The 57,826-nt window shown below is 50.3% G+C and overlaps 2 protein-coding genes across 2 annotated transcripts; one reads left to right on the top strand and one right to left on the bottom strand.

The window, feature by feature from the left end:
* Positions 1-5,036: 5,036 nt before the first annotated feature.
* On the top strand, positions 5,037-28,318 carry PDIA4 (protein disulfide isomerase family A member 4). The gene is made up of 10 exons (XM_047096139.1): positions 5,037-5,358; positions 12,041-12,221; positions 14,212-14,417; positions 16,943-17,081; positions 19,519-19,724; positions 19,855-20,013; positions 22,037-22,188; positions 25,485-25,641; positions 26,108-26,341; positions 27,100-28,318. The coding sequence occupies exons 1-10, from the start codon at positions 5,271-5,273 to the stop codon at positions 27,513-27,515; spliced, it is 1,938 nt and encodes a 645-aa protein (XP_046952095.1). The 5' UTR covers positions 5,037-5,270; the 3' UTR covers positions 27,516-28,318.
* Positions 8,076-8,800, bottom strand: LOC124524097 (60S ribosomal protein L17-like). The gene has a single exon (XM_047096140.1). The coding sequence runs from the start codon at positions 8,733-8,735 to the stop codon at positions 8,076-8,078; it is 660 nt and encodes a 219-aa protein (XP_046952096.1). The 5' UTR covers positions 8,736-8,800.
* Positions 28,319-57,826: the final 29,508 nt, after the last annotated feature.

Below are 57,826 nucleotides of genomic sequence, written 5' to 3'. Positions count from 1 at the left end.
TAAGCTGAAGAAAAGAAATAAATATTAGAGCTGAAATCAGTGGAACAGAAAAGAAAAATCGATGCAACCAAAAACTGATTCTTTGAGAAGCCCAATAAAATTTATAAATCTCTAGCCAGACTAATAAAAAAAGAGAGAAGACAAAAATTATCAACATAGCACTGAGAGGTGACCTCACTACAGATTCTATAGTTACTTAACATATAAGAAAAGAATATTATGGGGGCGCCTGGGTGGCGCAGTCGGTTAAGCGTCCGACTTCAGCCAGGTCACGATCTCGCGGTCCGTGAGTTCGAGCCCCGCGTCGGGCTCTGGGCTGATGGCTCGGAGCCTGGAGCCTGTTTCCGATTCTGTGTCTCCCTCTCTCTCTGCCCCTCCCCGGTTCATGCTCTGTCTCTCTCTGTCCCAAAAATAAATAAACGTTGAAAAAAAAAGAAAAGAAAAGAATATTATGAACTTTATGCCAATAAATCTGATAACTTATGTCAAATGGGGAAATTCCCATTAACTATCAAAGCTCACCCAAGAAGAAATGGAAAACCTGAATAGCCCTATGTCTATTAAGGAATTGAATTTATGCTTACAATCTTTCCCACAAAGAAAACTTCACTAGAAAATTTTATCAAACATTTAAGAAAGAAAAATATATCAAAACTCCTCCAAAAAACTGAGAGCAAACACTTCCCAATTCATTCTATGAGGCCAACATTATGTGACATCAAAAATATCCCTTTTACATAGATGTATAAATTCAATAAAATTTTAGTAAATGAAATCCAACAATATGTAAAAATGATAATACATCATGACCAAGTGCAGTTTGTCTCAGGAATGCAAGGTTGGTTTAATTTTTGAAAATCCATCACTATATTGGGGCACCGGGGTGGCTCAGTTGGTTAAGCATCAGACTTTGGCTCAGGTAATGATCTTGTGGTTCATGAATTCGAGCGCAGCATCGGGCTCTCTGCTGTCAGTGCAGAGCCCATTTTGGATCCTCTGTGTCCCCCTCTCTCTGCCCCTCCCCACTTGCACTTTCTCTCTCTCTCTCTCTCAAAAATAAACATAAAAAAAGAAAATCAATATAAAAATCTATATGAAAAGACTAAAGAAGAAAAACCATTCCTAATTAAAAAACAAAAAACTTCCAGAAAACTAGGAATCAGAAGGGAACTTCCTCAACCTGATAAAGGGCATCTACTAAAAATCTATAGCTAACATCCTATATAATGGGAAAGGCTGAATTATTTCCCTAAAATCGGGAACAAGACAAGGATATTCACTCTTACTACTTCTTTCCAACATTGTACTGGAGGTTCTGGCCAGTGGAATAAGGAAAGGCAAAGAAATGAGAGGCATCTATAATGAAAAAGAAGTAAACTGTCTTTATTCGCAGAGGATATGATTTATGTAGAAAATCCAATGGAATCTACAACAAAGCTACCAAAACTATCGTGAGGTTAGTAAGGCTTCATTATTCAAGGTCAATACAAAAAATCGATTGTACCCCCATATATTTGCAATGAACAGTAGGAATTTGAAATTTTTAAAATGTACTTTGGGGGCACCTGAGTGGCTCAGTCAGTTAAGTGTCCAACTTCAGCTCAGGTTATGATCTCACGGTTAGTGGGTTTGAGCCCGGCATCAGGCTCTGTTCTGACAGCTCGGAGCCTGGAGCCTGCTTCAGATTCTGTGTCTCCTCTCTCTGCCCCTCCCCTACTCATGCTCTGTCTCTCTCTCACAAAAATAAATAAGCATTAAAAAAAATAAAAAAAATAAAATGTACTTTAAAATAGCATAAAATATTACAAAGCAAATGGAAGATTGCACACTGATAACTACTTGGCACATAGTAGGTACTTAATAAATATTGAATGAGTGAATAAAGTGGTCGGGTCTAACCTTAAGACCATGTAATATAACTCCAGAGCCTCTACTCCTACCCTTTCACAACAAATACAGTAGTTTTTGTCTGTAATATAAACTTATTATATCTTTAATTTAACCCTTCCTGTTTGTTTATTTGCTTATTATGTTTTTATTTTATTTTTGAGAGAGAGAGAGACACAGTGAGAGTGGGGGAGGGGCAGAGAGAGATGGAGACAGAATCCGAAGCAGGTTCCAGGCTCCAAGCTGTCAGCACAGAGCCCGACGCAGGGCCTGAACTCACAGACCACAAGATCATGACCTGAGCCAAAGTCAGACGCCCAACTGACTGAGCCACCCAGGCGCCCCTAACTCTTACTGTTTAATTTCCACAAATACCAGTAATGTCTTTTTAGTAACAGCTACCAAATGCCTGGAACCTTCTAGCATTTGGTGACAGCAAAATTTAAATACTAAGGGAATAATCTTAGTTTGACTCTTAAACCATCTTAAGAATTCCTTCACCTTAGAACAATGAGAAATAGTGGCCAAGACCATTGGCTTAACCAAGAAATAACTGTGCCAGTTACCTCTTTCTGTAAACTTGGAAAGAATGTCTTGTCACAGACAACCTCCTGCCAAAAAATGTCAACTTGGCCTTACTTTCAATGGTTGGCCACACCTGCATGTGTGAATGTTTCCCTATTTTGAAACATATCAAAAGCAGTCTCATCCGCAGCTGCTGAAATATCGTTATACCCTAAAATGTAATGATAGAATCTAAGTACAGTGTCCTAACGATGCACAGAATGAATTGAAGGAGTATGGTGGGTATTCTCAGGCAACTAACAGCGTCCTGAGTGTGGGCCCAGGACCTCTTCTCCATCTCTCATCTTCTTAGTTAAAGGCAGACCCTTCAAGAGAAAGCACAGTTCTCCAGGAAGACAAGATAACAGTATGGGAAAAATGATTATAATGTAATATTAAGTTTAAAATGTAGGATAGGAAATTACACACAGGTGTATCTCTGGTTACGATATCTGGCTGAATAAGCAGGTATTTGTGGAAATGAATTCCCCAGTGTGGGGCTTGAACTCCCAACACTGAGATTAAGACATGGACGCTTAACCCACTGAGCCACCCAGGCACCCCTATACTACAAATGCTTTAAAACAGAATGTATTTAGGGGCCCCTGTGTGTCTCAGTCAGTTAAGCATCCGACTTTGGCTCAGGTCATGATATCTCTGTTTGTGAGTTTGAGCCCCGCATCTCGTTCTGTGCTGACAGCTCAGAGTCTGGCCTGCTTCAGATTCTGTGTCTCCCTCTCTCTCTCTCTCTTCTTCTCCTCCACTTGTGCTCTGTCTCTCTCTGTCTCAAAAATAAGTAAACATTTAAAAAAGGAATGTGTTTAGTTTCACAAGTAATGTGATACTGACTACACACACACACACACACACACACACACACACACACACAGATGTTCATACTGCATTTTGAAACGTTTCCTTTCATACCTTGTGTCAATAGAGATTCTTAGTGAAATTGGTTGTATTTGTCCCACATCCAGGCACATGGAGCTCTCTTTCCTCTCAGTTTAATATGGATCTATAGAGGGGTGCCTGGGTAGCTCAGTTGGTTGAGCATCGGACTTCAGCTCAGGTCATGATCTCACAGTTTGTGAGTTCGAGCCCTGCACTGGGCTCTGTGCTGACAGCTCAGAGCCTGGAGCCTGCTTCGGATTCTGTGTCTCCATCTCTCTCTCTCTCTCTCTCTCTCTCTCTCTCTCTCTCTCTCTCTCCCCCCTCCCCCACTCATGTTCTGTCTCTCTCTCTCTCAAAAATAAACATTGAAAAAACTTCTTTAAAATATAGATCTGTAGAAAATTGCCATGAAAGACAAAAATTCTGGGTGGGCTCTAGTTGATGAGAATCATGTAGTGTATAGAATTGTTGATTTACTATATTATACACCTAATACAACACTGTTAAATATACTGGAATTAAAAAATAAATACATAAAAATAAAATGATATTGAATTATTCAATATTCTACACTAATAGCATTCTAATAAGTCATTGAGTGTATACTTAGTTGCAGAATGTCTTTCTGCCCTACAAAATTGAGAGAACCATCAGATTGATAGGAATTCAATAAAAATTTTTAAATTAAAATTGTCTAAATGATAAAGCCTGTAAGTAGCCAGCTTTCTTTCTTCCTAACGTAATCTGTACACACAGAAAAATTCTCCTGGACTACAGTCCCCTCCCCTCCCCAATTTGTCTTCTTTAATTCTTTAGGCATACTGATCCTCACATGTGGAAGAAATCTCAAACCACAGGTCTGGCATACAAAAATTATTATGTTTTTTTTTACAAAAATTATTTTAACCTAATTTTCTTCTTTTCAGTTGTCAAGAGGGAAAACTTGGACCATATTTAGATATATGTAAGCCACTAGATTGCCTACCTGGTATTGCACCTTTGCTGAAAATCACAAGAGCAATAAACAACATGAGACAAAGTTTGGACAAGCAACTGATGGTCTGTTCACAGATGAAACCGTAGAGAGCAGCTTCCAGAACTCTTAGGTCTGGATTACCTTTACTGCATATTCATCCCCGCTCCCCAGCTCAATATATGTTTTAACCCAGGGGGAAAAAATGCAAACTTTTATTTGCTCATACACACACAAAAAAACTGAGAAGCCCACGAACAAAGAGCAGACTCAAGAGCCACTTTCCCTTCTTTTCCCATTAACAGAACTGGCTCAGTCCCCTCTGCTGCTTCGACCTCAACCCTCCTCTTATCGGGCTGGTTTTAGGAACTGCCCTTCTCCCTGGAGCTCCTCTGAGGACACGTGTTCTTCCTGCCAAGCTCAGCTGAGGGACCCGGAGCCCCGCCCCGCCCCACATTCCCAGGTTCCACCCCGCCCAGCGCGCCGACGGCCAATCGCGCCCCAATGCGCAGCCCGGCCCCGCCCCCCTGGCCCTGGCCCGCCGCCTTTGTTCTCCCTCACTCCCTCTCTCAGCCTGTGCGCTCCCGGCAAACCGAGTGGCAGCCGCTGATTGGTGGCTGCAGCGCAGCCAATCAGAAGGGGGCACCTCACGTTAGGGCTCGGAGCTTTAAACGCGCGAGCCGCGGGGCGCGCGGAGGAGGACGGGGAGGAGGGCCGGGGAGGAGGGCGGCGCCGCGGTGCATCGACGCGCAGCGAGGCGCACGCGGCCCGTGCCTCCAGTCCGCTTGGGATTGGCCGGGCGGTGGGTTCCCCGCCTCCAGCCGAGCGCCGGCGAGGACTTCCTGGGGGGGTTTCTCGCTTTCCCTCCGGTTTCGCTCGCGAGGCGAGGGCCCGAGGTCCGGGAGTGCCCAGGGACCGAAGGCGTGGGGAGGCCGCGCTGCGCACTGCCACGATGAGGCCCCGGAAAGCCTGCCTGCTGGTGCTGCTCCTGGCGCTGGCGCAGCTACTGGCGGTGGCGAGCGCCGGGGGGCCGGACGAAGGTGAGCGGCCAGCGGTGGGCCGCGCCTGATGGGCCGCAGGGGCCCACGGGTGAGATCCGGGGTGGGTGCGACCCTGGACCGGTGGGTTCCGTGCGGAGCCCCTCCGCTACTGGCGGCAACTTGCTGGAGTTTGAGGGCAGTAGCGGTGGGCGGGATCGCTTAGGAGATCCCGGGTGAGGACGGCGGCGGAGGCCTCTTAGCAAGCCCCTGCCTACCAGGTTTGGGACGCGGAGAGGGTATCAGGTGCCTTTTCTGCAACTGGCTCCTTCACCCAGATTCTAATCCGTTTTTACTCGTGTTCAGATTGACTGCTCGCTCTTGGCAAGGGTGCTGGTTAAAATTTCCAGGCGAGCACGCCCAGGGAGCGGGAAGGCAGAGGGAGCCACTGTTTGCAAAACAGGTCTTGGCGAAGGGGCGAGAGTGGGAGCTCTCCCGGGCAGCGGCGGGCCGCAGGCATCTTACTTTTTAAAAATGCGGTTTGTAGATTTGGGAAGAAATAGCACCTGGGTTTTGGTTTGAGGGAGAAAGGGACGGCTTGGTTTGCATTTGTTAGAAACCAGAGGTTCCATTTTCTCTGCGCCTGTTTATTCAACACCTACTATGTGCCAGTCACCGAGCAGGCTTCTGGGAGTATAGGATGAGCGTGGCCATGGCCCATAGAGCCCCCGCTCTAGTACGAACATTAGACAGCTACTAGCCATCGTTGCCACATTTTTCTTTGAAACCAGCTCGCTGCAAACAAATGGTATGAGAAAACGTCCATAATTAGAAAGCAGTAGTAGTCAAGAAAAGAATACTGTTCCTAGAGAACAGGCATCCCATTCCTGGTCTTAACTTTCTTCCTCTCTGGCCTTTCTCCTGATGACCTTTTTTTTTTTTTTTTTTTCCCTAGCCAGTTTGTTCCAGTATAAATAACCCCCCTTTTCTAATAGTAGTGCGTAGGGGGAAGTGTGTGAACTTTATACCCTTTCAAACAGATTGAGTAACTTCTGTGTGGGTCACTGATTCAAGCCTTTGGCAAAACAGAAAAGGAAGTAAAATTCGGCACTTGGTGGAAAAAGCACCTGCCGAAAGGAACCAGATAACGGTGTGTCTTGGGGCCTTTATTCAAATCATCTGATGCTTATTTGAATACAGAAACCCAAAATATACCAAAGCAGATTGCAGGGGTGTGCCCTGGAATCTGCATTTTAAACTTCTTCATTGATTTCATATGCACATTAAACTTTGGGAGGCACCTCAAAGTTTGAGGACTAGTGAGGATGGAGAGTAGCTTTTGGAACGCAGCTAAAAAGCAAAATAATTTTGTCTTGATTTTGATCCAGTGACTCTTTTGGGGGCAGTTCTCAAGAGGCCTGAGAGAGTGGCAGACTTGGGTGGACCCCAAGGGTTATTAGGACCAGCAAGTGTATCATTTGGGTGACAGGTCACTAATCCCATGAAGGCCCTGGGAAGCAGTTGCCCCTGGGGTGATCCCAGGAATCTCTGGAGTTGTCATGGTCATGGTGGGTCTTGCAGGGCATGTGCTTTTGAGGTGGGGGTGTGTTGGGGAGGGGCTTCTAGTCCCTACCTTGACCCTCTCCCATCCCTGAGGGAGGGGTTCCCTGCCCCTTCACTTTCATAGGTAACTTGTCCTGCGGATTTATTTTGGCGCCACATTTCCCTCCACCCTAGATGTTCCCAGTCTTTAGGTTTTGATTTTGTTTTGCCTCTTACATGTTAGATTCAGACAGCACAGTGGTGTCTGGGATCCAGAAGACACTCCTCCCCCTCCCCCATCCCGAGAATATGGCTACCAAATAGAACTTAAGCTCCGGTGGTATAAGCCTTAGGTTGTGGGACTTTCTGTGTCTCAGATTAGAAATCAATGGTACTTTTCACATCTTTACATCCAGCTAAAAATAGTGAAGGAGAATACTTTGATGCAGGTGGTTGTCTTTTTTATCTGGGATTGGTTTAGATTTAAAAGTGAAGTGGAAATTCACTTGGGTGCAGTGCGAAAGAACTGCTCAGCCCCTCTCTCTTCATTCCTGAGAAGTAATTACCACCTGATTCCGCCTAAAACTTTCGGCGTATTGCAAAGAAAATCTGCTGTGACAGTACACCAGAGCAGTTGAGTGGTCACGATTCTCCATCCACTGAGTAGTTTTGTGATCCTTGGGCACGTGACTAATACTCTGTGTGCCTTCGTTTCTTTATTTGTAAAGTGCATGTAATGTTTCCCTCCGGGGGTGAGAGAATGTGTTTAAAAGGCTCAGCACAGTGCTTGGCACCTAATAAATATCACCTCTAATGATCTGTCTGATAACAAATTTCTTTTTTTCCTTGTTTAATGCAAACTTCATGGTTTTTACCTGATGGTAGTTTATCTACCTGTTCTAGGCACTTCTCTGGTGGGGATTGAAGAGTGAGCAGCTGGGGAGGTAGAATGAGGACATCTTGAAAGGAGTTGCCTGTGTCCAGGCTGGGCAAGGCTCCGGTGTTGTCATCAGATAAACCTTGGAGTGGGCAGGGATGGTAGAGGCCTGGCTGGAGGAGGGGCCCCCACTTCTGCAGTGGTCTTACCATGTAGGCTAAGCATTGTGGAGGTGGTGTGAGGGGCTTCATTGGCCTCATGCTAAAGAGAATGGCATCCATCCAGAAGATTCTGGAAGGCTTTGGATTTTTTTTTTTTTTTTTCTGACTTTACTTTTATTTGCCTGTGCTTTGTGCAGAATTTACTCCCGGGCCATAAGTTTTTGTTTCTTCTGTTTCTTCTGGGATATCTTTTTCTTCTGTGCAACTTCCTCTCCTGGTGTAGGAGAAGTCTGCTCTTTTTCCGTGGGGCTCATCTCAATGTGGCAGGGAGAGCTCAGGTATGGGTCAGTCTGACCATGAGCCCTGTAAGTTCTTTGCCACATCTTGGGGGCTCTGTTCACCTGGATGTGCTCAATGACCAGACAATCTACATCTAAACCCTTGAGTTCAGCATTAGTCTCTGCCTTTTTAAGCATGTGCAGTAGAAATTCAACACTCTTCTTGGGCCACCGACCCTGTGTCCAGCCCCACTGTTTGGCCTGGGCACACCTACCAACCCCACCATTGTAGTGTGGGAATGGCACACATTGCTTCTGCAAAGTGACATGTTTCACATACTTGGTGGCTTTTCGGATATGCATGCCCTTGATGGCCTGGGCAGTTTCCCGTGTATTCTTAAAGTGAACACGAAGATTTGAACCTCTTGATTTGCATGACTTTGTCGGGTTTTCCGGGTCAAGTGAGTAGTGAACCATTTCAGAGATCATCTGAGGCCACTTACGCAAAGAGGTGGATGTATTTTCTATCCTAGAATGTCCCAGTCTTAAAAGTGAAGCCCAGTGAAAAAACAGCCTGCCCATTAAAATATGGGATATTTTGGGGGCGCCTGGGTGGCTCAGTCAGTTAAGCATCCAACTTCAGCTCAGGTCCCGATCTCACGGTTCGTGGGTTTGAGCCCCATATAATGCTCTGTGCTGACAGCTCAGAGCCTGGAGCCTGCTTCGGATTGGTGTCTCCCTCTCTCTCTACCCCTCCTGTCCTCACGCTCTGTGTGTGTGTATGTGTCTCCCTCCCTCTCTCTCAAATATAAATATTAAAAAAAATTTTTTTTAAATGTGGGGTGTTTTCCTTGCAGGAGTGGGTGGGTTCCTAGTACGTAGGAATATAGAGCCATTGCCTGCTCAGATTGTAGTGGGTCCAGTCCTGGGGTTATCTGCAAGCTGGGAAGGGATGGAAAGGTAGGGGCATGACTTCATGCATTTGAGAGTCTTTAATTACGTAGGGAATGCCCTGTCGTTTTGTTTGTTGTCATTTAAACCAAAAAACACTTTTTTTTTCAAGTATCAAGAAATGAGTTCACTTTAAGATTTTTTTTTTTTTTTAAGTTTATTTATTTTGAGAGAGAGCATGTGAGTGAGCATGAGCAGGGGAGGGGCAGAGAGAGAGAGAGAGAGAATCCCAAGCAGGCTACACACTGTCAGCGTGGATTCTGCAAGGATTCCATTTCGGGGCTCAAACTCATGAACAGTGAGATCGTGACCTGAGCCGAAACCAAAAGTCAGATGCTTAATTGACTCAGCTAGCAGGCACCCCGAAATGAGTTCACTCTTAAGGAACTCTGTCCCGTGGTAGCTCAGGGACACCCACTTAATCAAGAGAGCCCTGAAACTCACTAGTTGTGCTCACAGACCCGATCAGGCTGAGCGTAGGTGAGAAGGCATCTTTGTTTTTTCTTTTTTGTAAAATTCACCTTATCTCCATGCTCTGAGCGGATCGCCAAGTGCTTCCTCCTCCCCCGCTGTATTTCCTAGCTTAAAGCGCAGATTAAGTTTCCCGGTGCTTTCTTTCCAGCCGGCCTCCAGTCTTTTCCATTTGCTTGCAAGTTAATCTGATTCTCGAATGTGCAGGGCATTCAGGCAGTGAGCGTGGGTCTGCATGGCCCACAGGCCCTTCCTCACTGCTGTCAGCAGGCTGTCCGGCCCACGCGAGCCTCTGGAGGCAGGGCGTGGGGTGCCTCGTAGCCCCGACTTGGAGCAGAGAACCTGCAGAACATTCCCGCGTCAAGCCCTCAAGTGCGCAGCCGTTACACAGGTCATCGTGGGTAGGACTTTAAAGCAAAGGGTGGGCAGATTGACCTTCTGGAGAGCCAACGGAGCTGCTGTCCCACAGGCCATAACAGGAAAGCTCAGCACTGAGTTCTTGCCTTGCGGGCTTGGGGTGGGCGGTATTTCCGGAAGAACCTGGGGGAGCCCTTGCCAGCCGGTTTTAAACTCAGGTTCCCAAGAGCCTTAGGTTCTCAGATTGACAGAAGACCTGGGTGTATGGTGTTGCCTGCCAGTGACCAGGGGAGGGGATTCGGTTTAGGCTGCCAGCCTAAGAGGTGGAGACGGGGCCCGAGCCCGCTTTGTCTTCCCCCAGGTCCTGCCTTCCTCCACATCCAGGAAGCCTGGTGATGGTGCTGGGGGCCCGGGGCCTCTGCAGGCCCGTCCTCTGCAGCTCCTGCTGCGGAGGAGGGAGGCCAGGGAAAGAGCACACATCAGACGGCGATGGCCCTGGGGGCAGGGTTGGGGGGCACCAGTCCCAGGAAAGGAGAGTCTGCTCGGTTCGTACTTGTCAAATCGGTGGCTTTTCTTTTGGGATTTTAGAGGCCATTCTTCCTCCCCCCACAAAGGAGGAAATCTTACACCGTAAGCTGGAGAGAGACGTGGAAGTCAGGAAAAAGCAGCAGGATGCGTGAAGGGACGCGGTTGAGGGTTGAGGGTTTTTTATAATTAGTTTGCCGATTGGTAGATTTTCACGGAAACGGGCAAAGCTGCCAGGCCACCCGGACCCATCCCCTGGCTCGTCCCGGCAGCCGCGGAGCCAGCCCTGGACTAGTCAGGGGCAGGGCTGAGCCGGGGCGAGTCCCGGAGGTTCCAGAATCCCGAGGCTGACTTCACCCTCAGCCCCAAACACAGAACCGCCGGGGCTGCTCTGTCTCCCAGGGAGCCCCTCCGGAAGGAAGAACGGGCCCCTGGCCATGACCTGGCTCCGGGGTTGCTGCCGTTCTGGTACTTGCTGCACCTCTGTCTGCCGATGCGACAGCAGCCGGGGATCCTGGTTAACAACAGCTCATGGTGCCCTGTACGTGTAGTTTGGTGGAAGATTCCTGTATCCCTGGGTAGTGAGCTAAACTCCCAGATTCTCGTGTTCTGGGAAGAGAGCTTTGCTTCCGGGCAAGGCATCCCATGAAGGTGTGGTTTGTTGTGTATTTTTGACGCGTGTTGACCCTGTAAATCTTCACAATTCTTCATGGGAGAGCTCCCACCCTGTAGATCACTGGGGTTAGTTAGAGAACTGGAATTGGTCAGTAGTCCATCCTCCAGAGCGAAAAGCGTGGTGCTGTCTGGGGGGGCCCGGCACCTGTTTGTTACGGGAGATTGAGTGAGGCCCTACTTGTGGGAAGCGTAGTCAGTGAGGAAGAAGATGTTGAAAGTTGGCCTTGCCCCGGAGCACAAACATGGGGTAACCAGAGGATGAGGTGCCCTAAAAAGTAAAGCGTGGGATGTGGATAAAGGAGCTTTGCTACAGGGGCGAGGCCTGGAAAGCCCGCAGAGGGGTGGTGCTGAGGAGCGGATCAGATCCCAGTGCAGGGGGAGGCGCTGACGGTGAGGGTTCCCCCAGGCTGGGCAGGGGGCACGTGGAGCTAGGCTGCAGGGCTGCGGGGCTGCGTCTGCACAGGCGCCTCGTCCTGCCCTCAAGCCCCGCTGGGGCGTTGAGGCTTTAAATTCTAGACCTGTGGTTTTCAAACCCTTTAACCGGGACCTCCCTTGAAGTGAAATCCTAAGTGGCTCCCCAGTGTACAGACTGGGAGCGGAATTCTGTGGAACGCGGTCCTTAGCAGTTCAGAATGTGAACGTGTCCTCTGATAGCCACGGCCGGGGCGTGGGCACGTGTAACAAGCTGTGCCGCCGCGGAGACCCGCGTTGGCGACAGACACGTCCCTTGTTACAGGTTCTACCCTGAATTTCTGGGGTGGGGGAGGCCTGATGTCACCACCCCGGCTCGTGGTGGTCCTCGGGGGCCACTCAGGACTCATGCCACACTTTGAGGGCTTGGGGTCTTAGGAAAGTTTTTAAGGAGGAGAGTCCCCAGGCTCCCAACATTGTGGGTATTTTCTGCTCAGATTCTTCTAATAAGGAAGATGCCATTGAGGATGAAGAGGAGGAGGAGGACGACGACGACGACGAGGAGGAAGACGACTTGGAAGTGAAGGAAGAAAATGGGGTCCTGATCCTGAACGACGCAAACTTTGATAACTTTGTGGCTGACAAAGACACGGTGCTGCTGGAGTTCTATGCTCCATGGTAAGGACCCTCCTCCTCCTCGCTCCGCCAGCCTGGACGAGGGCTTCCTCTGGGCTGTCATGCTTGGTGCCTCACGGGCATCCAGACCCCGGCAGGGTGGGAGTGTCCGGGTGCAGGAACGCCAGGGACCCCGCGTCCAGGGAGCCGGCCCTCGTGGAACGCGGTCCTTAGCAGTTCAGAATGTGAACATGACCTCTGATAGCCACGGCCGGGGCGTGGGCATGTTTAACAAGCTGTGCCGCCACGGAGACCTGCGTTGGCGACAGACACGTCCCTTGTTAGAGATTCTACCCTGACCTGTGTCAAGGCCACCCCACCTCCCTGCTCCCACCACGTGCTGCCCGAGTGCAAGCCTGGCCCACGGTGGTTTCTGGTGTGGAAGGGCGCACAGTCCCCGGGCCCCACTCGTTCTGTCCTGCCTCTCCCCCCACACCCCACACTGTGTGCAGTGTTACAGCTCTGTGTCCCTTCCTCCTCCCCTCTCCTGCTGGCCTCTGTTCCTTCTTGTCGTCCTCTTTCCTCTGCCCTCCTTGGTTCACTTTTGAGACAAGATAGTTAAGATATACTCACGTGGTTGGTCCTGCGTTTGATGTTCAAGTGAGAGGTGTTCCGTACAAGGTAACTAAGTAGTCCTTACAACAGGTTCGTGAGGTCATATTATTACTAACAGCAATAATAGATCACCACTTCTCACTTTTTGCTTGTGACTCCAAATAGCTTTTTAAGGAGTTAATTGTTATTATTTTTTTGAAGTGAACGTAACCTCAGGATTTTGTTGTCTTCATAACGTAACAAAAGAAGCAGCTTAGAACTGGGTCACTTGGCCCTTTCTCTTATCTCCTCCCAGTTCAAAATGCTTGTGTCTCTTAATAGCTGGCATTCTCTTAGATCTGCATTTGGGCTCAACACATTCAGGCCTCAGCACAATCCTCTTTGTAGTTTTAGCCTTTTTTCTGGAAAATCAGCTGTGTGTGCCCACCATAGCCACTCTGCTTCCTGTCATAATGTCGCTTTCCCCGGGTGTAAGGAGAATCTTTGCCTTCTTGTACCATGTCACTTTGTGGGGTTGGCGCTTGCCACACGTCTTGCGGAAAGTCCGGCGGGTTTTAGGAACGTTCACCATGGCTGCAAGAATGCTAGCGGCACAGAAAGCTAATTTATTTTTTTAAAGGCCCTGTGTCCAACATGGGGCTTGAACTCCTAACCTCAAGATCAAGAGTCACACGCTCCACTGACTGAGCCAGCCAGGTGCCCTCCAGACAGCTTTCTATGTGGATTATGGCAATCAGTATGTACCATATTGAACATTAAAACAGAGAAATTTCGATACTAATTCATCTTTAATGATAACCCTTACGTGTTAACATCACTATGCGGATGTTGTGATCTGTCATGTAGCCTCTGGAAAACTCCACCGTGTGCTCTGAGGGAATGCACGAAGACAACCAGAAGGGTCTTTGGTAAAGAGTTGGTTTTTTTTTTTTTAATGTTTTTATGTATTTTTGAGACAGAGAGAGAGCATGAACAGGGGAGGGGCAGAGAGAGAGAGAGACACAGAATCCGAAGCAGACTCCCGGCTCCGAGCCGTCAGCACAGAGCCCGATGCAGGGCTCGAACTCACGGACCGTGAGATCATGACCTGAGCTGAAGTCTGATGCTTAACCGACTGAGCCACCCAGGCGCCCCTGGTAAAGAGTTTTTAACCTCATAGACCCCTCACAAGAGGTCCCTTGATGGACTTTGAGAAGCTTACAGGTGAAAGCACTGGGGTTTGGAGGTGTTGGGAGTGTGTGTCCAGCCCGGAGCGGGAACTCTGGCCTACGTCTGTCCGACTCCAGCCGCCGTGGCTTCCTCGTTGTGTTACCTTGTGTCTGTCTCTCTTGACTGCGATCATTCTGGTCCCGGTGCCCCGGCGTTTGTGTGCATTGCTGGGTATAAGTCTCCGTGGGTACAGCTAACCTGCTTCTCCTTCCCTAAATCTCTTTCTCAGGTGTGGACATTGCAAGCAGTTTGCTCCAGAATATGAAAAAATCGCCAATGCCTTGAAGGAGAACGACCCTCCCATTCCTGTGGCCAAGATTGACGCGACCTCGGAGTCGGCGCTGGCCAGCAGGTTTGGCGTGAGCGGCTACCCCACCATCAAGGTCCTTAAGAAGGGGCAGGCTGTGGACTACGAGGGCTCCCGGACCCAGGAAGGTGAGTGGAGCCTGAGCTGCAGGGGGAGGCGAGGCCGGGACTGTCTTCCCACAGGAAAGCTGAGAGAGGGGGAGTTTGGGTAATAGAGAGGAAGACCAGTTGTGTGGGCTGGGAGCGGTCCCTGCTGGAATGTTCCAGGTAACTGAGATCAAAATAAACTTGTCCTAGGGTGGCAGGGGTCTCTTCCCGTTTCAGACCATGAAACTCCAGACCTGGAGGCCGTGTGTCACTTGCTGCCCGAGGCCAGGTTCTCGGCGGCGCTGTAGAGCTCCCGTCCGACTCAGCTGGTGGGCTCCCGCAGCCCGTGCTGAGCCCCATCCCCAGCCTTCCAGTTCACTGCGCTTCAGGTCAGGCGCGATGATGTGCATTCCTTATAGGCTCCCCGGGCTTACTGAGGCTGTGGGTCCAGAACCCCATATTAGGAACTACAGGCACTGGGAGCCAGGTGGTTCTTCCAGAACCAAACCCGAGGGATCCCTGCCTGACTGACATTAGGCACAAGCTAAATTCTTTTTTTAACGAACGAACAAATCGAGTTGTGGTATCTTCACCGTATCTTTTTTTTTTTTTTTTTTTAATGGTTGTTTATTTCTGAGAGAGAGAGAGGGTCAGAGCGTGAGCAGGGGAGAGGGGCAGATAGAGGGGGAGACACAGAATCCAAAGCAGGCTCCAGGCTCCAGGCTCAAAGCTATCAGCACAGAACCTGATGCAGGGCTCGAACTCACAAACTGCAAGATCATGACCTGAGCGGAAGTTGGAGAACTAACCAACCGAGCCACCCAGGTGCCCCTCTTCACCATATCTCTTAATCACTAGAAAAAAAAAAATTATGTTACGTTTTCCTTTCCTGGTGTGGTGTGGCACTGACTAAGGTTTGGGTCTTACAGTCGTGACATAGCACCGGTCCCGGACAAGTGTCTTCTCCTTGCCAGGCCTCAGGTTCCTCGTCCGAGGAACGGGAGGTCACTTGGGTCTGATCTGAATTCTCTTTGAGCTGGTGTGAGGGTCAGTCCTGTGATCCTCTAAGCACTGGAGCCCATCGTAGGTGCACGAAGAAGACCTCACATCCATCAGTACTTACTTTCACGTTGTATCTGTCTGAGAACTTACCAGAAATACGTTTGCGTGGTTCAGAATTCAAGGAGGTAGATCAGGGATAGTCTTTCCACCCTGAGCCTGGCTATCTGGCTCCCTTCCAGGAAGGTGGCTAGTGTAACACGTTTCTCCTGTGTACCCGTAAGAACGTGTGTGTGTGTGTGTGTGTGTGTGTGTGTGTGTGTGATTTTCACACACTTGTCAGCATATCATGTGCACATTCATGTCTTATCTAACAAATAACATCTTACCCATGTCAGCACATAGAGGAGCTTCATGGAAGGACAGGCTGAAAGCTGTGTACTTCTCGTTTACAAGTAAACAGGCTTGGGGCACCTGGGTGGCTCAGTTGGTTAAGCGTCTGACTCTTGGTTTCAGCTCAGGTCATGATCTCCTGGTTCGTGAGTTTGAGCCCCGAGTTGGGCTCTGCTGACAGCGTGGGGCCTGCTTGGGATTTTCTCTCCCTCCCTCTGCTCTCCGCCCCGCCCCATGCGCACGCCCACACGTTTACTGTTTCAAAACAGATAAAGTAAAATCTTAAACAGGCTCATATATGTGGACATCTGGTCCCAACATTTGACCCCTAGCGGTGTGGCCAGTTTGGAATCTTGAGAGCAGTGTGGCCTCCAAGTGCGTTTTAGTACATGGGCCTCCCCGACGATGGTGGCGCGGGGGTTCACGCCGTGGACATGCCGTGCGTCTGCTGCTGCACTTACTTCCATCTGAAGGCTCCTGCTTTGCGGGAGTGGCCCTCAGATCCGGCGCCTTGGTGAGTGCAGAGCAAAAGAAAAAAAGAGGCATGTAAAGTGTGCCCGCACTGCTCCTACGAGCCACTTGGAAGGTGCCTCGTGAGAGTCCGTTCCGTGTCCCGCTCACGTCGCTGACTCCATCTCTGGGGAGCGGGGCCACGACCGGGCCTGTCTGTAACGCCTTCCGAGGTGACGCCGACGCGGCCCGGGCAGCAGGGGGAGGGGCTGCTCCTCCTCCTTTTCCTTGATTTTTGCGGACGTGTCGATGCGTGCCGGATGTAACATGACGAAAGGCACGTGGCTTTGTACCTGAGAAGGGGACGCCCTCGAGGCTACTCCGAGGCACGTGTGGTCAGACATTGGGAGACCCCCTCTGTTGGCCTGCGGTGAGCACCACAGTGGGGCAAGAACAGGGTCTCACTCGCCAGCTGGCGTTGGGCTGTCGGAGAAGTCACCAGGGGATGGAAAAAGGGCAGGAGGGGGTTTGGTGGAAACCGTGGACCTTCGACCCTGAACTGTGGCCTCAAACTGTGGAGCGGCGCTGGCGAGAGCTGCCGGTGGATTTGGGGAAATCAGACGTTTCCCGTTCTCCTCGAGGCCCTGCTACTTGTCTGTCGGCGCCTCCCCGCCTGCCTCTGCGGTGAGGTCTGCCCGTGCTCAGTCTTGTGTGGTTTCTTTCAGAAATTGTGGCCAAGGTCAAAGAGATCTCCCAGCCCAACTGGACGCCCCCACCAGAAGTCACACTTGTGCTGACCAAGGATAACTTCGATGAAGTGGTGAACGATGCAGACATCATTCTGGTGGAGTTCTATGCCCCCTGGTAAGATGCCGTGTGTCCCATGTTACTCGGGTACGATGAGCCCCGTCCCGCGTTCGGTTCCCCCATAGCCCCTGGGTAGAGGGCGTCAGAGACAGACGCCTGCGTGTGAGGCTGAACGGGGTCCTGCCACGGCCCTCCCCGCTCCGCCCGGCTGTGCGTGAAAGCTGAACTGACTGCTGAGTCCTCCAGAGAGCGGTGGTCTTCTCCCAGATGACAGGACGAGGTAGACACAGGCCTGTAGCACAGAGGAGAGTGGAGCCCGTGTGTGGGGCCGCGAGGCGGTCCATGTTCCCTCATGCGCCAGGCCTGCTCCTGCTGGGTCCATCTGTCATCACACGCCTGCCCTGCCCAGCGATGTGCCGAGGGCGTGTCCCTGAGGAAACACGCACGAAGGCGCTGGGACGGCCGTGGCTCTGGGGGGCAGTGTGAGGGGACACGGCTGTAGCAGGTGTGGAAATGCTGTTCACGGAAGTTCGTCCAGCTGTGATGAGGAGGACCGAGCGGAGCTGCCACCACGGTGGGTAGGGTGGTGGCAGCTGGTGGCCTCGGGCTGCCTCTTCCCGCCTTGCTGCCTCCTGAGGGGTTCGAACCATGGTTTTATCTGTCTTCGTCTCCACTCGTGGCTGTTTGTTCTGGAACAGATCTTCGAAGATGACCCTCAGCCTCGCTTCATGCTCCAGATGTGTCCCCTTCTCCAGTCGGAGCCTCCAGGGTCCCGCGGCCCTCCTGCCTTCTGCCTTCTCCATTCGCCCTTCCGTCCATCACAACCCTGGCCTCTCGATGCCACCGCGCCCCCTGCCCAACCCCCCGGCCTCAGGGCTTCAGCTTTTGTAGGAGAGAAACAGCAGAACCTGGCCGGGGGTGCCTGAGGAGCTCTTGTCTGGGGGCTGTGGCCCTAGCACGTGGGTTGGGATCGAAGCCCGCTCCCTGTCAGAGAACTGGAATCCCCAGCTCTGCAGAGGAAGTGGGCCAGTCCCTTAGAGTTGAGGAGGGGTGTGGCCTGCGTGACCCCAGCATATGCAGGTGACGTGGCCAGTTCTGGCCCCCAGATTGTAGGCGATGACAGAACTCATGAGAGCAGAAAGGATCAGAATGCGGGGGCACGGATCATTCAGGGGAGGGGACCCGGACGTGGGAAAGAAGATGCCAGAAAGAAAGGCAGTCAGAGAGTGGCTGGTGGAGGTGCTGTATGTGGTTCTTGTGCTTCCTGAGGAGAGCGCGGAGGTGTGGGCAGCCGGAGAAGACAGAGCAAAGCAAAGTGGACCGTCTTTAAGGGAGGTGTGAGCGTCGAGGCCAGGGGTCCAGGAGATGGTCAGCCTTCGCAGTTCACCTTGGCGCATTCATCACGGGGCAGCTAGCAGTTCTGGTTCTGGAGCAGGCTTGCTTTTTGTCAGGGTGTGCGGTGTAGACCAGAGTCAGGAATGTGACCGTGGGGCAGACGACAGTGACCCCAGGCTCTGGATTCTGCAGCAGAAGTCACTGCACTTGGTCTCACAGGGTGTGCACGTGCGGAGAGAAGACAGGGTGGTGGGAGGAGTAAGGAAGGCCTGGAGCACATGGAGAGCAGAGCGGCCGTGGCCCCTCTTGTGAGGTTTTCGGCACAAAGGGGACCTGGGAGGTGGTGCCGGTGCTGGAGGAGAGACGGCTGTGAGGTTACGTCCCACGCCGGGTTACGGATCCTAAGTTCTAGTTGCTGGGGGCTGGGCTCAGCTGCCCGTTGACTTCACAGGCTCAGTAAATGCTCAGAGAGCAGGTTCACCTGGTTTCTGACCCCACGGAGAACAGTTCCCCTTGTAGCTGCAGACAGTTCACTTGCTGTAGGGTGCAGCCCCGAGGCGTCCCGGGGACGCTGACAAGGCAGTGCTTTGCTCAGCTCACTACGCGGAGCCCGTGACTTGCAAGCTCTTTGCCCCCGTGTGAGCCGTCGGTTCTTGGTACGGAGTCCTCAGGCCCACCCTCTGCTGCCCTGCTGGGCGGCGTCCGCGAGGGTTGGTTACCGTTCCTCCTTGTGCTCTTGTTATGTGGTTATTTCGGTCTGTCCTCCCCTCACCCACCTTTGGCCAACTCAGGTCCGCTTCCTACCTGTCTCTCTCGTCCCAGATCAACTGTCACCTCCTATATGAAGCCATCCCTGACCTGTGTCCTTCCCTGTCCCGACTGCAATGGAGAAAAATCGTTGTTTTTCTTCGCCTTTCCCATGTCTTACCCGCCCCCCCCCCCCCGTTTGTGTGTGTGTGTTGTGTGCACCCTGTGTGAGTGGCACCTGTGATGTCACGCTGGCCTCTGGAGTGGCCCGGCTCCACACCCTCCCCGAGGAGATGTTCAGAGGTTTGCAGGGTCTAACGGAGCTGCTCGAGGGCCGGGCCTCTGTGTCTCGCTTGGATGGGAGGCTGTGTTCGTGCTGGAACAGGCTCCTGACAACGACCGCTTCTTACAGGTGTGGACACTGCAAGAAACTGGCCCCCGAGTACGAGAAGGCGGCCAAGGAGCTGAGCCAGCGTTCCCCCCCGATCCCCCTGGCCAAGGTCGACGCCACTGCCGAAACAGACCTGGCCAAGAGGTTCGACGTCTCTAGCTATCCCACCCTGAAAATCTTCCGCAAGGGAAAACCCTTTGATTACAACGGCCCACGGGAAAAATACGGTAGGCTTGCCTCCTGGTGTTCCCTCAGCGGGGAGGGGGGCATCCTGGGGGACGTAGGGGGGCGGGGAGAGCGGTGGGTGGAGCGCCTCGGAGCCCCTCGCCCCTCCTCAGGCGTGTGCTCGGCTCCCAGGGATCGTGGACTACATGATCGAGCAGTCGGGGCCGCCCTCCAAGGCGATCGTGGCTCTGAAGCAGGTGCAGGAGTTCCTGAAGGACGGGGACGATGTCATCATCATCGGGGTCTTTACAGCAGAGAGTGACCCGGCCTACCAGCAGTACCAGGAAGCCGGTAAGTAGTGGCTCTCTGGGCTGGATGAAGCGAACGTGCCCAGGCCGTCTGAGGTTGTCGGGGAGTCTGCTGCTCTTGTGTGACGCTCCTGGGGCGTCACTTGAGGGGATAGCTTGATGAAGGATTGCAAAGCATCTGTGGGAACAGACTTGCCTTTCTGGGGTTGGGGTTAGAGGTCAGTCCCTGTTGCCTTGAATACACACGGGTGATAGGATCGTGTACTGAGTGTGCCGTCTCCCTGGGCTCTGAGGAGGAGCAGGGCCACGGTCACGTTCATCCACGTTCGTTGTCTCCCTGTCTCTCCAGGCACCCTTTCCCAGTCCCTCTGCAAGGGCAGGGTCTTGACCAGAAAGTGAGGGTTTCTGACTCCGGCCTGGGTTCGAATCCTGGGTCTGCCATTATTAGCATAAGGACCACAGGTGGCGACTTGGTGTTTTCTACATCAGAGATTGTTACGTTAATTGAGCTGATGTGGACAAAGCACTAGCAAACGTGCCTGGTAATGCTAAGGTCCAGTGTTAGCGTTGAGAGGTGAACAGCGGTCAGAGGTGGCGTTCTGTGGGGCACGTCGCACTCGCCCCATCCTGAGACCCACTGTCAGGCTCCTGCCTGGTGGCAGGCGTACTTGCCCTCCTGGATGACTCTGGGTCAGGAGTGGAAGATGTTTTCTTTCAGCAGCCCTGAGGATGCTCTCCGGCCTTGTTGCGTCCTTTCTGATGCCCTAGTACCCCACTCACTCCAAACACGGCTTGGTTTTCTGCTTTAGCGTAGCGGCTGCAACTTTTCAATGCACCGGTTGCCACTTAGCGCTAATTTCTGTGCTGCACGAGAACGATCGTGTGTCCATCAAGTGCAGATGCACGTGGTAAAACCGACAGTAGAGGTAAATCCCATTTCCGTGTCCAACGCGGGAGCCAAGGTGCTTCATCAGTCTTAACTAATGAAGTAACCGTGTCACCTGCTGGGAACTAGCCAGGAAGAAACACGCCGAGGGAAGCCCCAGCCTACCCAGGGGTTACAGGGTAGACTTCCGTGTTTCTGTTGAGGAGGGGCTGAGGCCCGGGGAGGCCTAAAGTCACGTAATGAGCAGGTCTCAGAATTAGAATTTGAATCTAAGTCTGGCTGATTTTGAAAGCCGTCCCCCACCTCCCCAGAACGTATGTTTCCTATAACCAGTCGCCCTCCAGGATGGGGGGACCCATTGGAGGTCTTACCCAGTGCTTGGACCACAGACTCCGCTCAGGATGGGTCTGGATGCCTCCGTGAGGACAGCGTGGAGAAGTGACGTGCGTTCCCCCCCGGGGGATTCAGGGCACGGATGGAGAAACTGGCCTGCGGGCCAGATCCGGCCCCTGCCTGGTCTCCTTAGTCTTTCAGGGCCACGGCCACGCTTTATTACATGCTGTTTAACTGCTCTCTCACTGCAGTGCAAAGTTGAGTGCTTAGGAGAGTATGGCCTACAGAGCCAAAGATCTTGTCTGGTCCTTTCCGGAAGGTTTGCCAACCCTCGTTCTGGAGTATTCTCAGGCTGGGGGGGTTTCATGTTGAGAGTCTGACAAGATCTAAGTGAAAGTGTGTATAGCAAAAGGCCTGCAGCCTGCAAACAGGCCAGCCACCAGTCCAAGGGGGAGAGGCCAGCCCACTCGCAGGGGCTGCATGTGAAAAGCCGCTTTGTGGGTATAACAGAGTGTGACGCTCCCCTGTTCACACGGACTGTCTGGGGGTTTAATGTGTTTCTCAGCATTGGAGACAGTAGCTCCTGACCAGTTAGCTCTGAGCTGTTCCGTGAACGGTTATCTTTTTTTTTTTAAGCCAATTCTGATATAGAGGCTCTAAGGCAATACACCTGTACCAAGTTTTAAAATCCAAACTTCAAGTGTTCATACTCTAGGTATCGTCCACACAGAATTCACGGTGGGAATCATGGTCTTTGCAGGGCAACAGCTTTAAGAGTCATGAGTTAAGCCTAGATCTGTCAGGCAGTTTAATAAACTGTGTACTTACCATTCTGTTACTTCCTCAGCCAACAACCTAAGAGAAGATTACAAATTCCACCACACTTTCAGCACTGAAATAGCAAAGTTCTTGAAAGTCTCCTCTGGGAAGTTGGTTGTAATGCAGCCTGAGAAATTCCAGTCCAAATTCGAGCCCAGGAGCTACGTGATGGAGATCCAGGTGCGTGAGGGCTCAGCGGCCACCGCAGCCCCAGGCTGCCTTTTTTTTTTTTTTTTTTAAGTATTTATTTAAATTCCAGTTAGCCTACAACATAATACTGGTTTCAGGCATGTGGAACCGATCACTGTGTTGTACACCCAGGCTCCTCATCGGCCTCAGGCTGCTGGTTGAGCCAACGCTGGGGTTCTGAGCCTGGAGCCTTTCCAGGCCCCCGTGTCCCAACCCCCATGGTAAAGGTGCCGCTTCCTGGGAGGCTGAAGACGTGAGCGCAGGCAGCAGGGTGGTCGGTGGTTTATTGGGGGGCCTGGGGGCCTCACACCCCTGCCAGCATTGCTCCCTCTCTTCATGCTCCTGCAGCCCAGCGCCAGCTTCCCTGGGCGCCCAGCCACTGCGGGCCTGGCCTGCATGTCCAGCGTTGCTCTGGGCCAGGACGTGCTCCTGTCTCTGACCTAGGCCCCCTTAGCCGAAGGGCAGGCGAGGCCCTGAGGGTACAGAGCGATGCAGGCCTCTCTCCACCGGATGGAGCCACGGAGTGCGGCACATGGGGTTGGCCTTGCTTTTCTTTCCGCTGGCCTACCCAGCCCCCCTCTTCCGAAACCGTGTGACACACTCCCTTGAGAAGGGCGTGAGGGGTTCCTGGCCCGGGGTGAGCCTGGATCCAGCTCCGTGTCCGGAATGCTTCACGGGTGCCCGGCGCTTATGTGAGCGGATCTTCAGATTCGGAAGAACCGTCGACGCCAAGGGTCCCAGAGCTCTCCTAGGGTAGACTGGGCTGCAGAGCAGTGAGCTCTGGCCCAGACTGCCACCACCGGTTAGGAACAGGCTGAGGGAAAGCTGCAAGTGCCCCCATTCCCCCGCCAGGGCTCTCCTGGGGCCTGGAGGATGTGGCGGCCCAGGCAGGGTGAGCACCGCAGGGAGCAGCCTCGTACCTTCTGATCCATTTTTGTGAACAGGGAGCATGTGGGGCCTTGGAGAGGCCACCTTGAATCTTTCTGATTCCCTGGGTCGTGAACACCATGGCTCCTCCTCAGAGTCTCACTCGTGGCCACATCTGCTCATCTGCTCAGGCTCAGGGCCCCTCTCTTCCCCTGGACATATGGGGGCTGCTCCCTCTCCTGTCCCTTCCGCCTCCTCTTCAGGCGACCCCAGGAATCAGGCACCGTTCCAGGTGGTGTGCATGTTCCCGGGAAAGGGGTCTGCAGCTTTCCATAGACAGCTTGAAGGGGTCCTTAACCCCCAAAAGGTTAAGGGCCACTTGGTCTAGTTTGTTATACGCATCGCTGCCTTTTACTCTTTACCTTAAATGGATCGGTGATGGGGCACTTAGGTGGCTCAGTCGGTTAAGTGTCCCGATTCTTGATTTCAGCTCAGGTCATGATCTCACGGTTCGTGAGTTCGAGCCCCGCATCGGGCTCCGTGCTGACAGCGCGGAGCCTGCTTGGGATTCTCTCTCTCCTTCTCTTTTAGCTCCTCCCCTGCTTGCTTGCTCTCAGAACAAATGAATAAACTTTAAAACAAATAAATAGATTGGCATTGCTTACATGCCACCTTTGTTGCCAGAATTATTTAAGACTGCTTTGTAAAAATTTACACGACACAGTGAAATGCAATTTTGTAAAAGGTGGATTTGGAAATCTGGGCAAAGGAAAGACCAAGGCAGGACAGGTACGGTGAAGCCAGGGTAAAGTCAGCGCAAGATGCATTGCCAGAAGAAAGTAGCTGTTTGTTCGCAGGATGTGAGGCCGGCTCTGCCCTTGAGTTCGGGCTCAGGCCTGTGGGTGGCACATGCCCAGCTGTAGAGCACGTGTGCCCTGGGGCCACTCTGCTTTACTCTTGAGGTCACCTTCCAGGTGATGTTCAGTCCAGCGGCTGTCCTGACCTGCCATCCTCTTTGCGCGCTTTTCCAGCACTTTCCCCCTGCTCCCTCCCCTCCCCTGGGACTTTGTACCCTGCTGGGTTCCTGCTGTTTCCTCCCCTGGAGCGCCTTCCCCCTCCCACCTGGCAATTCCTGCCATCCTTTAGTGCTACACAGGGCCACCTCCCTGACTGTCCCATCCTGACAGGACTGGGGCCCAGAGCCAAGAGTGTGGTGTTCCCCAACCACTTCCACCTGTGTGACCTGGGTGAGCAACTCAGCCTGGCCGTGCCTCAGTTCCTTCCTCTGTAATGTGTTTGTGAGGCTGGTGTCTGGAGGTTCTGACTCAGAGACTGTCTTACCATGAGTCAGGGGGCCCTGTGCGTCCCTTGGGGCAGTCGCCTGAGTTCCATGTCCCCAAGCCACTGCCGCTGTGCCCAGCTGGTCACAGGTGCTGCATAAATTGTCAGTCGGGTCCATCTCATCTGGAAAACACTGGGGAAGCCTCGTGAACCAGCTTTAAGAGCCACTGTTGTTGAGCCTGTCCAAGGACAGGTGCCTGGTACCAGACAGCTGAGCCCCGCACACCCCGCCTCCTGGCCCTGTCTCAGGAGGGGTGGCCTCAGGTGCAGCAGCCTCCGGCCGCGCAGCTCTGTCTGGCTCCGCGTTTCCCTGAGAGCTTGGCCGGGCTCTGGTGTAACCGGTAGTCATGGGTGTTGTTTCTCAAGGTAGGATTCGAAGCCCAGCATAGCTGCTCGGCAGGTGTGTGCCCCTGGGCCTCCCTCCCTTCACCTCTGTAAAATGCCCCCGGTGGGGCTGTAGTGAAGGTCACATGAGGGGAAGATAGATCGTTCCACTCTGTTCAACCGTGGGAACAGCCGTTGTCTGGAAGCCCGCCTTCCCGCAGCAGTTTCTTTTCCTTTCTTTAAAAAAAATTTTTTTAATAAGTTTTATTTGTTTATCTTGAGAGAGAGAGAGAGAGAAAGCGTGAGTTGGGGAGGGGCAGAGAGAGAGGGAGAGAATTCCTAGCAGATTCGCGCGATCAGCATTGAGCCTGACGCAGGGCTCACACCCACGAACCCTGAGATCATGACCTGAGCCGCAGTCAGATGCTTCACCGGCTGAGCCACCCAGGTGCCCCCTGCAGCTGTTTCTAATTGACACCGATGGCGAGCCCAGACCCAGAGGAAAGGTGACATGGTGTCTGCCGTAGCCTGAGAAGCTCACTTAGGGGTCAGTGGAGGAAAGGGGCCCTGAAAGACACCAGGGTCTTATTGGGTGTGCTCCCCCAGCAGCTCCCCTTCAGATGGCTCCTCTCCCATGCCCGTCCCTTCGGAGCTGTTATTCCCTAACAGTGGCAGCGGAAGGTGGGGTGAGATGAGCCCCGCCTCCGTGAAACTGCTCCTCACCTGCCCCCCCCCTTTTTTTTTCTTTTTTGCAGAGCACCACCGAGGGGTCAGCCATCAGGGACCACGTGTTGAAGCACACCTTGCCCCTGGTGGGCCATCGCAAGACCTCCAATGACGCCAAGCGGTACACGCAGCGCCCCCTGGTGGTCGTCTACTACAGCGTGGACTTCAGCTTTGATTACAGAGCTGGTGAGACCCCAGGGCCTGTCCAGCGGAGGGAGGCTCTTGGTGGGGGCTCTTGGCTCTCGCACTTAGGAATCCTGCGCCTAAGACCTTGCGGGTTCGCAAGGGTGTATTTTGTATTTGTGGTTCCAAGGCAATTTTCCTTCCTTGCTACATAGAGCTGTCCTTCTTCCTTCCTTTTTTAGTACGAGGGGAGCTTAGTATGGAGTCCAGAGATCTCTTAGAGATGGGGCGGCAGAGCTGGGACTAGACCAGCCCCTGATCCTTAGGCAGGCAGGGGTTGGTTTATGTCACTGGACACAGGCCACTTGGGCTCATTGGGCTTTTGAGCAAGGTCCACCTGCTCAGGGAGGACGCTTTTCAGAAATGCTTATCTCTCCAAGTGAGGCTTGAGCCTGGTCAGAGAGTCTGAGCCACAGAATCTTAAACTTGATCTCTACGGCTCAGCTCACAGTGCTCCATCCCATTTCAGCCACTCAGTTTTGGCGGAACAAGGTCCTGGAGGTGGCCAAGGACTTCCCCGAGTACACCTTCGCCGTGGCTGATGAGGATGACTTTGCCACGGAGGTGAAGGACCTGGGGCTCAGCGAGAGCGGCGAGGACGTCAACGCAGCCATCCTGGACGAGGGCGGGCGGAAGTTCGCCATGGAGCCCGACGAGTTTGACTCTGACACCCTCCGTGAGTTCGTCAGAGCTTTCAAAAAAGGTGAGCCTTGGCCTCGAGCTTCCCCATGGAGCCTGGGGGCGGGAGGGGTGGTTACCTGGTGCTCCAACACTGCATCCCCCGACTCCCTTCTGGTGAGCCTGGCCCTGCGTGTGCTCTCCTGTACCTGGGGGGTGGGAGAACGGACACAGACAGGCCCCATGCTCGCTTGCTTTTCTTTTTTGTAACAAAAGGCTGGTATCTGGGAAATTTTGAGAAGCCCTATTTTAAAAACGTTTAATGTGTAAAGCAGGCTTTTGGACCTGGAAGTAAGTTTTGTACACGTGGAAAACTTGCTCTGAGGCATCAGGGTATCTCTGTTGATCTGGGTGAGCACCTCGGCCCAGTTTTCTGGCGTGGGGCGGAGTCCTCTGCGGACCTCGTTCTGCCCTCTGCCAACGTTCCCTGTGCTGGTACCTGCAGGCCTTCCCCGCCCCGGCTGCCAGCTCTTCCCGGAGCCCCTTCGTACCAGGTGGCCCCCCTCCTGTGACCTCCTCACCGGACGGGGCCCAGCGTCCCATCGGGCCTGGGGTGTGACCATCGACAGGCTCTCTGGCCCTTACAGGAACTGGGAGAGTAGAAGGGGTGAGGAGGCTAGAGAGCTAAGGGGCCCGCTAGCGGAGGCGGGCTCCACCTGGCCTGGCACATTGGATTCGCCCGCCCTGCACTCGGGCTGGCCTCGCCACCTGGTCCTGTGAGGGCCGCCAGAGCCCAGGGCCTTTGCAGCACTCACGCGCTCCCCTGCTTGCTTTCCCGGGCAGGAAAACTAAAGCCGGTTGTCAAGTCCCAGCCGGTGCCCAAGAACAACAAGGGACCTGTCAAGGTCGTGGTGGGGAAGACGTTTGACTCCATCGTGATGGACCCCAAGAAGGACGTCCTCATCGAATTCTACGCGCCCTGGTGTGGGCACTGCAAGCAGCTGGAGCCCGAGTATACCGCCCTCGGCAAGAAGTACAAGGGCCACAAGAATCTGGTCATCGCCAAGATGGACGCCACCGCCAACGACATCCCCAACAACCGCTACAAAGTCGAGGGGTTCCCGACCATCTACTTTGCCCCCAGTGGGGACAAAAAGAACCCGATAAAGTTTGAGGATGGAAACCGAGATCTGGAACATTTGAGCAAGTTTGTAGAAGAACACGCCACAAAACTGAGCAGGACCAGGGAGGAGCTTTGAAGGCCTCGAGTGAGGTCTGTGGCGGGCGGGAGGGACCACACACTGTAGCCACCAGTGGCCGGTGGCCAGAGCCCCAGCGAGCTGTGCGGCTGGCGGGTTAGTGCGAGGGCAGTATCTCTTTTTGGTTTTTAATTTTTTTATACTCTGGTGTTTCACCTCATGCTCTGAATACTGAATAGATATGAATGACTCAGTAGATTAGCCCAGATTTTTACAGAGGATACGTCTATTTTTACCATTATTTGGGGTTTGATTTTTTTTTTTAACCTTCCATTTTCTTTAATATATTTCTTCAAAGCAGATAAGTTGAATCTCTTCTGTGTGAATGTTTTTTTCTTTTAATTTAAAATTTAAGAAAACAGTTTGCCAAATCACAATTTTTTTTTGTTTTGTTTTTTGTTTTTTTTGCCTTTTATTTTACCCTTGTCTGAGGAATTACTAGTTGAAGATCTGACGGTCCGTGTGCTTTCGTTTTCATTTCTTCCCGTACGGCACCAACAACTGTCACCAAGCCCCGTGCCGAGATGTCAGCCGCCCCGTCTCTGCGGGACTGGGCGTCATCGTGCCTTCTGCTTTCACGCCCAGGACTGTGGGGCGAGGAGGTCTCCGGGTCCCCTAGACCCTGGGAGTCAGCTTCCAGGGCTCCGCCTCGGGGTCGGGGGGACGGAGGCCGCCCGCCCAGCTGGTTAGGCCGGCCCCACCTCTCGGCGTCAGTACTGCCGGAGGAGAGGTGGCCTAGGGCACGGGTGATGGAAAAGATAGGGTAGGCAGTCATGATGGAATAAAGCAATTACTGAAAATTACCCGTCACCGTGTCAGAGAATGTCCGCTCGTCCTGGAGCCTGGGTTGAGCTGAGGATGGGGAGGGCTGGCCGTCCTGCAGGTGCCTGTTGCCACAGACCCCCCGAGCATTCGGGGAGTGGGGTGTCCTGGTGGAGGTGGGGGGGGCATCGGCGATCTAGCTCCCGGTTGTGTGGACGGCAGGGGTGGAGGCTGAGGAGACTGTCCCCAGCACTTCAGGGGCCCGGGAGGAGGGCGTGGTGCGGCCCCGACATGGGGGTCTGGGGGATTTGTGCGTGATGGGAGCCTCGTTGCAGCGGTTCCATTCGCCTCCACCTCCCCTCCCCTGACACTCCCCTGCTCCTGACGTGACTAACACGGAAGCGAGGAGGAGGACAGTTCTGGAGCCAGCGGCAGCTTTCAGCAGTGACGTGTGATTGTGGCGGTAGCCGGCTGGGGGCCAGGAAGCAGGTCTTAGGTCTTGGGGCGGGGCCGCCTGGGCGGGCCTTTCCAGACGACCTCTTTCTAGCCAAGTGGCCCAGGCACCGGAGGATGGTGCTGCTCTGGCAAGTTCTCCGAGTGGCCAGTGCAGTAGGTCTAGGCCCACCTGTGTGTCCTCTCCCACTGGGACAAGGAGCGGGCCTCCCCTTGGGCTGGATGCCAGAAGATTCCGGAGCAGAGGTGGGTGTGGGGCTTGAAGAGGCAAACCCCTCCGGCACCGCCGGGAGAACTGAGTGGTTCTTTTCCTGGGGCTTCGGTGTGGTCGGTACACACAGGCCGTGTGTATTTGCTCATCACCCACGTGGAACAGGTCACCAGGGTTTTGCCGCATCTTCATCTGTCCGTCCCCCTTCTTTTCTCTGTCGCCGCTGCGGACTTGAGGATGCTCTTTGCACCTCAGCACAGCCACCAAAGTGAATGATTTCATCCCGTACCCAGCGCACGGTCATGTGTGCCCGCGTGTCTCAAAAATGGCTCTTGACGTTTGGTCTGTTTGACTCCGCACGGTGCCTGCTCTGGGCTTGTCTCTTGTGCCCGTCACCCGCTGGCTTTTCCCTGCAGCCTCCACTCGGCGGAAACGGGACAAGGGATCAGTTGAACCTGTTGTTTGTGTCGCGTGTACAAGTTTGAGGAATGTTCGATGTTCGCGGTCTCGGCCTCTCCAGGAGGTACGTGGGAACCTGGAGGGAGCTGAGTGTAGAAAACAGCACCAGATCCGGAAGGCTGAAGATTCGAGCCGTTGACCGTGTGCCTGCTAGGATCCGGGGTCCGGCGTGTGCTGTTCCCAAAGCCTTAATCCAAGCTGACTGCTCCTTAGCCGTGTGACTGTGGGCAAGTTACCTAACTCCTTGCGTAACAGGAAGCCCCAGCCTCTGCAGCGTGCCTGTAGGGACCCCGTGCAGGACGTGTGCTGGCTCAGCTCGTCCCTGGCAGGGGTTCGTCGCGGGTAGGTCCATCGCTGAGTCCCAGGCTTGGAGTTCTCGTTGACAAAGGCACACCCCTCTTGTCAGTGATTGTCTCTAACCCAGCGTGTGCCAACCGAACGATGGGATTCCCGGTACATAAAAGAGGAAGTTGGTGAACAGAACATCAGATACCAGAGCAAAGCTCTGCAGAGCTCTGAAATGCTAAATCTGAGACCTTTCCCATCTATGTGGGAAGTGCTTGTCTTTTTGTCTCTCCAGCCCGTTGTGATGGGCCAGGAAGGGGCCCCTGACCGTGCGTTGTGCGGATAAGATAGACCACAAATGGAGGGTTTGGGTCTGTTTGTATGTATAAAATGCAGATTCTTTGTGGACCCCAGTGCTGGCCTACTGAATCAGATCCAGCAGGATTGGGGCCTAGTATCAGTTTTCAGAAGTTGCAAAATACAATCGCATTTCACCCCTGAAATGAAGACAGGACAGGTGTTATGACCTCCATCACATACTGAAGGAAGTGGAGGTCAGAGAGATTAAATAATTTGCCCAGGGGCGCTGGGGTGGCTCAAGTCAGTTAAACATCCAACTCTTGATTTCGGCTCAGGTCGTGATCTCCTGCTTCGTGGGATTGAGCCCAGAGTCAGGCCCGTGTCAGGCTCTATGCTGACAGCCCGGAGCCTGCTTCCAATTCTCTTGTCTCCCTCTCTCTGCCTCTCCCCCTGCTTGTGCGTGCGTGTATGCGTGCTCTATCTCAAAAATAAACACTTAAAAAAAATGTAATTTGCCCAAAGCCATAGGGTCAGTAAATTGGCCAGTTGGAACTAGAACTCAGAACTAGTTAAGGCCCCAGCATTTCCCCACATGTGTTGAAAGAACATTTCTAAAGAAGATTAATAAATGCTCCATGAAAGTTGAATTCTGTTAGGGGTGCCTGGGTGGCTCAGTCGGTTGAGCGTCCGACTTCAGCTCAGGTCATGATCTCGCGGTCCGCGACTTCGAGCCCCGCGTTGGGCTCTGTGCCGACAGCTCTGAGTCCGGAACCTGCTTCGGATTCTGTGTCTCCCTCTCTCGCTGTCCCTCCCCCGCTCACGCTCTGTCTCTCAAAAATAAATGTTAAAAAAAAAAAAAATTAACAAAGTTGAATTCTGTTAGTAATTTGACAATATCAGAACTTACAAAAAAATAAAAAGCTTAAATGGAGATCTTGTTGAAGAAGCTCACAGAGCCTGTAAGGCCTGAGCGTTCCAGGGACTCCGAGAGAAGAATGGGCTTCACCTGGCTTCTATAGCACAAACCACACAGGTCCCCAGAGCTGCGCGGTGACCCCCCCCCCACCCCGTGCCAGTGTCCCCGGCCCTGAGGAAGCACCGATGTCTCTCCCTCCCTCCCCTCTTCCTGTGTCACCGTGGACGGGCCCTGGGGTGAAGGGTGTGGGCCGGGACAAGCCCACCCCTGAGCCCATCACAGCACACACAACAGCTACTTACATACAGGTGTTCTCACTCAGGTGTTCCCAAGACCTATCGGCCGAGGCCAAGGGAGATTCACCCGAGAGGGCACATTACTGTAGTTCCTTGATTCCTAGGACCGTGAATCTCAGGTATTTATTTATTATTGCTTTTCTAATGTTTATTTTTGAGAGAGCGAGAGAGAGACAGAACGTGAGCCGGGAGGAGGGGCAGAGAGAGAGGGAGACCCAGAATCCGAAGCAGGCTCCAGGCTCCGAGCCGTCAGCACAGAGCCCGACGCGGGGCTCGAACTCACGGACCGTGAGATGGTGACCTGAGCCGAAGTCAGACGCTCACCCAGGCGCCCCGAACCCCAGGTATTTAAAGTGCATCCTCTGGCACCTCAGAAAGGAAAGGTGGCTTTCCTTTAAAGCCATCCAGTTCCCACGTGACGGGGGGCTCGCTGGGCCTAGCACGGGGCTTGGGAGAGCTAACGTGAGCCGCGGGGGAGGGGGGGGGGCAGGGCCAAGCACACGGTAACGAACGCTGTTGGAATGAATTACTGGAGAACCGGATCCCTGGGTTGACCAGGCTCGAGGGCCGGGCAGGGCCCCACTGTCCCCTCCTCCCCCTTGGCTACCACGGCTCCCTGTGCACTTGGCCCAGCCCCAGAGTTGTCCAGTTCAGTGTGTTCCAACGCACCTTAGGTTATGGGGACCCTGTGGCAGAGAGGAGGACAAAGGACCACTTGTTAGTAAAAATGGAGACGGGGGCCTTTTCGAAAGTGATGGCTGTTGCCTGCAGAAGGAATCTTGTGGGAAGGGAACGCTCTGTATTCTTTCTGGCTTTTCTTCTGTGAGCTCAGCTCAGGTTGGAGTAAAAACTGAAGCCTCAGTCACGAGTATGTAGGAATCCTGAACTCTCCCTCTCCCTGCCTGCTACGAGAGTACCCTACCTGGAAATCACAGGTAACACGTTGGCTGGAGACTTGAGGGACCTTCAAGGTCAGAGGTCGAAAACCAGTGTTCAAGGGGCTGGACAGGCAGGTCAACTGCACAAAGGGGCGGGTGGGCACTAGGGAGTGGTGGGGACCAGGGCACACTTGAGATTGTGTCCCACTTGGAGGGGGTACTCGTGGCCTGGGGGAATCCGGGCCTGCTGTGGCTGTTCAGGTGCTTTAAAAAGAAAAGCCAGGGGGCGCCTGGGTGGTGCAGTCGGTTAAGCGTCCGACTTCAGCCAGGTCACGATCTCGCGGTCCGTGAGTTCGAGCCCCGCGTCGGGCTCTGGGCTGATGGCTCAGAGCCTGGAGCCTGTTTCCGATTCTGTGTCTCCCTCTCTCTCTGCCCCTCCCCCGTTCATGCTCTGTCTCTCTCTGTCCCAAAAATAAATAAACGTTGAGAAAAAAAATTTTAAAAAGAAAAGCCAGGATTTTAATGTGAAATCGCCCAGTTTTAAAATGTTGGATCTAATTCACTGTCGTAACGGTACTATGTGGGCCAAAGAAAAGGCTCCTGAGAGCTGGATTCTGTTAGAAACCGCAGACCTCACCAAAACCCCTCTTTGTTCTTCCTGACTTTTACAATCACAGAGGATGCACGGAGGGCAAAAAGGCTTTAAGAATTGGTTTCCTTCGGAAAAGCTGGAGATTGCAGTCTGGTGCTGGAATTTGGGCTGGGTTTGGGTTGTTCCCCTGGATTGCTGGCTACATGGCACCGGCCGTGGCCTGTGCTTGAACCACACTGGAACACGGGACGGCCGCCCGGCCAGGCAGACGCGCCCCATTTCCAGGGTCACCTGGGTGCAGCGCGTGGTCAGCCTCTTCCCGTTATTTCTCTGACCCCATGGGAGCACCCCCGACAGGGACACCCGCTAAGCCACGTTTCTTACCACTGCCCTTTGCTCACCCCAAAGCTAGTTTGGGCCTCGGAAGCAGCAGCAGTTCCCTGGGGGCTGAGCCAGCCGGGCTCCAAGCCCACCAGCATCTGCTGTTCCTGGCGAAGCCTTGATGCCTAGAAGTTCCCTCCTGTTTAGGAAACTGAGGCCCGGAGAAGAAATAGGCTTGCTCGAGTCACGGAGGTGGCCCAGGGCCCTTCCAAATACCCCAGACTACAAACTACGAAGCTACCGCCCGTATTTTCTGTTTCAACGTCCTGGGGTTCCAAGACTCTCCCTCATTGCTGAATTGGCACGGGGCGCGGACTCTGTTGTCCCCTGTGCTGCCACCAGCCCAGGCTCCTGAGGCGATGACCTTGTGGCGGCCAGACGCCCAGCCTCTTCACACGGCTCTGCCCTTGTCACTCAGGTCACAGACTGAAGTGTCCCTTGGCCCTTTCTTCCCAGCTCCCCTCTTCTGCGTTTTAAACCAAAGGAGTAGAGAGGGAGCCATGCTGTTTTTAGAAGGGGTCTGTTTACAATACACAGTGGTCACCGAGGGGGGCGGAGGGAGGTGACCTGGCTCTTCAGAAGCGCCTAGCGTGTTTTGTTTTAATGTGTATTTATTTTTGATGCAGGGAGGGGTAGAGAGAGAGGGAGACGGAATCCAAAGTAGCCTCCAGGCTCTCTGAGCTGTCAGCACAGGGCCCAGTGTGGGGCTTGAACTCATCAACTGTGAGATCATAACTGACTGAGCCACCAAGGCGCCCCTCGAAGTGCTTTGAGAAAATGTTCCCAAGGAAGGGCAACGTGGCACAGGCTGGGCTGGGCTGGGGTGAGGGCAGCGTCCCCTGAGCCTCTCCGCTGGGGGAGGGAGGGATCCAGTCATGTAGACTGGCACCTGCGAGGGGGCCCTTCTCTCCGGCCCTTTGAGGCTCTGTTTCTAAGGAAGACGGATGTGGGGACCAAGGAGAGGGCCTCAGGATGAAACCTGAGGAGAAAATTCTGGAGTGGGGGCCGTAGGGAGGAGGTGGTCCATTGAAATTCCAGAGGAGTCAGGAGGGATTTTTTTTTTTTTTTTAGGCTTTTAACTCCCCTGTGAGTTAGGAAATGATGCCTCGGATGGAATGGGTATATGGGGGCCTGGGGGACACCAGAAAGCCCCCCAGAGCTACTGAAGGTTCCTGTCCCCACGCCCACCAGTGTCCCCGCATTGGCAGGTGGCAGCACCTGTGTGGGACTGTGGGGAGAGGGGTGGAGGCGGGCCCTTTATCTTTGAAGGATTAAGAGGAAACCTGCTAAGCCATGGACACAGATTCTTGGGGAACAGGGGCCCCCAGGTTTGCGTCCATGACGCCACGACTGCCGGGACATGGGGCTCCAGGACCTACTGTGAAGTGCACCCCGGGAGCCTCGGTGGGGAGCGGCCAGTTGGGTCCATCCTCACTGCTGGGACCACTGCAGCCCATGCAGTGATGCGTTGAGAAAAAGCAAAGCCCAGCAGGAACCGGGGCCGTGGACCCAACATTTGTGTCCCCCTGACATCTGTACGTTGAAGCCCTAGTCCCCAGTGGGATGGCATTTGGGCAGTTGGGACTCTGGGAGGCACGTAGGTTGAGATGAGGTCACGGGGGTGGGGGCCCCCATGATGGGATCGGTGTCCTCACAAGAAGAGGAAAAGACAGCCTTCTGTCTCCCTCGCGTGGGGACCCAGGGGGAAGGTGGCCCGTTGACAAGCCAGGAAGAGAGTCCTCTCAGAGAACGGAACCCATGGGCACCTTGATCTTGGACTTCTGGCTTCCAGAACGGTGAGAGGTATGTGCCTTGTTGTCTAAGCCTCCCCCAGCCTGTGGTGCTTTGTTATAACCCCCAAGCCAGGGAAACAGCCAGTATCCCTGGTGTGACTATGCAGGGCCCTGTCCCAGGGGGCCACTCCACTGGGCCCGAAAGGGTCTGTCAACTGGGTGCCAAAGTCAGACGGACCCCCATGGGGCCAGGGAAGCCCCGCGGGGGGTGTCTCTTTATCTCATTTTGTTGTTGCTGTTGGCTTTATCTTCACGATTCCAAGGCAGGACGGGGCTTAAGAGGAGAGACGTTTGATTTCCAGCCAGCTCTCCCGGTGGATGCCGGTGGGTCGTAAGAAAAAGACTTCTGTCTACACCAGTTTCTCATAGAGTATTTTAACTGTCATTCCTTCCAGTTTTGTTGTTGTTCCCTCACTCCCTTGCAGTCCAGGAAAGTAACATAGGAGGCGGCCAAGGGCAGCTGGCCATCTAAAAAAGTAAGATAACATTGAGATGCATCTCTGTGTCACCCACACGGACCTGCCCCTACAGGCGGGGGCCCTCCCTGGTCCAGCCCACGGATGGGGCCTCCTGCGAAGGAAGGAGGGGCCTGCCCTGACTGCACAGTGTTTCTCATCCTGTGGGGCTGACCAGGCCACAAGGTGAAGGGTCAAGGGAGGACAGACCTGACAGACGGCCCCACAGTCCCCTCGGCCTTCTGCGGGGCTGTCTGGCCACAGGATGTGTGGCCCTCCAGGGGAGGGCTCTGGGCCAGCAGGCAGGGTGGGAGGCAGGCACCTGTCGACAGAGAAGCAGGGAGGTTGGTGGGTGCTGGGGACCAGGCTGGGCCTGAATTGTATTACACTCACTGCTCCAGACCCAGCCTGCCACCACCCAGCTGGTTACTAATGGGGAACCCCCAGACTACTCCCAGCCTCATTTGTCTCAGCCATACGACTAGAAGAAACACCACCAATCCTACGCCTTCACGGATTGTCATGAGGACCAAATATAATGGGTGTGATTAGTTGAAAATATTTTTAGAACTTGAGGTAGAACTCACAGGACAAGGGTTCCTGGGTGGTCCGTCTGGCTCTTGGTTTCGGCTCAGGTCATGATCTCATGGTGAGATCGAGCCCCGAGTCAGGCTCTGTGCTGTGAGCACAGAGCCTGCTCGGGGATTCTGTCTCTCTCCCTCTCTCTCTGCCCCTCCCCGTCTTGCTCACGCTCAAAACAACCAAGCAACTGAGAACAAACTGAGGGTTGATGGGGGGTGGGAGGGAGGGGTGGGTCGGTGATGGGTATTGAGGAGGGCACCTTTTGGGATGAGCACTGGGTGTTGTATGGAAACCAATTTGACAATAAATTTCATATATTGAAAAAAAAGAAAAAACAAACAAACAAACAAAAAAAGACTTCAGGGGGTGGGGAGAGTGAAAATGGGTGATGGGCATTGAGGAGGGCATTTGTTGGGATGAGCACTGTGTGTTGCATGGAAACGAATTTGACAATAAATTTCATATATTGAAAAAAAAGAAAACAAACAAACAAACAAAAAAAGACTTCAGGGGGTGGGGAGAGGGAAAATGGGTGATGGGCATTGGGGGGGGCACTTGTTGGGATGAGCACTGGGGGTTGCATGGAAGCCAACTGGACAATAAATTATATTAAAAAGAATTCGCAGAACATAAAATTCACCATCTTTTTTTTTTTTTTAATTTTTTTTTTCAACGTTTATTTATTTTTGGGACAGAGAGAGACAGAGCATGAACGGGAGAGGGGCAGAGAGAGAGGGAGACACAGAATCGGAAACAGGCTCCAGGCTCTGAGCCATCAGCCCAGAGCCTGACGCGGGGCTCGAACTCCCAGACCGCGAGATCGTGACCTGGTTGAAGTCGGACGCTTAACCGACTGCGCCACCCAGGCGCCCCATCACCATCTTAATTGTACATATCAGTGGCATTTGGTCCAGTCCCAGCGCTGTGCAGCCCACCTCCATCTAGTTCTAATGGGTGTTAATCACCTGCAAAGGGAACCCGGTGCCCTTTAGGCAATCACCCCTACCAACCACCGGTCTGCCCTCTGTCTCTGTGGAGTCACTGATGCTGGACAGCTCCCAGCTGGACTCATCCACTAGGGTGACCTTGTGCGTGTGGCTCCTTCCACGTAGCAATGGCGTGTTCAAGGTTCATCCATGTGGCTGCACGTAGCAGTATTTCATCCCTTCTCATGGCCGAATGATTTTCCATTGTAGGCACAGAGCACCTTTGGGTGACCCGTTCACGCTTTGCGGGACACTCCAGAGCATTTCCGGGTTTGGGCTACGGTGAGAAATGCTGCTGTGAACACGCGGGTGCGTGGATTTGTTTGAGCGCCTGCACGCAAGCCTTTGGGGTCCCTACCTAAGCGTGGAATTGCTGGGTGGTGTGGTAACTCACGTGGGGCTCCTTGAGCCGTTAAGTTGAAAGCATTTTTGTGAAGTCAGAGTGGGAGGAAGTGGAAATTACCATTACGTCAGTCACCTTCCCCTGAGGACACTCTGGTTTGCCCGCTGTCTTTTTAAAAACTGTCCCCTGGGCTCTGGGCGCCACCTGACCGGAGCGCATCTCAGAGGGACGACGACAGCCAACTTCTGTGTAACTAAGCTGGTATTTGTATTTTTACTCTGTGAGAGTCTCTTATGTGGCATCTGCTCAGATTAAAAAAAAAAAAATTCTTAACTGAAAAGGGGAACTTCAGCTCTGTTGATTTGTATCAATTATATTGTTAGTTTGTATCTGTTAGTTTCTTGTTAGTCTGTGTCTGTTGAGCCAGGGAAAAAGTTTCTGAACCTTGAGGGCTAACTTTAAAGAAAAAAAAATATTTTTTTTTAAGTTTATTTATTTATTTTGAGAGAGGGCGAGCAGGGAGGTTGGTGGGTGTTGGGGACCAGGCTGGGCTTGGAATCGTATTACACTTACTGCTCTAGACCCAGCCTGCCACCCCTGGGGCAGCAAGTGGGGCAAGGGCAGAGAAAGAGGAGAGGGAGAATCCCGAGCAGGCTCGGCACTGTCAGCACAGAGTCCAGTGAGGGATGGGAACATGAACTGAGCCGAAGTCAAGAGCCGGGCACTTAATAGACTGAGCCACCCAGGTGCCCCAAGAGCTAACTTCCTTATAGGGCTCTTTAATGAGCCAGGCTGAACAACTCTCTACATGGCCTCACATTTAGTCCCCCCAACCTGCTACAAAATGGATACTCTGATTATGCCCACTTTAGGTGAGAAACTGAGGCTCAAGCTGGGGAAACAACTTGTCCAAAGACGCACAGCTAGTGGATAGTGAAATCTAGGACCCAGGTGAGGTGAGATGAGCCCAAGCTGTAAATCTCTAGTGCCTTCTGGATTCTCGCAACATATCACCTATCGTGCCATCAATCTAGGGCCATCTTCAGCTCAGACCGGGTCTGGCCAACGAACAACACCTTGGCCCCTCTCCCAGGATGGCATCAGTCCCCCTCAGCAGCCTCTGATCGAGGTTGTTGAATCACTTCCAGCCCACTGGACCCAACCCACACACAGGCAGAAGAAGGGATGTAATCAACCGAGGCAAACACCAGTGACACTGAAAAAACAGAAAGTAACTGTTCTGTTTGGTGTTTGGTTTTTTTTCCCCTTGTTAATTTCAAGCTGGCTCCCGCTGTCATATCCACCTCCTTCATAATCCATACCAGAATGTTGCTAGAAAGCGACAGCAATTTAGAGAAGGTAATTTATGAAACTCTTACTCTCACTTTTCTCCTCCCGAAAACGGAGACATTTCCCTATGTCTAGTTTTCCGGGGTTGTTCATTTTCCTTAATCTCACGTATTCACTCAACACGTTTACTGAGCACCTACTACCTGCCAGGCATTGTGCTTGGCACCAAAAGGAATCAGATAGCGACTCTCCTTTCGCATCAGCTTGGGGTACCCAGGGGCACGTTTTCTCTGGCCAAGGGGGGGAGGGGCAGCTTCCTGCCCGCCCTGTTCCCCCCACCCCCCACCCCCTCCGGTCTGCTCTCTTGTAGTTGGGTCTGCCCTTCCTAGGGAGCAAAACCGAGCTGTGAGCTCTGGGGGCCTCTACGTCCTGTTCCAGAATATTCCCATCCTTGTTTCTCCAGGTTCATCCCTACTGTCCTCTCGCTGTTCTTTGCCCTGAGGGCGAACTCTGGGTCTTTCTGAGGTTTGCCTCTCTGCCACTTTTACCGAAATCTGTTCCGCTTGCTTCCCCTGGTCATCTTGGCTTCTGCCTTTTGAATTCTGAAGTCCTAAGCAGCATCCAAGGTTTGGGGGTGTTTCAGATGCCTCCTCCTCCCGTTCCTGTAGTGGTTTCTGTTTTCCATCAGTCGGGGTTTAAGGAGGAGGACGGCGATCTTGGGCAGACGGGGGAGGCCTCTCTGCCCTTCCGAAGGGAGCAGACTCTGCCAAGATGGAAGGGCGGCCTCTTCCAGGGTGCGGAGCTCTGCTGGGGTCACAGAGGCAGGGAAGCACAGGACTTCGTGTGCTCCGCCTCGGAGTCGCCTCCGGACCTCACAGGTCCCCCTGGTCACAAGCGGTAAACAAAGGAGGTCAGCGCTGATTGGGCAGCTCGCCCAGACGCTGCGCCTGGATCCACTCCAGACAAACAGGACTTGAAAAGAGACGCCCTAGTGGCGAGATGCTAATTTTGCATTCCCTTTCCCAGGATGCTCAGCAGTGCTTCTGATTCCGGTTGTTAAATACATTTGCGGTATCTCCTGGCAAATGGATGCACTGAGGAGGTCTTAGAGGATGCGTACACTTGTGTCCTGTGAATATAGTTGTTTATAAACAGTAACTGAAGTGTCACCACAAGCTAAAAATGAGTACAGTCTTGGGCTTTAAATACTGGAAGCAGAAGCCAGGTTTGTTGGCTGGTCCGAAGGTAGTGAGTTATCTCAATTGATTGTTCACAGTCAGTTACAGATCGAACTCCTTGTTCTACTCTTTCCCCCCTTCTCACTACTGCACTTGACTAGTCTTTTTTTTTTTTTTTAAAGGTGTCTTTGTTTCTACTTAAAAAATTTTCAAATCAACACTACCAAGTAGTCCTACCATGTTTGTATCATTGAGATAAGAGCTGGGAATACAAAAACAAACAAACAAAAAAAACGAACAAAACAAAAGAAAAAACCAAATAACAACAGCAACACACGCGTTTTAAAATATAATCCATTACCTCAACCTTCAGGAGCTAATGATGAACTTAGGGAAGCCAACACGGACCACCTGCCTACCCCCCAAAATAAAATAGAGATGATAAATATAGTATGTATGCTAAGAGATCAAGGAAAGGAAATGGGGGTGGGGTGAATAAGGCTTTTATTTTTCCCACTTAAAAAAAAAATGTTTATTTATTTAGAGGTGGGGGGAGAGGGTGGGAGAGAGAGAATCCCAAGCAGGCTCTGTGCTGTCCGTGCAGAGTGGAATATGGCGCTCCATCCCAGGAACCTTGAGATCATGACCGGAGCCAAAATCAAGAGTCTGAGGCTTGACCCGCTGAGCCACCCAGGCGACCCTCCCCCACCTTTTAATGGAATGGAGTTTTGTTTAATTTATATAATTTCTTTTTTTTTTTTAAGTTTAATTATTGATTTTGGAAGAGAGAGAACAGGGGAGGGGGAGAAAGAGACGGAGGGAGGATCTGAAGTGGCCTCTGTGCTGAGAAGACTGATGTGGGGCTTGAACTCATGAACCATGACCTGAGTCAAAGGCAGACACTTAACCAGCTGAGCCACCCAGGTGCCCCTTATGTATTTAATTTCTATATTCTTTGTGTCATTTGCAAAAAAAAAGAAAAACAAAAACAAAACCCCACAAAACCAACCCAAAGGAAACATCTTTGAAGATATGTAAGGATTATAAAATGTTTTGAATATCAATAGAATGTGAGACTAATATTTGACGATACAACACTTAATAGACAACATTGGAGAATTGGAGACATTTCAGAGTTGACAATCCTGCAAAGTTTTGAAGACAAAGATGTGAACATTTTCAAGGAGAAAACATTTTGGAAGAAGGAAAACCAAGCCCAAGAGTCTGAAAACAGAAGAAGGTGGAGAAGGGTATACTGTGGGACATCCAGGTGGGGCCTCAGAGCCACTTTCTCATCGTGGTTCTGCCCCTGCATTCTTGTGTGACCTTCAGAAAGCCATTCAGCTGCCCCCTCATCTGACTGTAGGAGTCATAACACTGATCCGCCTTTCACCTCTACCGGATGGTAGTGTAATTCCTAACAGCAACAGAAACCAGGCATAGTATTGTGTGACGGCCACAAGTGTGTATCCTATAAAGGAAACGATTTGGTTTGTCCTCATAGGTAGAGGCAATCCAAGGTATCTTGAGAGGACATTGGATTTCCCTAGCGCTTCCGTGAGTACGGTCTTGTGTAGTCTCAAGGTGACTCCACTGGGAGGTAAGGCCAGGTTAAGAGCAGCACCCTAGGGCTTAGAGAGACCAAGGGCTCCCAGTGGGTGTTCTCAATCTAGATCCCACACCCTTCCCTGTACACCTCATTGCTTCCTCGGTAATGGATATACACTTAGGAGAACCACCTTACTTACAACGGATCGTTCAAGCCAATTGATGATGCTCTGATCATACACCAGCAATGAACACAGGACTGTCATATCTGAAGAATAATGATAATAAGTGGTACTACAAGAGAACAACAGTCTATTGGCCACAGCCAATGGTCTGTATTTGCTAAAGAAAACCCCTATGTTTGCATTGTATTTTATAAGGTGCAAAATATTTCGTATCGTTTATTTCGTATCGTTATTTCACAATATTCTTTACAACCCAGTTAGGTTAGTATGGCAGACATTACCATTTCACAAATGAAGCAACTGAGGTTCTGAGAGAACATGTGAGTAGCTCAAGGCCAACCACAGAGCTCACCACTTGCAGGGGCCAGAATTACCTTTCTTTTCCAAGAAATCTCTCTGCTACCCCACAATGAAAAACTGACAAAGAAACAATGGCAACAACACCATGAAACCAATTGCTGTGGTGTCCCAATCAATGGAAACATTGTATTAGAATACAAAGATAGGTAGGTGCCCCTGGTTAGCTCAGGGGCTCAGGTCATGATCTTGTGGTTCGTGGCTTCGAGCCCCGCATCGGGCTCTGCTGACAGCTCAGAGCCTGGAGCGTGCTTCAGATTCTGTGTCTCCCTCTCTCTGCCCCTTCCCAGATCATCCTCTCTCAAAGATGAATAAACGTTAAAAAAAAAAAAATTCAAAGATAGTTAGATAATAAAATAAGACCGAGTTCAGGGGATGTTAAGTAATTGGTGGTGGAATAAGTGTGAACATGGAAACTAAGAAACTCGAGAACAGAGTCAATTTCTCTGACCCTAGGAAAATCTCGTTCCACAGGTTAGGGGACTGCACAATCCCATCAGTCTTTTTTTTTTTTTTTTTTTTTTTTTTTTGGTGTTTATTTATTTTTGAGACACAGAGAGAGTGTGAGCAGGGAAGGGGCAGAGAGAGAGGGAGACAGAGAATCCTCACTACCTTCGCAGAGTCCCACGCGGGGCTCAAACTCATGAACTGTAGGATCATGACAGTGACATCATGAGCGCAATCCAAGAGTCAGAGTCTCAACTGACTGGGTCACCCAGGCACCCCCCCATCAGTCTTGATGATATATGTATCTCATCTCTAGAGGGTTCCTAACCAGATAATAATACCTGCAAAGCAATAATGAATGGCCAATGCAGCAATGGGGCCAGCCCAGAGTAATAACCCTAGAAAGAAAAGAGTTTGGGGTTACTTCTTTCCTAAGACTCATGTGACTAAGATAGGGTTGCCAGATAAAATACAAGATACTTAGATAACAAATCATTTTTTAGTGTAAGTATATCCCAAATATTGCAAGGTATATCCTGCTATTATTGCATACACTGTAGTTTGAAGCCAAAGTCATCTTGATTTGCAAAAACCTGGCATTTGAAGAGAAAGGGGATTTTTTTTTTCAATACCAAAACCTCTCTGTTTTACTAGAAAAGCAAAGCTTGGTGGACCCAAGGCTTAGAGCTAATACCGTGAACCACAGAGACTGAGGAATGCATAAGGGTGCATAAACAGTTTATCCAGGACTCAGCACAGAGTAAAGCCTCATTTCTGCCATGGCATAACAGCCTTCGGATTTCCTTTGTCTTCTTTCTCCGTGTTTTCTGTGAACACAGACAAACTCACGCACAGATATGTTCATTGTTTTGCTTTATAGAGTGACATAGAAGGATTCTATGCACATTACTTTGCAACTTGCTTGTGTTCCTTCCAGGGCACGATGCTGCCCCTTGCTTTCCTGCCCTCTCTCCTGCACACCTGACACTGGGGATAAGGAGGTGCATGAGGCACAGTTTATTCCCCAGGTCACCTAAACCTTTGGGTCTCCCTGTTCTCAAGAAACAATCAGGAGACAAGAGGACCTTCCTTTTCAGCATGATCCAGGCAGACCGATAATCGCTCAATATGCTGCTGTCCAGTGGTCATCTCTGCTGGCAGGTCCTCGGCATGCACGACGCGTTTTCTGGTGTGTTTAATAAACCATCAAGCAGGACCTAGTACCCGGCTGGCCTATAGGGGAAAATTTTTTTATCTTTCCTTTTCTCCCCGCCCCTGCAGCAAAAGGCTAGTCAAGTGAAGCAGTGGGAGTGGAGAAGGAACAAAGAAATCTGTAACTGGCTGTGATCAATTAATTGTAAACACCACTGCACTCGGACCAGCCAGGACACGGTGTTGCACTGCCCCTTATATAAGTCTCCAGAGTTCCATCTTCTCTACAGTTACGGTGATTGTAGTAAGGTTTGCTTTTAAACGCATAACTATACACTTCGAATATAAACCATATATTTTAAAGACAAAAACATTAAGCAACTTTGTCATGGAAAAAGCCTTTGCCTTTTCAATGGAATTAAAGGAGTTCCAGGCAACGCTGCTCAGAGCATTGTGGGTGATGTGCATGCAAACGAGCGGCAGCCACATCCACCAGAATCCAAAAGGTGCGTCCTGGCGGTTCTGTTCAGTGCGCTGAAATCACCCAATTTTCTTTAAACCTGAATCTGTCTCATCAGGGCGTCTTCCTAGGCAGGACGCCTGTTGAGACAGCACCTGAGCGCGGGTCGCTTCCACCTTTGGGGACGGCCCCTGCCAGGACGGACACAGGTGCATGGATGCTCGGCGGCCGTGTGCCCCCAGCCAGGAGCCCAAACGCCGGGACCTGATCTCCACCATCGGTCCTGGGGGCCTCGCCTGCTCTCTACCCGCCGGTCTCCGTGGCAGTGCTCTCGAGAGGTTTTGTTTCTAGGAGAACTGGGTGTTGTCAGCCCTCTGGGGGTCCCCTGTGGAAACAGAAGGGGACACCCAAGGAGGCTGAGACAACGTATCAGTAGAAGTCAGTTTTAGGAAGCAGCGATGCAGAAACGAGGCTCACGTAACCGCAGGCCGAAGTCGGGGAGGGGGGCACCTTCCCGGGTTTCCCTCAGGACCTGCCCCAGCGTCCTGCCCCGCCCCGCCCGGGCTGCGCGCTCCTGCCCAATCGCGCGCGCCCCCCGTCCCGGGTCCTGCGGGGACGCAGCACCTTCCGCCCAACCCGGGCGCGCAGCCGGACAGGGGCACCGCGCTGCTCGGCGGCAGTTTTCGTCCTTAGGTGGAGCCGCTGGGACCACTGCCTGACCCCGGACGGGGCCATTGGGAACTTTCGTCTGTACCCCAGTTATTTTCAGTCATACTCCCCGCAATCATTAGGAGTAATCTCTGTTTCCTATGTTCGTTTTAAAACAAGCCACCAAAAATTTGAAAAGGAAGAAATTTACAGTTTAAAGATTTTCTTTACATTCAGTAAATTATTTCATGTATGAATTAAAATTTGCTCTTACTACCAAAAAAAAAAAAAATCACATCTTGCAATTCCCTCTGAGCTTCCTTGTTGAAAACAGTGTTTTAAATTTTAAATTAAAAAAATTAATTTTAATTTAAAAACCAACTTAAATCTACTTATTTTAAAATTAAACTTTAAAATTCCTCTAAATTAATTTAATTTTAAATTAAACTTTAACAAATAAAAATCCCAAGTGATGACAGACAGTGATAGAAATCAAGTAACTCAAGTTCGGTTTCTTGTCCGAACAATCGTTGTCCTACAATTTTTTTGATGTTGTTGTTGGTAATAGGGTTCATTTTTGGGGCAGTTTTAGGATTACAACAAAATCCAGTAGACTATACAGAGATTTCCCATATACTCCCTGCCCCAACACACCCACTGCCTCCCACATTATCTATATCCTGAACCAGCCTGGTTGGTATGTTTGTTACAATGGACAAACTGATATATCCTGATCACCCAAAGTGCACAGTTTACAATAGGATTCACTCTTAGTGTTGTGCACTAAGTGTGCATAGGTATCTACCATCACAGTATCATACAGAGTAGGTTTACAAAAATCCTCTGTGCTCTGCCTTCTCATCCTTCTCTTGTCCCAACTCTTGGCAACCACTGATCCCTTTACTGTCTTTTGCCTTTTCCAGAATGTCATACCGTTGGAATCATATAATATGTAGCTTTTCAGGTCGACTTTTTTCACTTTGTAATATGCCTTTAAGTTTTCTCCATGTCTTTTCATAGGCTTACCCAGACTGTCCACTTCTTCTTGTATGAGTTTTAGCAGATGTATGCGGCTTTGAAGGAATTGGTCTGTTTCATCTAGGTTATCAAATTTGTGGGAATAGAGTTGTTCACAATATTTGCTTCTCATCCTTTGAATGTCTATAGGATCTGTAGTGATGTCCCTATTTTATTTCTGGTGTTAGTAACTTAGATATTCTTTTTTCTTAGCCTGGCTGAAGTTTAGTGATTTTAATGATCTTTTCAAAGAACCAGCTTTTGTTTTTGTTTTTGTTCTTTCTCTATTGATTTCTTATGTACAATTTCATTGATTTCTGCTTTAATTTTTATTATTTCTTTTCTTCTGCTGACTTTGGATTTAATTTGCTCTTTTTTTTTTTTTTTTAGTTTCTTAAGGTGGAAGCTTAGATAATTGATTTTATATCTTTCTTCTTTGCAATATACATTCATTCAATGCTATAACTATCTCTCTACTTTCACTGCATCTCAAAAATTTTGACAAATTGTATTTTCATCCTCATTTAGTTCAAATATTTAAAAATTTTTCTTGAGCTTTCTTCTTTGACTCATGGGTTACTTATAAGTGTGCTAATTACTAAGCATTTTAGGATTTCCCAGCTATCTTTCTGTTTCTGGTTTGTAATTTAATTCTATTGTGGTCTGGAGCAAACAGTTTATGATTTCTAGTCTTTTAAATTTGTTAGGGTGTATTTTATGACCCAGAATGTGGTCTATCTTGGTGAATGTCCCATGTGAGCTTGAGAAGAATGTGAATCCTGCTGTTGAATGAAGTGGTTCATAGATGTGAGCTAGTGATTTACCTTAAATAGTGTGGGGAACCAGAGGAACTCCTTCCTCAAACAAATGCTTGAGCTCAGTCCATGTGTGTTGGTTGCCTCTATGCCTGAGACGTCTCCAAATTAACTCCCATGTAGAACATAGTGTGGTTTTTTGTTTTTGTTTTGTTTTGTTTTTAGAGATTGACAGGGCACAGGTGAGCGAGTGGCAGAGAGAGAAAGAGAAGTGGGGCTCACCCAAAGCAGGGCTTGTGTTTGTGTTTTTACTTGAAGCAGGGCTCCTGCTCACCCGAAGAGGGCTCAAGCTCACCCAAAGTGGGGTTCGAACTTACAAACTGTGAGATCACGACCTGAGCCGAAGTCAGATGCTTAACCGAATGAGCCACCCAGGTGCCCTGGAATATGATGTGTATTAAAGGAAACATTTAAAAATGTTCTCATTCGAGGGGTGCCTGGGTGGCTCAATCAACTAAGCTTCCGATTTCAGCTGAGGTCATGAGCTCCCAGTTTGTGAGTTCGAGCCCTGCGTGGGGCTCTGTACTGACAGCTCGGAGTCTGGAGCCTGCTTCAAATTCTGCCTCCCCCTCTCTCTCTGCCCCTCCCCTGCTTGGGCTCAGTCTCTCTCTTTCTCTCAAAAATAAATAAAAAGATTTAAACATGTGCTAATTCCAATCTTATAGATACTAAATTCAAAAGTAACTGCAACAATGTTTTAGAACTTGGATGAGCGATAGATTTGGGGCAAGGAGCACTTTGTCTCTGGCATTGTTTAAAATTACCAGCACGTGGTGATAATAAAAAGCAGGCCGGGGGCACCTGGGTGACTCAGTCGGTTAAGCATCCAACTCCTGATTTCCACCCAGGGCAGGATCTCGGGGTGCATGGAATCGAGCCCCACATCTGGCTCTGTGCTGGCAGCTGTGAGCCTGCTTGGGATTCTCTCTCTCCCTCTTTCTCTGTCTCTCCCCGCCCCTCTCTAAATAAATAAATAAATAAATAAAAGCAGGCCACCTTCTAGTTTCTCGGTCCCCTCGGACAGTGTGTGGCTGCCCGTGCCTGTCTGCAGTGTGCCCCCCACCCCGGCGCATCCCCCTCCCGGTGCATGCTCTCCTTAGATCCTCAGACCCAAGGACAAGCTGCTGCTTCTGTTGTTTTTCAATCTGGGCATTGGGTCTAGAGGATCCTGTTCACAGCCTCCCGGGCCCTGACAGGCTGACTCCCGTCTGTAGGTGGCTGCTCGTGGGACACTTTATCTTGTTCCCTTTCTGCTGTCAGGCCCCAGCATTTCCCTGAAAGCCACAAAGCTCTTCACATCTCTACCTCTTCCCAGGTTGCTGCTCCCCTGACTTTCCTGCAAATCTCCCAGAGAGACGCCCACATCCTCGTTCCTCACGTTGGGGGCTGCACGGAGTTGGCTCCTGAATCGGCCAGAGCTTACGTGTGTGGGGGGTGGGGGAGAAGGTTGGGCGTTTCTTTCCACATTCATCGTCAATAACCTGTATTTTATGTGCCCTCCTCACCCCTTCCAGGAGTGAAGGTGGATTTGCCATAAGCAAGGCTAGTGATGTAAGTGGTAAAAGGTGAATTTTAATCAATGTCATGTATATGCCAATGATAACACCAGCAAAAATATAAAATCATTCCATGTGGGAGCACCTGGGTGGCTGGGTCCATTGGATGTTGGACTCCTGATTTCAGCTCAGGTCACGTTCTCGGAGTTCTTGGGACTGAACCCCAACTTGGCCTCTGTGCCGATGGCACGGAACCTGCTTGGGATTCTCTCTCAGCCTCGCTCTCTGCCCCTCCCCCACTCGCACTCTCTCTCTCTCTCTCTCAAAATAAATAAATAAATTAAGAAATTAATTTAAAAAATCTTTCCATGTAATGTATAAACCATGTATAAATGTCAAAATATAGGGGCACCTGGGTGGCACAGTCGGTTAAACGTCCGACTTCGGCTCAGGTCATGATCTCACAGTTTGTGAGTTTGAGCCTTGCGTCGGGCTCTGTGCTGACATCTTGGACAGAGCCTGGAGCCTGCTTCGGATTCTGTGTCCCCCTCTCTCCATGCCCCTCCCCAACTCACGCTCTGTCTCTCTCTCTCTAAAATAAATCAACATTAAAAAAATGTCAAAATAGTAAAGACAAACTAATAGAAATATCAATTTGAAATCACTATAAAAGCTGAAAATCACCAGGATACAATAATTTGCTACATAGGAGTCTTGTATACAGGCCCTACTTTTGTAAGAAGGAAATGGCAGTTTTTACGCTTACTTGCATTACGTTTGAGCACTGAGTTTTTGTACTGATGAAATCCCTCAACAACAAATAAACAATGTTTATAATATAAAATAGTAAACCGGTACGAAGTAATTTCTAATTTCTGCCTAGATGATAATCGACTTTGGATAATGGAGGTAAATATATACATGTTATCACGCAATGGAAGCACTTGTAGGTATTATTTGGGAATTCAGCAATACAGGTCTGACACGGGAAAGAAAGAGCTGAAGAGAAGAACCACAATGCAAAGTGTCAAATCAGGCACGTACTAGCTAGGGCCAAGAGAGGATTTGTTTAATTTGAAAGCAATCGCCAATCAGGGCAGAAAAAGAGCTCCTTTTTTGGAAGCATAGACTACTTCAGGGAGACATGAACAAGATTTTTCTCTCGTCGAGCTTTTTCCTGTGGAATTCCAAGTGGAATGATCAATATCAATCCTGTTAGAACAAGACTTCTTCTATCTTTTAGTAAATGTGATACAATAATTTTGTTTAAAAAAAACCCACTTTAATATTATTGCTGCAACATTGTAAAAAAAAAAATATATATATATATATATATATATATATATATATATTACCCATCATTGGAGTCAATGCAATTATAATAAAAATTTTAATATTTTGGGGTGCCTGGGTGGCTCGGTCGGTTAAGCATCTGACACTTGATTTTGACTTGGGTCATGATCTCAGAGCCCTGCATCGGGCTCTGTGCTGAGCACTGAGCCTGCTTGAGATTCTCTCTTTCTCTGTCTCCCTCTCTCTCTCTGCCCCTCTTCCCTGATCACTCTCTCTCTTAAAAAAATTAATATACTGCAAAACAGTGAAGATATATGCAGTGGGAGTGCTTTCCATGTATATGTGGTACCCTTGCTCAGGGTACACCCTGAACAACTGTACATGGAGCCCAGGCCTTGAAGCATTGGTAATCTTTCAGGCTCCTTCCTTGTAGGTACGCACACACATTCCAACAGGGCCTGCCCCTCTAGTGAGGCGAGGGAAATGTGCATAAATAACTAATCTGTGTCTGGAGACCAGGGCTAAGCCGACACTTCCACAGTGGTACTTACATTGGTATTCTAATGTGGGATATTTTATTCTCCTTAGAGAACAGGTAACCTTCTCATTGGGTGTTGAAATGAATATATTGTTTCAAAGGAGTGTTTTAACTTTTCTCTGATAGGCACAGGTGTTTTACAACGCACACTGTTACAACTCCAAGCCAAGCCGATGGTAGGAATAGTGTGGCTTGCAAGGAATAGTCTACTCCACCCAGGTCCCTTGTCTGTCTTTCTTTCTTTCTTTCTTTCTTTCTTTCTTTCTTTCTTTCTTTCTTTCATGTTTATTTATTTTTGAGACAGAGAGAGACAGAGCATGAACAGGGGAGGGTCAGAGAGAGAGGGAGACACAGAATCCAAAACAGGCTCCAGGCTCTGAGCCATCAGCACAGAGCCCGACGCGGGGCTCGAACCCAAGGACCGCGAGATCATGACCTGGGCCGAAGTCGGACGCTCAACCGACTGAGCCACCCAGGCACCCCTGTCCCTTGTCTTTCTAATTGCTGCTGGTCCCATGGGCCCAGCAATTGTAACCTGTTGCACGAGTGGATCATTGTCTTTCGGGGCAGTTCCCACAGGCACGCGCAACCTCACCATTTGCTCCCCACCTTCACCTTCTTTTCTATTGCAGGAAAATACACGCGACATAACATCCACCATTTAACCATCTTTGTGCAGCTCAGTAGCATTAAATACGTGCACAGTGTTGTGTGACCATCACCACCATTTATCTCCAGAACGTTTTTCATCCGGTAAACCTGGAACTCTGTATCCGTTGAACAACTCCCCACTTACCCGCCCCTAGCAACTCTCTTCTCTCTGTCTCTGTGAATCTATTGGTAAGGATCTCACATAAATGGAATCCTTCGCTCTCTGTCCTTTTTGTGCCTGGCTTAACTTAACATCCTCCAGGTCCATCCATGTTCTTGCATGGGTCAGAATTTCTCTTCTCTTCCTAACATTTATTTTTCTTTAAGTTTATGTATTTACTTTGAGAGAGAGAGAGCGCACGTGCACACAGGGGAGGGGCAGAGAGAGAGAGAGGGAGAGGGAGAATCCCAAGCAGGCTCTGCACTGTCAGCACGGGGCTCGAACTCACGAACCTCGAGATCATGACCTGAGCTGAAACCGAGAGTCAGTCGCTCAACCAGTCGACTGAGCCACCCAGGCGCCTCTTCTTTTTGAGGCTGAATACTACTCCGTTGTTCCCACAGACCACATTTTGTTTATCCATTCATCGGTTGATGGCGCTCGGGGATTTCCACTTTTGGCTGTTGTGAATAACGCTGCTCTGAACATAGATATGAATCCCAGCAGCCAGGGTGGAAACGCCCATGTGTCCATCAACAGATGCACGGGTCAACAAAATGGGGCACATCTATATACAATGGAATCTTCTTCAGCCTTAAAAAGGAAGGGCGTTCTGACGCCTGTTACAACGTGGTTGAACTCCGAGGACATTATGCTGAGTGAAATGAGCCAGTCACAAAAGGACAAATACTGTATGATCCCACTGATGTGAGGCACCTAGACTGGTCAGACAGACAGAAAGACAGACAGTAGAATGTTGACTGCAAAGGGCTGGGGGAGGGAATCGGGAAGGCGCTGTATAATGGGAGCAGAGTTGCCGCTTCGCCAGATGAAGAGTTCCAAAGGTGGCTAGCACGACAGGATGAGAATACTTGAGGTGACCCAGCTGTACGCTTAAAAATGGTTAAGATGGTCAATTTTAAGTAATATATATTATACACGATTTCAAAAAATACAACAAGGGGCGCCTGGGTGGCTCAGTCCGTCAAGCGTCTGACTTCAGCTCAGGTCACGATCTCTTGGTCCGTGGGTTCGAGCCCCGCGTCGGGCTCTGGGCTGATGGCTCGGAGCCTGGAGCCTGCTTCCCGTTCCGTGTCTCCCTCTCTCTCTGCCCCTCCCCCATTCATGCTCTGTCTCTCTCTGTCTCAAAAATAAACAAACTTTAAAAAAAATTAAAAAATAATAAAAAAAATAAAATCCACTCCCTCGAAAGGCCCCACAATGGTTGCCTAATAACTTTGTCATAGTAAGTTGCAATCCCTTTTAATAATTTTTAAAGTTTATTTATTTTTTGGAGAGAGAGAGTAAGCGGGGAGGGACAGAGAGAGAGAGAGAGAGAGAGAGAGAGAGGGAGAGAATCCCAAGTAGGCCCCATGCTGCCAGCGCAAAGCCCCACAGGGGGCTCGAACTCCCAAACCATGAGATCAGGGCCGGAGCTGGGACCGAGAGTCAGCAGCTTAAGCAACTGAGCCGTCCGGTTGCCCATAAGTTGCAATTCTGAGGAGACAGTGGTTTGCATTCCTGAGCGGGACCAACAGTGGCGCATGCACGAGGCTGTTCTGTCTCCCGTGTGGCTCCAGCAGCCCTGAGGGAGCCTCCAAGTTTTTTTTTTTTTTTTTTTTTTTTTACGTTTTATTTATTTTTGGGACAGAGAGAGACAGAGCATGAACGGGGGAGGGGCAGAGAGAGAGGGAGACACAGAATCGGAAACAGGCTCCAGGCTCTGAGCCATCAGCCCAGAGCCCGACGCGGGGCTCGAACTCACGGACCGCGAGATCGTGACCTGGCTGAAGTCGGACGCTTAACCGACTGCGCCACCCAGGCGCCCCTTTTTTTTTTTTTTTTTACGTTTTATTTATTTTTGGGACAGAGAGAGACAGAGCATGAACGGGGGAGGGGCAGAGAGAGAGGGAGACACAGAATCGGAAACAGCGGAGCCTCCAAGTTTTATCTGACCCACAGCAAGTGCTCTGCCCTGAGGTGTTGATCTACTCCTTCTTTCTAGTCTTAAGATCCTGGATGAAAGGAATTTTAGAGCTGGGGAGACCTTGGGGAATGTCTCCTCCAAGGTTAACAAAGTCAGTGCCATTTTGTCTGGAAGAGAATCCCCTCAATAAATCTCACTTTCCAGCGTTAATGGCCCAGTGACTTCCTTGGTGTTCCAGCCGAGCAGTGTCTGTTCCCAGCAGCAGGAGAGAAATCACCAAAGGTATAGGTCCTGGCGCTGGGGCCTGGGAGTGGCGTTTGGTCAAGGTGGTCTTGGGCCAGGCCTCCCGGGGTGCTGGGGAGACTGGAGGGTCTGCGTAGGGGATTCTGAGCCATTGTTCCCTCAGTGCCAGCAGAAGGGGAAGGTGGCGTAGAGAGGAGGAGACCCGGGTCTCGGCCCTTGTCTCTGGGGTTCTTTCTTGTGTCCTCATTTCTCTTCTTCAGTCTCCCCTTTTTCTGTAATTTTGTCCTTTCTGGCCTAGGAATGGGATAAAAGTATTCTTCATTAAAAAAAAAATTTTAATGTTTATTTATTTTGAGAGAAAGAGAGAGAGTGAGCAGGGGAGAGGCAGAGGGAGGGAGAGAAAGAGTCCCAAGAAGGCTCTGAGCCATGGGGCTTGAACTCATGAACCATGAGATCATGACCTGAGATGAAGTTGGACGTTGAAATCCATGAACCATGAGATCATGACCTGAGATGAAGTTGGACGCTTAACTGACTGAGCCAGTCACTCAGGTGCCCCTGAAAGTATCCTTACAATGTTCATTGTATTGATTAATTCAATGCAGTTTTGTGCTTCTGATTGTTTATAATTTTTTTTAACGTTTATTTATTATTGAAAGACAGAGAGAGTCAGAGCGTGAGCAGGGGAGGGGCAGCAGGAGAGGGAGACAACAGAATCCGAAGCAGGTTCCAGGCTCAGAGCTGTCAGCACAGAGCCCGACGCGGGGCTCGAACTCATGAACCGCTTGATCATGACCTGAGCCGAAGTCGGAGGCTGAACCGACTGAGCCACCCAGGCGCCCCATTGTTTATTCTTTATAAAATGCGTGAGCTGAAGGCATTACATTCATCCCTAACCAGGGAGATGGGCTCCTCACTGGAGAGAAGATCAGAAAGGAGCCAGGTATAAGAACCATCCCCCCAGTACATCAACAACTCCATACATGGGATGTGTACCCCCACAAAAACACCTTCCCCCTCACAATTGAATCATAGTGGTGCCATTAACAGACTATTGTGACTGCGGACAAGCAAGCAACTGCTTTGAGCCTTCTTTTCCTCCTATGTAAAAGGAGGAATGTGTCTGAAGACCGCTAAAATGCATCTCTAAAGTTCTGTGATTCTGATACGATTTAAAAAAACTTTTTATAGCTTTGTTGACATATACACCGTAAAACCCATCCTTTTAAAGTGTATACTTCGGTGGTTTTTAGTACACTCACAAGCATCACTCCTATCCAATTTTAGAACATTTTCTTTACCCCGAAAAGAAACCCCATATCCCCTGACAGTCACTCCCAACCTCCTACCCCCATCCCTGGCAACCACTGACCCCCCGTCCCTATAGACTTGCCTGTTCTGAACATTTGTACGCATGGAATCATACAACATGTGGCCTTTTGTGTCTGCCTTCTTACACTTAGCACGATGTGTTCAAGGTTCTGCCGTGGTGTAGCAGTAATCCATTCTTTTCGTGGCAGGATAAGGTGTTGCTGTATGGATATACCCCATTTTGATTGTGCACCCAGCAGCTGATGGACGTGTGAGTTGGAATATTACGACTAAGTCTGCCGTGAACATCTACATACACGTTTCCAATACGAGTTTAAGCGGTTCTCTATTTCAGCCGGTTTTGATACGCTTTTTACCACGGTGGGGCGTGGGATTGCAAGAAATAAAAGATTCTCCGTGCCTGCTCTTCAAAATAAGAGAAGGAAAGCCCGCCGGGAGGCACAGACTGAAATACTGATACCTATCTGTCGAGCGACTGAAAACAGACATGGTGCGAAAGAATCAAAACGTGAAAAAGGGTCAGACTGCCCTTCCCAGGTGTTGATGGTGGATCCAAATGGATTAGATACAAGATGAGTGAATCATTAAAGACTAGCATCCGAGGAGCACTATGGGTTTTAAAAAAAGAAAGAGAAAAGTGGGACAAGTGTTCAGGAAACCTCTCTGCCGCATACATAATTTGTGGGAGACCCAGAGTCACGCGGTAGAGCTCCAGGAGCCTCTCAGGATGGCCATGCTACAGACCCTGAATGAATGGTGCTCTCTGGAGCTGTGCAGTGTGCAGCCTGGGGAAACACAGTGGCAGTGGGCAAGGTGCCTCGGGGTAGGGGCTGAAAGTTCACATTGTCACTGGGCCGTCCCTGTTTGCCAGGGCTGGCGCGTCCTGTGGCTGCTCGGCAGGAGCCTGAAAAATCATAGGGTCAATACCGGGGAGGATATTTTCTTTCTTTTTCTTTTTAATGTTTGTTTATTTATTTTTGAGAGAGAGGAAGAGAGAGGGGGAGGGAGACAGAGACTCCCAAGCAGGCTCCATGCTGTCAGCGCGGAGCCGGATGTGGGGCTCGGCCTTACAAGCTGTGAGATCGTGCTCCGAGCCAAAGTCAAGGGTCGGTCGCTTAACTGACTGAACCACCCAGGCGCCCCTATTTTCTATTTAGTTAAAACACAACGTCCCTGTATCCCAACTGCTTTCGTCCTCTATGTGCCTTTGTTACTTTGCATGGTGTAATTAACCTCGCTCTGAAATGACATCTTGCCATCCCCCACTTTCACCACATTCCCCATTTTCAACCACAATATTTTATAAACATGCATATATATTCTCATAAGAATATAGAGGGTGCCTGGCTGGCTCAGTCAGTAGAGCATGTGACTCTTGATCATGGGGTCACGAGTTTGAGCCCCACGTTGGGCAAAGAGCTCACTAAAAACAGCAACAATAACAACAGAATACAGAATATAGGATATAACAATAGATTGTATATAATATAACATACAATAGAATATAGAATATATATGATGTGACACAGACTAATACATTCCATATTCTCTATAGTATATCTGTCTATACATATGTAAACATTCAAACATACTTCTACATATATAAACATATAATATTTACATATGAGGTAATGTTACATATATAATATATATTATATACATAATGTATTTTAATAAGAAGTGAAATGTAATTACTTGAATGAATCAGACACATAAGCCCACCTTAGTGTTACAAGGATGAAATCAACATTTACTTCAAAAAATACATTGTAGGGGCGCCTGGGTGGCTCAGTCGGTTAACCGTCCGACTTCAGCTCAGGTCATGATCTCACAGTTCTTGAGTTCAAGCCCCACATCCGGTTCTGTGCTGACCCCTCAGAGCCTGGAACCTGCTTCCGATTCTGTGTCTCCCTCTCTCTCTGCCCCTCCCGTACTTGCACTCTGTCTGTCTGTCTCTCAAAAATAAATAAACATTAAAAAAAAAATTTTAAATCCACTGTAAAAAAATACACGGTGCATGTTTCTGTCCAATTGGAGAAAATCACTAATTACAGTAGGAAATTAATCTTGCTATGAGTTCATTCTAAAAATTCCAATATTGTAATTAGAACATTGCCCAGGGATCCAATTTAAACTTAATGATACTTGCTAGCGGGCGCTGATGTTTTAACGGAGATGCTAATTACATGGCAGATGAGTGATGTGGTGATTAGCTGTCACACGTGTCACAGCTGACAGCATTAAACAAACAAACAAGGCTTCTCCACAACCAACAGCCTCATCACTGCAGGTCACAGAAACTGTCTCCTTGCTCTAATGACACCCGCTTGCCAAGCTCTTGCTTCGTGAGAATATCCAAAGTACAGTTCAGCCCAAAACCAGCAGAAGAAGGGAAGTAATAAAGATCAGAGCCGAAGTCAATGATATTGAAATAAAAAAGAGAAACCCAGTAGGATAGATCAATGAAACCAGGAGCTGGTTCTTTGAAAGAATGAACAAAATTGATAACCCCCTAGCTAGATTGATCAGAAGGAAGAAGGAAAGGACCCAAATAAATCAAATCAAGAGTGAAAGAGGAGAGGTCACAACCAACACTGCAGAAATGCGAACAATAATAAGAGAATATTAGGAACAATTCTATGCCAACAAATGAGGCCATCTGGAAGAAATGGGCAAATTCCTAGAAACATATAAACCACCAAGACTGAAACAGGAAGAAACAGAAAATTTGAACAGAGCCATACCCAGTAAAGAAATTGAACCAGTAATCAAAAATCTCCCAAAAAACAAGAGTCCAGGGCCTGATGGCTTTCCAGGGGAATTCTACCAAACATTTAAGGAAGAGTGAACACCTATTCTCTTGAGGCTGTTCCAAAAAATAGAAATGGAAGGAAAATTTTCAAACTCATTCTATGAGCCTAGCATTACCTTGATTCCAAAACCAGACAAAGATCCCACTAAAAAGGAGAACTACAGACCAATTTCCCTGATGAACATGGATGCAAAAATTCTCAGTAAGATACTAGCCAACCGGATCCAACAATACACTGAAAGAATTATTCACCACGTTCAAGTGGGATTTATACCTGGGATGCAGGGTTGCTTCAATATCTGCAAATCAATCAACATGATATATCACATTAATAGTAGAAAGGATAAGACCCATATGATCCTCTCAACAGATGCAGAAAAAACATTTGACAAAATACAGCATCCTTTCTTGATGAAAACCCTCAAGAAAGTAAGGATAGAAGGATCATACCTCGATATCATAAAGGCCACATACGAAAGACCCACTGCTAATATCATCCTCAATGGGGAAAAACTGAGAGCTTTCCCCCTAAAGTCAGGAACACGACAGGGATGTCCACTCTCGCCACTGTTATTCAACACAGTGTTGGAAGTCCTAGCCTCAGCAATCAGACAACACAAAGAAGCAAAAGGCATCCAAATTGGCAAGGAGGAACTCAAACTTCTGCTCTTTGCAGATGACACGATACTATGTGGAAAACCCAAAAGACTCCACCAAAAAACTGCTAGAACTGATACACGAATTGAGCAAAGTCACAGGATATAAACTCAATGTACAGAAATTGGTTGCATTTCTATACAGCAATAATGAAGCAGCAGAAAGAGAAATCAAGGAATTGATCTTTATAACTGCACCAAAAGCCATTAAATACCTAGGAATAAACCCAACCAAAGAGGTGAAAAATCTATACACTGAAAACTATAGAAAGCTTGTGAAAGAAATTGGACAAGGCACCAGAAAATGGAAAAACATTCCATGCTCATGGATAGGAAGAACAAATATTGTTAAAATGCCAATACTACCCAAAGCAATCTACATAATCAATGCAATCCCTATCAGAATAACACCAG

Source organism: Lynx rufus, unplaced genomic scaffold, assembly GCF_022079265.1.
Source record: "Lynx rufus isolate CCGP_SWC_20201006 ecotype Redwood Valley unplaced genomic scaffold, mLynRuf1.p SCAF_4, whole genome shotgun sequence".
Lineage (NCBI taxonomy): Eukaryota > Metazoa > Chordata > Mammalia > Carnivora > Felidae > Lynx > Lynx rufus.
Note: the sequence above shows the minus strand (reverse complement) of the source record. Positions and strands in the feature narration are given on the sequence as shown.

Bases quoted from the DNA above. Each gene is read 5' to 3' on its own strand.
- PDIA4 (XM_047096139.1), top strand. From the start codon at position 5,271: ATGAGGCCCCGGAAAGCCTGCCTGCTGGTGCTGCTCCTGGCGCTGGCG. The intron at 20,014-22,036 runs GTAAGTAGTGGC...TTACTTCCTCAG, and splicing joins CCAGCAGTACCAGGAAGCCG to CCAACAACCTAAGAGAAGAT. The intron at 26,342-27,099 runs GTGAGCCTTGGC...TTTCCCGGGCAG, and splicing joins CGTCAGAGCTTTCAAAAAAG to GAAAACTAAAGCCGGTTGTC.
- LOC124524097 (XM_047096140.1), bottom strand. From the start codon at position 8,735: ATGGGCAGGCTGTTTTTTCACTGGGCTTCACTTTTAAGACTGGGACAT.